Source organism: Ziziphus jujuba, chromosome 11 (genome assembly GCF_031755915.1).
Source record: "Ziziphus jujuba cultivar Dongzao chromosome 11, ASM3175591v1".
Taxonomy (NCBI): Eukaryota; Viridiplantae; Streptophyta; class Magnoliopsida; order Rosales; family Rhamnaceae; genus Ziziphus; species Ziziphus jujuba.
The window spans coordinates 2,017,248-2,089,336 of record NC_083389.1 but is presented as its reverse complement, the minus strand read 5'-3'; the positions used below and the strand labels follow the sequence as shown (position 1 = coordinate 2,089,336).

The following is a 72,089-nucleotide window of genomic DNA, read 5'->3' as shown; positions in this document are numbered from 1 at the left end:
AAATAATTTCTAGTTTGATCTTTTTTTATTGTATCGATGAATCCATTTTTTTTAGAATGATAAGTGACCTTATCTTACAACGAAAATGCTTTTTATTTATATATATTTTAAATTGAAATTGAACTTATTAGATTTAGTAGTAGGCTCATTCACATAACCTCTCAAATGAAAAAAAAAAAATAGCCTGGTATGATTAGATCACTCAAAATGGGGTTTGACATTTTGTCTTTCCATATTACATAGCCCCATCCTTGTAATTAGATCAAGAACGACCCCTTCTTTGGGGTTTAATACAACACCAATGTGTATATCACGAGCATTTGTTTTTATTTTTTCTTTGTTCTTTCATTGAATATCTTTACTTTTGTTACTTGTTACTGGACGACTGACCAATTCCTTAAAATGAAAAAAAAATTCCTACAAAAAAAAAATTTCTCCAACCAAAAAAGTATTTTTTTTAAATGGAACATTTAATTGAATCTTGAGAATATAATAATCTCCTTCATAAATTATTGGAAACCAATAAACCATCAGGTTCACATTTTACCTGATCCTCAGTTTTGAGCCTAAAGCCAATAATAGAGAAAACCCTTATATTACAAGTACTACTACGAGTACTACAGGAATTTGAGGTATTTTCTATTGAATAGTACATAATTCTACATGGACAAGCAACAAGAAAAGAGGAAAGAAATTATCTAACACTTCATTTCCATACGGATTGTGAAATTTTGTTGCTGTTTCGGAAGAAAGATAGCTATACTGATTCAATATACTCTAAAGACACCTTTGGTACAATATTGACAATCTCACAAAGAAAAGATTCAACTTTAGTTAATGGAAATTTACTGATTTCAACTTTTAGGGAATCGATCCCCCTTTGACTGTACAATAATATGAGGAGCTTAACATTTCTGAAAGCATAAGAGAATATTCTTTTGCTAATATTATTACTAGTATTTGATATTGGATCATTCATAGCATTACTATATGTTTCCTATTCATTGCAGGTTGGCTATTCGTCAACACTGGTTTAGTTTACGAGGTATTTGGAAGCCCTCATCCAAACGAGTATTTCACAAAGCGACGACAAGGAATTCCATTAATAATTGGCGTTTCGATCCTTTGGAACAACTTGATGAATTTAGTAAATCTTTTTAAGAGGCCCCAATGACTATAGTTAGAACCTATCCAATTTTACAGTGCGATGGTTAGCTATTAATGGACTAGCTATACCTACCATTCCTTTTTGAGGGTCAATATCAATAATGCATTTCATCCAATGATAAATATAATCTGAATCATAGAGCTACGAAGCAATCAAACCTGAATGAACAAAATGTTAAATTGAATCGTACTAGTCTCTATTGGGGTTATTACTCATTTTTGTACTTGCTGTTTTATTTTCCAATTATTTCTTCAATTAAAAGAAGAAAAGAGAATAGTAAAAATATAGTAGGAATTCTGTTATCTCGTCCGGAAGGATATAATGTTATAATTATCTATGGCTGTTTATGTCTCTAGCATGCCCCCTGAATGTGAAGAAAAGTAGAAAAAATGGCTGATACTACTGGAAGGATTCCTCTTTGCTTAATAGGTACTGTAACTGGTATTCTTGTGATCGGTTTAATCGGCATTTTCTTTTATGGTTCATATTTTGGATTAGGTTCATCCCTTTAGTAATCGAATGAACTGAGTTATAGACATGACATGAAAGCGTAAGAACTCAACGGTGCCCCCTCGAATCAAACAAAGAAAGAGGGGGTAGGCTCGTTGAGTTATGAATAATTATAATAGTTTATTCGTCTAAATGGTAAAAAAAAAAAATGGATCACTTTTTCTGATGTTTCAAAAAACTCCGTTTCATTTTTTTTTATGATGTTTTTGGAAAACTCACTTCATTACTTGATTGAAAACATCTGTTCACCAATAGTATCCGGTGATACTTTTAAAAGTCATAAAGGAATCACTCTATTTCCTCTTTTTGGACGACACGACCACAATTACATCTATTTTTTTTTAATAGGCTTTCTAAGTTCATTGAAGAAGTTCTATTTGCTCAATAAAGTTTCCTATATTTTTTGTTTGTCCACTATCACTACTTATGTTTCTCTCATTTTTTTTGTACTTTGCTTTCCATTCCATGCTTATTTATCTTTTAATTTTTGGTATCCAATTGAATAGAAAACTATAAATTCATTCTATGACATTGAAATCTGACAATATTGACATAATCATACTGCTTCAATTTAGATTCAAAAAACAAAGAAATAAAAAACAAAGAAATAAGGAAGAGGGGAGTAACCTTAATTAGTCTTCTTCACAGTATACATACTAGGGGTGTGGTCCAAGTAATTCAATTCCCAAACTCCAGTAGAAAAAATATAAAAAAAAGAAGGTTTTCAAAACTTTTTTGATCATATTTAATTACATAACATAATTAGCGACAAAAGATGGATTCCTTTTAGAGCTTGGTGTGGATAAATCTTCAGATCTAGAAATTCATTTCGGACAATTGAATTTTCTCAAACTGTTTTTTCTTAAGAACCAAAAATATTTGTGCCAAAATAATGTTGAAAATGTGGTAATCTTGCCAACTTGTGCAAACCCAAATCCACCAAGGTTTACACTTTCTTTCTTTCTTTAAAAAAAATATTTTATTGAATGACCTAATATAATATTTATGTCCATATTTTATGTTCCTTTTAATGTCTTTTAAATGCCTAAGTTTTAGTTTGTATCTAGCCACATAGATCCATTTTTGGGGCTAGTATTCTCTGAGCTTTTAGAATGAGGTTATGATTGTTGGATATGTTGTAATAGACATATAAATTAAAACATAGAAAAAATAATGATGTAGAAAGGCCTTCGGAAGTGATACGAACCTAGGATGACCTGCTCTTAAACATGTATTATATTAGCCCGGATCTAATTATGTTCACGTTCTAATGGTCACCTTAACCCCTAACCAACCTATGATTAGAAACCTTGGTATATAATGAAGACGCCACAATAGGTGATGGATGTCCTATTGATAAGCCAAACTAAAACACTCATTTACTAATGGTGTTTTAGGTGTTCAAAGAGAACAAAGAGAATTCACTCTCACAATTAATTTTCCGTATAAAATGCAAGTTTGATATCTCATTGAAAATAAGCCTTTAAATAGGCTAAGATTACAAAGAAAAAACCCTAAAAAATAATAATTCAAAACCGGACTCAAAGTGTGGAGAAAAGAAAAGTAGAGAAAAGGAAAGTGCCTAATTTTTCCTAGTTTCCTAAACTAATTTGGATTAATTAATTTCTTTATTTTTAATTAGGAATTAATTAATTTACAATTGAAATACTAAAATAATAACTTTCCTAAACTTATTTTTCCAACAAATAAATAAATAAAAGTCAAAATAAAAGACTAATTTGCTAAAATAAAAAGTCAAAATCAAATTAGGAAACTAAAATACTAGCCTTTTGACTAAGTTGACTTTGACCAATTTGAGCTTCAAATCAACCTCAATATGCTTTTTAGGATGCCAAATAAGCTGACCATGAAGTCCCACACGTTGCCTTTGCTTGGAAGAAAGAGAAAAAGCTAACTCAGTAAAATACAGTAAAGTCAGCACAAAATATAGTAAAAAATAGGCCAAATTTGAAGCTGTCCTTACAACCCCTTTTTGAATGTCTTTGAAGCCTCATTGACTTGATTCCATATCCTATTAGACATATGTATTGAATCCATCAATATTTGTAACCATTTCATGCTGCCCGGTGTCCATCTTTGCACTAAAACCGCTACCCGGGTCTGTATCGGCTTCCACCACTTAGATGCTTAGGATAGGTCTTGGCTCTCCGGATATGGACAATCCCTTTTGAGTATGAATTATTCCCTAGATAAAAGCAGCAATATTTTCCTTAAACTTCTTAGTTTGAGCCTTGATCGGCATGTGATATGAACCTAGTATGACCTGCTCCTAAACCCGTATTATATTAGCCCGGATCTTAATTAAGTTCAAGTTCTAATGGAATTGACCTCAACCCCTAACCAACCTGTGATTAGAAACCTTGGTATAATGTAGACGCCACAATAGGGGATGGAAAACCTATTGATAAGTCAAGCTAAAACGACCAATTCTCTAAGGGTGTTTTAGGTGTTCTAAAAAAACAAGAGATAATTAATCTCACAAGTATTTTCTTAATCAAATCAAAGTTTTTTTCTAACTGAAAATAAGCCGTTAAATAGGCTTTGAAAGAAACAAAATAAACCCTAAAAATCCTAGGAAAAATCGGCCACACACATAAGGAAACCTAGTTGGCCGCAACTATACTTCCTTTCATAATCTAAGTTTGATTAAGTAATTCCTTTATATTAAATTATGAATTAATTAATTTACAATAAAATAAAAACCTTCCTAAAGTTATTTGTCCAGAAAATAAATAAATAAAAATCCAAAAAGAAATAAAGTCAATCGTAAATTAGGTAACGAGTTGACTTTGACATCTAGGCTGAATTATGCCTTCAACCGAGCTAACTTATGACTGCCTGATGTCCGAGCTAACTTATGGCCTACCCGAGCTAACTGATGTCTGTCCGAGCTAACTTGTGTTTGGCCGAGCTAACTGATGTCTGTCCGAACTAAGTTGTGTCTGGCCGAGCTAACGGATGTCTGTCCGAGCTAAGTTATGTCTGGCCGAGCTAAGTTACATCCGATGTCCGAAGTCTGAGATCAGATGTCCGAGGTAAGACTCGCCAGAGATCAGATGTCCGAGGCAAGACTCGTTCGATATCAGATGTCCGAGACATGAGTGTCCGATATAAAATATCCGATGTATGGGTGTCCGATGTATCAGCCTCCACCACTTGAATACTTAAAACAGGTCTTTTATCTTCAAGTATGGACAAGCCCTTTTGAGAATGAAATACTTTCTGGATAAAGGCAGCAAGGTTGTCCCTAAACCTCTTAGCTTGAGCCCTAGTGATCGGTCCAGTCTTCATCTGTATCAGATCAGTACCCCAGCGAGTTGTCGGTGGTGTAAGCTCGAGCGGGTTCGCATAAGCCTGGTCTTCCTCCGTATCGGGTCAGCAACCCAGCGGTTGTCGGTTGTGCAGGTTCACGCAGAATCACATCATTCCCTTCCTCTTGAAAATGATTTGTCCTCAAAAATAGATCATCACCTGCAACAACAAGAGATAAAACGGCAACATTAAATGTGGCACTAACACTATAATCACCTAATAAATTAAGTTTGTAGGTATTCTCATTAGTCCGCTCCAAAACTTGAAAAAGTCCATCCATAGGCGGCATGAGCTTTGACTTTCTTTATTTAGGAAACCTTTCCTTTCGTAAGTGCAACCAAACCAATTCTCTTGGGTCAAACACTTTTTAAAGTTAGCAAACAATATTTCCCAAATTTTATAATTTCCACTAAGTAAAGCTCTCAACAATGCACTCCACAATGCAGAGAAAGTTCTATGCAACAAAAACATCTTTATATAAGTATCTTTAAAATTCATGACCAGCAATGATTTATTATTCATAATTACTTTATTAACATCACCAAAGCTAAGATAAAAAAATTTATTTTTCTTCTCTTTCCTTTCTTTTTCTTTCCCACTCATGGTTTGCATTTGTTTTCTCTCACACCCGGTTTTTTCTCTCACTTTCTCTTTCTCGGGTTTGTTAAAATATTTCCACTCAACCTGGGTTTTAGAGGACTTATCTTGGACAGCAAACTCATCTTTCTCCTCTTGAATGGATGGTGGAACTGTTGGTGCCATACTAGCCTTCTCCTTGAGCCTCTCGGCTTCCCTCATTTGTTGCATTTGAAGTTGATCGCTAAATACTTCCTTTGGAGTTAATGGCTCCAGCTTAAACTTTTTCCCTTCAAATTTAAATACAATGCTATTCTCTCTACCATAATGGATAGCATCTCTATCAAATTTCCATGGCCTACCCAACAAAATATGACCCACATGCATAGGAACAACATCACACAATACAACATCCACATATGTATCAATGCTGAATTTTACTTTGGCTTGTTTATTTACTTTTATCTCACCACTATCATTTAGCCATTGTAATGTATATCGTTCTGGATTTTGAATAGTTGTTAAGCCTAATTTATCAACTACCATGCTACTAATTACATTTGCACAGCTTCCACTATCTATAATCATACTACATATGTTACCTTGAATTTCGCATCGGGTTTGGAAGATATTTTCTCTTTGAATTTGTTCCTCATCTTTGTGTACGGTAAGGAACCTCCTTGCAACCAAGCTCAAGTCATCCCTTGAATGTTGGAGTGTTTCGGGTTCCTCATGCTCATCGTCTTTGACTTTTTAATCTTCAATTTCAGTTTCAGCATCACTCTCTTCAGTTTTGGATTCTAGTTCACCATTACCTTTCAACACCATAATCCTCCTATTCGTGCATTGGCTAGTGATGTGTCATTGTCGCTGGCACTTAAAACGCACAATTTCATGAGTTTTAGAAGGCTTAGGATCATATTTACCTTCACTTTTGTGTGCTTGGACAGATTCGGTTCTAGTCTCTCTCCTTGGCCGATTTGAACTTTCTTCTCCCACTTTTGGCGTTGGGTTGTTTTCAAAGGTAGGATTGTTTCTCCAGCCACTTGGAATTGATCTTCCACTATTGGAAACTCCTCCTATGATACGAACCTAGGACGACCTGCTCCTAAACCCGTATTATATTAGCCCGGATCTTTAATTAAGTTCAAGTTCTAATGGAATGGACCTCAACCCCTAACCAACCTGTGGTTAGAAACCTTGGTATAATGTAGACGCCACAATAGGGGATGGAAAACCTATTGATAAGTCAAGCTAAAACAACCAATTCTCTAATGGTGTTTTAGGTGTTCTCAAAGAACAAAGAGATAATTAATCTCACAAGTATTTTCTTAATCAAATCCAAGTTATAAAGTTGTATTATTAATGAAAAATAAGCCTTTAAATAGGCTTTGAAAGAAACAAAATAAACCCTAAAAACCCTAGGAAAAACCGGCCACACAATGAAGAAGTCTACCTTGGCCAAAACGTTCCTTTTCCTAATCTAATTTGGATTAATTAATTCCTTTATTTTGAATTAGGAATTAATTAATTTACAATGAAAATAATAAAATAATAACTTTCCTAATCTTATTTGTCCAGAAAATAAATAAATAGAAACTAAAAATAATGGTAGTTTCCTAAAACAAAAAGTAGAATAAAATTAGGAAACTAAAATACTAGCTTTTTGACTAAATTGACTTTGACCAATCTTTGACCAAAGTGAGCTCCAAATCAGCTTCAATATGCTTTTTAGGATGCCAAATAAGCTTATTGTGAAGTTCCTCACGTTGCCCTTGCTTGGAAGTATGAGAAAAGGCTAATACAGTAAAATACAGTAAAGCCAGCAAGGAATACAGCAAATCCGGCCTTTCCTTCTCCTTGTGCGCAAACCACCTTGTTGGTCGGCTTTGAAGCTGCTTTGGCTGGTTTCTATGACTCATCCTCCATATGAATTGAACCCATAAAGATGGGGTTCCAATTCATACAACCCAGCCTCCTTATTATCACCAAAAACGTCACCCGACCCTGTTTTGGCTTCTACTGCTTGTATGAGTAAAACATGCCTTTGTTCTTTAGATGTGGCTAACCCCTCTTGACTATGACTTATTCCTTGTATGAATACAGCAAGATTGTCCTTGAACTTCTTGGCTTGGGCCCTAGTGATCGGTCCCACGTTCATTTGTAATGGGTCAGCACCCCAGCGGGTTGTTGGTCGAGCAGTCTCGGGTGGATTTGCATCATTCCCCTCCTCTTGAAAAGGATTTGTCCTCAAATCGAAGTCATCACCTGCAGAAAAAGGAGACAAATCAGCAACATTTAAGGTAGTGTTGAAGTGTGGCAATTTTGCCACTTGATGGTGCATGTCACCGGCTAGCATGCACACCTTGGTATCAAATCCTTTCCTTTTATGAGTTTATATTTTTTTGTATGTTTTAATTTATGCAAGGTATATTTTGATAATGTTTTATTCCTAAGTTATGTATGCAAAAGTATAGGCAAAATGATGCACAAAAGAGTAGGAATGTTATGCTTGAAATGCCTATGGTGCTGGATTCATAATTTCCAGCAACATAGTTCTACTATTTATCTTATATCTCAGGTTGCAAATGGAGCTTTGGGCTGAAATTTTGAGGGATGTCTACAGACATATATAGAAGACTATGGTTCAAATGTCAGGTCCAAATGACATGGGAAAGTCTATTTTCGATTCCAAACAGGTTGCTGTATCTGATGGGCCCAGTATGCAGAGTATGGGTCAGTTTTGGAGCTGTTTGGCCCATGATCCGGTTCCAGAACATTCCTAGCTCTTGGAACAATATTTATTGATGACCAAGGATGTTTCAAACCAAGTTTCATAGGCAGATACAAAGGGAAACTAAGTAAGTGAAGCTAGTTTGGTTGTTTACCCAAACTAGTTAAACAATAGGAACTTAGTTCAAACCATGTGCCACTTTTTACTATATTTGGAATAGACATGTTGCAGCTGGTTTTTGACTCTTTTGTGTATAAATATTTAGGTGTTGACCATTTTACTTTTTAAATTTCAAATATTTTACTCATTTTGTAAGCTCACATGCTTGGCATGTGTGAACTAGTTGTAATTTCAAGCTTATATAGTAAAATGAATGAAATGGCTATACATCTAAGCCTTATTTTCAAAAGCCAACGTGTTCCTCTTCTCCTTATCTCTTCTTCAACACCTTAGAACACTCTAGGAACCCTAAAAACCAGAAAACACCATAACCAAAACCTAAAAACACAACTCACACACAACCATTCCCAAGAGCATCACCAAAAGCTTGCTTGTTGCTAACACTTCAAGCTAGCTTGCTCTTGGTCATAACCTTCTTACCCCAACAGGTAGCACTAACATTATACTCACCTGGTAGATCAAGTTTGTAGGCATTGTCGTTTATCCTCTCCAAAACTTGGAAAGGTCCATCACCCCTCAGCATGAGTTTTGATTTCCTTTGTTCGGGAAATCTTTCCTTTCGTAAGTGCAACCAAATCAATTCTCCTGGGTCAAACACTATTACAAAAAAATCTAGAAATACATGCTCATCTTTGCAAAAATCACATTTTTCAATGTTAGCAAACAATCTTTCCTTTCTAAGAACTTGCAAAACTTGCCTAAGTTGATCCACATGGTCATCCAAATTTCGTCTATATATTAGAATGTCATCAAAATAAACAACCACAAATTTACCAATAAATGGATGCATTACATGATTCATAAGCCTCATGAAAGTACTCGGTGCCTTGGATAATCCAAAAGGCATAACTAACCATTCATAGAGCCCATATTTAGTTTTAAATGTGGTTTTCCATTCATCACCTTCTTTCATTCTAATTTGATGATAACCACTCCTAAGATCAATTTTAGTAAACATGCAAGCACCATGCAACTCATCAAGCATATCATCTAACCTAGGAATGGGATGTTTATATTTAATGGTGATGTTATTTATAGCCCTACAATCATCCAACGAAACAGGTACAGCACATAGACCTAAACTCTCACGAATATAACCTTTGTCATGTAAATCACTTACCTGTTTTTGCACCTCCTTTATTTCTTCGGGATTGCTCCTATAAGCTGGTCTATTTGGTATGGCAGCCCCTAGAACAAAGTCAATTTGATGTTCTATCCCTCGAATAGGTGGTAGTCCACTTGGAATCTCACTTGGGAAGACATCTCCAAACTCCTTCAAAAGAGAAATCATTGAACTTGGCAATTCAAGTTCTTCAAAGTTAGTTTGATCATTAAAATAATTTTCTTTGTAAAGCATGACCAGCAAAGGTTTCTTACACTCAATAACCTTATTAATATCCCCTAAACTCAAATAAAAATTCTGGTTTTTCCTCTCTTTTCTTTCTTTTCTTTTTCTTTCCTCGGTTTGGCTCTCATTGGCGGAAATTTCCAGTTTTTGTGTGCTCTCGGGTTTGCTCTCTTTTCTCACCCCTCTCTCGGCTTTTTCTTGGTCTTTCCACTCAATATGAACCTTAGAAACCTTACCTTGGTCAGCAACCTCAATCTTACCTTCTTGGAAGGATGGTGAAGCCGTTGGTGCCATACTTGCTTTTTCCTTGAGCTTTTCGGCTTCTCTCCTTTGTTGCATTTGTAATTGGTCTTTGTAAACCTCTTTAGGAGATAATGGTTCCAGCTTGACCTTCTTCCCTTTAAACCTGAAAATAATACTATTTTCGCGACCAAAATGAGTAGCATCCTTATCAAATTGCCATGGTCTACCTAATAGTATATGTCCAGCAATCATAGGCACAATATCACATAAAACTACATCCTCATATCTACCTATATTAAATTTTACTTTGGCTTGTTTGTTTACTTTCATCTCACCACTATCATTAAGCCATTGTAATCTATAAGGTTCTGGATGTTTAATTGTTTTCAAGCCTAATTTATCAACTACAAGATTACTTATCACATTAGTACAACTCCCACTATCTATAATCATGCTACAAATTTTACCTTGTATTTCGCAGCGAGTGTGGAAGATGTTTTCTCTTTGTATCTGCTCTTCATCTTTGTAGACAGTAAGTACTCTCCTTGAAACCAAGCTCAACTCGGCATTAGATGTATCTACAGGTTCGGTTTCATCTTCATTACAATCCTCCTCTTCCTCGGTTTCAGCCCCACTTTCTTCACTTGCGGATTCCAGCTCACCATCACCCTTTAATACCATGATTCTTCTATTTGGGCATTGGCTGGATATGTGTCCTCTTCCTTGGCACCTAAAACAAATTATTTCTCTAGATTTTTGAGGTTTAGGATCAGATTTTATCTCACCTCTAAGTGCTTGGACAGATTCAGTCTTGACCTCCCTTCTTGGCCGGTTGGTAGATTCTTCTCCTAATTTCGGCCTCAACTTGTTTTCATAAGTGGAATTGTTTTTCCAGCCACATGAACTTGTCCTTCCACTGCTAGAAACTCCTCCAAACCGTGTGCTAACACCCCTTCTCTTGAATTGGTTCTCAAGCTTAATGGCTACATGCAACATCTCCTCCAATTCCAAGTATTGTTGTAATTCAAGTTGGTTGGCAATGTCACGGTTTAACCCTCCAAGAAATCTTGCCATTGTTGCCTCCCTATCCTCCCTCATGTTTAACCTCATCATTAACATCTCCATCTCTTTGTAATAATCCTCCACGGACCTACTTCCTTGAGACAAAGATTGAAGCTTTTGATGTAGCAACCTTTGGTAATGGGATGGCACAAACCGCTTCCTCATGGCTCCTTTCATTTGTCGCCATGTTGTAATTAAGTCATCACCAACCCTCCTTCGGGTGCTTTGCTCATTTATCCACCATTGGAGTGCATAATGGCCAAACTCCATTGCTGCCAACTTCACCTTCTTACCTTCCGAATAGTTGTGGCAGTCAAAAATCATCTCCATTTTCTCTTCCCACTCCAAATAAGCTTCGGGATCACTTTTACCCATAAAAGGTGGGATATTAACCTTGATATTTCCCAAATCTTCATCTATATCTTCCCTCCTATATCTCCCATGGCCAGCTCTATCTTGGACAGCAAAGGTTTAGTCCATACCTTCCTCAAAATCACCGTCGAATGGCTCCTCATCAAATTCCTCTCTCGGCCTCTCGCGACCTCCTCGTCCTCCATGGAATTCTTGCCTATTTCTTGTATTCGGCCTTCCTTGTGAGGCTTCTAGTCTTCCCACTCTTTGATTTACATGCTCAAATTGAGCACTAACCCGCTGTATTGACTCCAAAACAGCTCTCATGTCCACTTGGTCTCCACTCCCGGTAGCTCGGTCATCGCCATGAAATGCTACGGACTCTTCCTCATTGATCCTCAAGGGTGGATCCTCTCTTCTTATTCTAGAATCTGCCATGTTAGTAAAATACTGCAAAAATAAAATAAATCCTCACAATATCACTCCCTCACGTGTTTCACTCAAACAAGGTCTTGACACTCGTGTTTACACACTAGTTTCGGCTTTTACCCTCTTTTAAGCTCACACACTCTTGCCTTTTTCCACTCAATGAATTATCTCAAAGTTCTAATTAAAACCCCCACAAAACAGCAATTAGATCACTAGTATGTTTTAATTAAACTTATCAACAAAACAGTAGCAAAAAGTAGGCAATACCGAAAGAATCCAACAAATCCTAATTTTTCGGCTTTCTAGTCAAGAAAACACAAAATAATGGGAAAACGTTGGAATTTTTGAAAACTGCACCAGATGGTTGTAGATTATGAGTTCAAGAATAAAATTCCAGAAAAAGAAATTCAAATACGAACAAGAATCAAAGAGAACAAAAATATAGAAAAGTTGTTGGTTGTTGTTCTTTGTAATTCAAGTTTCTATATCAATTCCTTTAACTAATTGTAATCCAAATAATTTAGCACTCAAACTCAAATATCCAGCAGCAAAAATAACTCCCCAAAACTCCAAAGATTGAATAAATAATCAAAAAAACCAGCAGCTCCAACAAATTTCCAGCAAACAAATCAAACTCCAGCAAACCGAAATATTTTTCTTTTTTTTCTTTTTTTTTTTTTCACTCACAGAACATAAACAACTGCAGTAACAAGAATAATTACCAAAATTGCAATTCCAACTCCAAAACAAACACCAAACCCGTGACCTCCAAATAAACAAAATGCGCAGTTTTTTTTTTTTTTTTAAATGTTGCCGCAAACTTTTTTTTTTTTCCTGTTTTCTTTTTTTTTTCTGAATATATGAATGCAAATATTTAAGACTAAAACAGCAAAGAAAAATCAACAAAAACCAAATTAACAAGAACAATGATAAAAGAGAACCAACAAACTAGGAAACAAAAATACGATAAAACAAGGAAATCCTAATTCAACTAGGAATGAATTTTTATTTTTTTTTCAAAGATGTAGAACGTGTATAGGATGGATGCTACCTTAACCTAATGCTAAAATTGCAGAATGACACAAAAAAAAATTAAAGCAAATAAAGATAGATTCAAACCTGAACAAAATTTAGCTCTGATACCAAATGATACGAACCTAGGACGACCTGCTCCTAAACCCGTATTATATTAGCCCGGATCTTTAATTAAGTTCAAGTTCTAATGGAATGGACCTCAACCCCTAACCAACCTGTGGTTAGAAACCTTGGTATAATGTAGACGCCACAATAGGGGATGGAAAACCTATTGATAAGTCAAGCTAAAACAACCAATTCTCTAATGGTGTTTTAGGTGTTCTCAAAGAACAAAGAGATAATTAATCTCACAAGTATTTTCTTAATCAAATCCAAGTTATAAAGTTGTATTATTAATGAAAAATAAGCCTTTAAATAGGCTTTGAAAGAAACAAAATAAACCCTAAAAACCCTAGGAAAAACCAGCCACACAATGAAGAAGTCTACCTTGGCCGAAACTTTCCTTTTCGTAATCTAATTTGGATTAATTAATTCCTTTATTTTGAATTAGGAATTAATTAATTTACAATGAAAATAATAAAATAATAACTTTCCTAATCTTATTTGTCCAGAAAATAAATAAATAGAAACTAAAAATAATGGTAGTTTCCTAAAACAAAAAGTAGAATAAAATTAGGAAACTAAAATACTAGCTTTTTGACTAAATTGACTTTGACCAATCTTTGACCAAAGTGAGCTCCAAATCAGCTTCAATATGCTTTGTAGGATGCCAAATAAGCTTATTGTGAAGTTCCTCACGTTGCCCTTGCTTGGAAGTATGAGAAAAGGCTAATACAGTAAAATACAGTAAAGCCAGCAAGGAATACAGCAAATCCGGCCTTTCCTTCTCCTTGTGCGCAAACCACCTTGTTGGTCGGCTTTGAAGCTGCTTTGGCTGGTTTCTATGACTCATCCTCCATATGAATTGAACCCATAAAGATGGGGTTCCAATTCATACAACCCGGCCTCCTTATTATCACCAAAAACGTCACCCGACCCTGTTTTGGCTTCTATTGCTTGTATGAGTAAAACAGGCCTTTGTTCTTTAGATGTGGCCAACCCCTCTTGACTATGACTTATTCCTTGTATGAAGACAGCAAGATTGTGCTTGAACTTCTTGGCTTGGGCCCTAGTGATCGGTCCCACCTTCATTTGTAATGGGTCAGCACCCCAGCGGGTTGTTGGTCGAGCAGTCTCGGGTGGATTCGCATCATCCTAACCATGAGCCTACACCCCTCCTTTTGAACTGATGCTCCAATTTAATAGCCACATGCAACATCTTGTCCAATTCCACATATTGTTGCAATTCTAGTTGGTTGGCTATCTCACGATTCAAGCCACCAAGAAATCTTGCCATGGTTGCGTCTCTATCCTCATTCATGTTTAACCTCATCATAAGCATCTCCATCTCCTTGTAATAATCCTCCACGGACATACTCCCTTGAGATAGGGATTGAAGCCTTTGATGCAGTAACCTATGATAATGTGATGGTACAAATCGCTTCCTCATGGCTCCTTTCATTTGGTGCCATGTAGTGATCAAGTCATCAGCAACTCTCCTACGGGTATTTTGCTCATTGGTCCACCATGGGAGTGCATAATTGCCAAACTCCATTGCTGCCCATTTCACCTTCTTAGCCTCCGAATAATTATGACAATCAAAGATCATCTCCATTTTTTCTTTCCATTCCAAATATGCTTCCGGATCACTTTTATCCATGAATGGTGGGATGTTTACCTTTATGTTGCCAAGATCATCATCTTCATTCCTCGCTGGTCTCCCATGGATTAGCCTTTCTTGAAGCTCAAAATTTTCATCAAACCCCTCATCCAAGTCATCTCCATAGTTACTTCCCCTGAATTCCTCTCATGGTCGCCCTCGGCCTCCTCGACCTCAACCTCCATGAGCATCTAACCTTATATTGGGCACTCCTTGGGATGTTTCTAACCTGTCCATATTTTGATTTAAATGGTCAAATCGGGCATTCTGCTGTAATTGCTCCAACATAGCCCTCATGTCTGTTTGCTCACCACTCCTTGTAGCTCGGAAATCACTTTTAAATCCTACGGACTCCTCTTCATTAATTCTCAAAGGTGGATCTCCTCTTCTCACCCTTGAATCTACCATGTTAGTATGAATAATTCTCACCAGGTTCACTCCCTCATGTGTTTCACTCGATATAAGAACTCGACACTCGTGTTTGCACACTAATTTTGGCTTTTAACCTTCTTTTGTGCGCACACTCTCTTGCCTTTTTCCTGTCAATGAATTATCTCAAAGTTCTAATTAAAACACCCAAAAAACAGCAATTAGATTACAAGTATGTTTTAATTAAACTTATCAACAAAACAGTAGCAAAAAGTAGGCAATACCGAAGAATTCAACAAAACCTAGTTTTCGGCTTTTCTAGGTGAAATAAAGGAAATTAATGAGAAAACTTTGGAATTTTGAAGATCTGGACCAGATGATATTAGACTATGAGTTCAAGAATAAAATTCTAGAAAAATAAATTCAAATACGAACAAGAATCAAACAGAACAAAAATATAGAAAAGTGTTGGTTGTTGTTCTTCTAATTCAAGTTTTGTATCAAATCCTTTAACTAATTTTAATCCAAATAATTTAAGCACCAAAAATTCCAATGTCCTACAAAATAATTCTCCAGAAAATCAAAATATCACACATCAAATCTCCAAATCAAACAAGTTCCCAAACTCAAATTTCAACACCAAATGCAACAAACCCGAAATGTTTTTTTTTATTCGGCTTTATCTCTTCTTCTTTTTTTTTTTTTCTTTTTCACTCACAGAACATAAACAACCGAAGTAGCAAGAAAAATCACCAAAATTGCAATTCCAACTCCAAAACAAACACCAAACCCATGACCTCCCAATAAAAAATTCAAATTGTGCGATTTGTTTTTTTTTTTTTTTTTCAATGTTGCCGTGAACTCTTTTTTTTTTTTTTTTAATAGATGAATGAAAATATTCAAGACTAAAACAGCAAAGAAAAATCAACAATAACCAAATTAAAAGAACAATGATGAAAGACAGCCAACAAACTAGGAAACAAAAAATACGTTAAAACTAGGAGATCCTAATTCAACTAGGAATGAAATTTTTTTATTTTTTTTTAAAGATGCAGAACGTGTATGGGATGGATGCAACCTTAACCTAAAGCTAAAATTGCAGAATAACATAAAAATAAATAAAGCAAATAAAGATAGATCAAACCTGAACAAAATTTGGCTCTGATACCAAATGATACGAACCTAGGACGACCCGCTCCTAAACCCGTACTATATTAGTCCGGATCTAATTATGTTCACGTTCTAATGGTCACCTCAACCCCTAACCAGCCTATGATTAGAAATCTTTGTATATAATGAAGATGCCACAATAGGTCATGGATGTCCTATTTATAAGTCAAACTAAAACACTCATTCACTAATGGTGTTTAGGTGTTCAAAGAGAACAAAGAGAATTCACTCTCACAATTAATTCTCTGTATAAAATTCAAGCTTGATTTCTCTTTGAAAATAAGCCTTTAAATAGACTAAGATTACAAAGCAAAAACCCTAAAAAAATTTAATTCAAAACCAGACTCAAAGTGTGGAGAAAAGAAAAGTAGAGAAAAGGAAAGTGCCTAATTTTTCCTAGTTTCCTAAACTAGTTTGGATTAATTAATTCCTTTATTTTGAATTAGGAATTAATTCATTTATAATTGAAATACTAAAATGATAACTTTCCTAAACTTATTTTTTCAACTAATAAATAAATCAAAATCCAATTAAAAGACTAATTTCCTTAAACAAAAAGTCAAAATCAAATTAGGAAACTAAAATACTAGCTTTTTGACTAAGTTTACTTGACCATTCTTTGACCAATTTGAGCTTCAAATCAACTTCAATATGCTTTTTAGGATGCCAAGTAAGCTGACCATGAAGTCCCACACGTTGCCTATGCTTGGAAGAAACAGAAAAAGCCAACTCAGCAAAATACAATAAAGCCTGCACAAAATACAGTAAAAAACTGGCCAAATTTGAAGCTGTCCGTAGAACCCCTTTCTGAATGCCTTTGAAGCTACATTGACTTGACTCCATATCCTAAAAGACATATGTATTGAATCCATAAAGATTTGGAACCATTTCATGCTGCCCGGTGTCCATATTTGCACCAAAATCGCTACCCAGGTCCGTATTGGCTTTCACCACTTGGATGCTTAGGATAGGTCTTGGCTCTTCATATATGGACAAACCCTTTTGAGTATGAATTATTCCCTGGATAAAAGCAGCAATATTTTCCTTAAACTTCTTAGTTTGAGCTTTAGTGATCGGCCTGTTCCTAAACCCATATTATATTAGCCCGGATCTAATTATGTCCAAGTTCTAATGGTCACCTTAACCCCTAACCAACATGTGATTAGAAACGTTGGTATATAATGAAGACCCGACAATAGGTGATGGAAATTCTATTGATAAGTCAAAATCAAAACACTCATTCACAAATGGTGTTTTAGGTGTTCAAAAGAAAAAAGAGAATTCAAGCTTTTATTGAAGAATAAGCCTTTAAATAGGCTACAAAGCCATGAAATAAAACCCTAAAAACAAAGGGAAAATCGGCTATACAAAGTAGTTTCTTATGGTGGCCGAAATTCTAACTCTTTTACTAATTTAATTTGGATTAATTAATTCCTTTATTTTGAATTAGGAATTAATTAATTTACAATGAAAATAATAAAATATTAACTTTCCTAAACTTATTGTTTTGGAAAATAAATAAATAAAAACTAAAAAGTAATGGTAATTTCCTAAAACAAAATGTAGAATCAAATTAGGAAACTATAATACTAGCTTTTTGACTATGTTGACTTTGACAAAGCTTTGACAAAATTGAGCTCCAAATCAGCTTCAATATGCTTTGTAGGATGCAAAATAAGCTGAATATGAAGTCCCACACGTTGCCCATGCTTGGAAGAGGAAGAAAAAGCAATACAGTAAAGCCAGCACAAAATACAGTAAAAAACAGGCCAAATTTGAAGCTGTCCATACAATCCCTTTTTGAATGCCTTTGAAGCTGGATTGACCTGATTCCATATCCTCTTAGACATATGTATTGAATCCATAAAGAGTTGGAACCATTCCATGCTGCCCGTTGTCCATATTTGCACCAAAACTGCTACCCGGGTCCGTATCGGCTTCCACCACTTGGATGCTTAGAATAGGCTTTGTATCTTCAAGTATGGAAAAGATCCATTGAGATTGATTACCTCCTGTCTAAATGCTCCCAGGTTGTCCTTAAATCTCTTAATTTGAGCTCTTGTGATTGGCCTAGTCTTCATCTGTGTTGGGTCAACACCCCAGCGGGTTATCGGTTGAGCGGACTCAGGCAGAATCACATCATTGCCCTCCTCTTGAAAAGGATTTGTCCTCAAATCAATATCATCACCTGCAGCAAAAGGAGTGAAATCAGCAAGATGAAATGCAGCACTAACACTATACTCACCTATTAAATTAAGTTTGTAGGTATTCTCGTTAATCCGCTCCAAAACTTGAAAAAGTCCATCCATAGGCGGCATGAGCTTTGACTTTCTTTGTTTAGGAAACCTTTCCTTTCGTAAGTGCAACCAAACCAATTCTCCTGGGTCAAACACTATTATAACAAAATCTAGAAATACATGCTCATTAGGGTAAAAATTACACTTTTTAAAGTTAGCAAACAATATTTCCCAAATTTTCAAATTTCCACTAAGTAAAGCTCTCAACAATGCAGAGAAAGTTCTATGCAACAAAAACATCTTTATATAAGTATCTTTAAAATTCATGACCAGCAATGATTTATTTTTCATAATCATTTTATTAACATCACCAAAGCTAACATAAAAATTTCTATTTTTCCTCTTTTTTATTTCTTTTCCTTTCTCACTCATGGATTCATTGAATTTTGCATCGCTTTCAGCTTTTGCTCCAATTTTTTTACTCTCAGATTTGTTTAATTTTCTCAACTCCACCCGGGTTTTATAGGACTTACCTTGGACAGCAAGCTCACCTTTCTCCTTTTGAATGGATGGTGGAACCGTTGGTGCCATACTAGCCTTCTCCTTGAGCCTCTCGGCTTCCCTCATTTGTTGCATTTGAAGTTGATCGCTAAATACTTCCTTTAAAGTTAATGGCTCCAGCTTAAACTTTTTCCCTTCAAATTTAAATGCAATGCTATTCTCTCTACCATAATGGATAGCATCTCTATCAAATTTCCATAGCCTACCCAGCAAAATATGACCCACATGCATAGGAACAACATCACACAATACAACCTCCACATATGTATCAATGCTGAATTTTACTTTATCTCACCATTATCATTTAGCCATTGTAATCTATATGGTTCTGGATGTTTAATAGTTGTTAATCCTAATTTATCAACTACCATGCTACTAATTACATTTGCACAACTTCCACTATCCTTGTAAAAATGGAATCACTCATGGAGGAGTGCAAGGCAGTGAGGGCCTTGAACCCCTTGGCAACTTCAGCCTCATATGCATTTCTTTGAGCTTGGGTTGCATTAGCTCACAACTCTTCCACTACATAACCTTCTTCTATGACTTCCCATAAACCAAAGGCTTGAAAGTAGGCTTTCATGTTTATACTCCAAATGGAATAGTTTTGGCCTTCAAACTTAGGTGGTGTTGGGGTTACAAAGGATTGTGAGGCCATTTGAAAAAATGGTTTTTGAAAAGTTTTAAAAAATGGACACAAGAACAAGCTCTCGAGTGGTGGTGTTTTGGTGAGTTTCAACTAGTCTTTTTGGGAGGTTTTGGTTTTGGTTGGAAGGCTTTAGGTGGGGGATCCTCTCACAAATAAAATGGTCTAGGTTGAAAGCTCACAAGGTCCTAAGAAATTACACTATGCTCTGATACCATGATGGAATTTGGTGTAGGTTTATGTTGTTGTACCCTAGAGCACATTCATTCAAGGTGTTAGTCAAGAATGATTGTTGTTGGTTCTTGGTTCTTGATTTTATTTTTTTGGGTTTGTTAAGGTTTTTTTTCTAGTTTTAATGGAGGTTTAGGGTTCTTGAGAAGGTTGTTAGCTTTTGGGAAGAAAAAGAAAACAAAATGTAGTAGTTGAGAGAGAGAGAGCCAAAAATGTTGTTTTTCAAAATCTGTTTTTTTAATATTTTATTTCTCAACGTTTTTCATTACAATTTTCATACTTTTAAATACGTCAAAAAAACAATAAGGCATGCTGCCATGCAATAAATACAAAAGCATTAAAAGTAACCAACCAAGCCAAACTACCTCAACTAACTCTAATCAATGTGCTGGGCATGCAAGAAACCTTCTTTAATGGGCAGTTCAGCTTGTCTAAGGCATTTGAATTTTGAAAACGAGCTCCATTTGACTTGAAAATTGGAGGGAAGCCTTTTTGAATATTAAACTATGTTATAGCCAAAAACCAGATAAAACAAAGTCCATTTACCTATTCAAAAGTAATCAAACCCGAGGCAGTTTTGCCTAGTTTTCTGGCCAACAACACTGCACAAGGGTCAGATTGTTTTGGGCTTAACTCAGCCTTCCCAGCTCCAAATAGGGCCATTCTTTTTGCTGCTTCTTCCTCTACATATCCAAAATTCAGATCCAAATCCCAAACCTTCTTCAAATGGCATCCAAGGAAGTGGACTTATGTTGCTGGAAATACAATTCCAGCAACTAGACAAAAAAGGCCTTAAGCTAGATAATGAGCTTAGGGCATTACAAAAAGGATATTGTTCTTAAACATTACAAGATAAAATAAAATGCATAAACATAAATAATGTTTGGTCTTTGATGTTGCAAAATAAAGAGTGCAAGTGTAACCAAACTACCTTGCACATTGTGGCAAGATCACCACATTTCAACAATTTGCACCAAAACTGCTACCCGGGTCCGTATCGGCTTCCACCACTTGGATGCTTAGAATAGGATTTGTATCTTCAAGTATGAACAAGCTCTGTTAAGATTGATTACCCCTTGTATAAATGCTCCCAGGTTGTCCTTAAATCTCTTAATTTGAGCTTTTGTGATTGGCCTAGTCTTCATCCGTGTCGGGTCAGTACCTCAGCAGGTTATCGGTTGAGCGGGCTCAGGCGTAATCACATCATTCCCCTCCTCTTGAAAAGGATTTGTCCTCAAATCAGCACCATCACCTGCAGAGAAAGAGAACAAATTAGAAACATTAAATGCAGCACTCATGTTATACTCACCTGGTAAATCAAGCTTGTAGGCATTCTTGTTATTCCGCTCCAAAACTTGAAAAAGTCCATCTATAGGCAGCATGAGCTTTGACTTTCTTTGTTTGCGAAACCTTGCCTTTCGTAAGTGCAACCAAACCAATTCTCCTGGGTCAAACACTATTACAAAAAAATCTAGAAATACATGCTCATTATGGTGAAAATTACACTTTTTAAAGTTAGCAAACAATATTTCCCAAATTTTCAAATTTCCACTAAGTAAAGCTCTCAACAATACAGAGAAAGTTCTAAGCAACAAAAAAAACTTTATATAAGTATTTTTAAAATTCATAACCAGCAATGGTTTCTTACCCAAGATAGCTTTATTAACATCCCCAAAACTCAAATAAATTTTTTTACTTTTTCTTTCTTTTCCTTTCTCTCTCTCGGTTTTCTCATCATTTCTCTCGGGTTTGCCACTTTCATTCCCCTCTCTTTCAGTTTTTCCTTGATCTTTCCACTCAATATGAGTCTTAGAAACCTTACCTTGATCAGCAACCTCATTCTTACGCTTACGCTTGAGCTTTTCGTCTTCTCTCCTTTGTTGCATTTTTAATTGGTCGTTGTAAACCTCTTTAGGAGATAATGGTTCCAGCTTGACCTTCTTCCCATTAAACCGGAAAACAATACTATTATCTCGATCAAATTGCCATGGCCTACCTAATAGTATATGTCCAGTAATCATGGGTACAATATCACATAAAACTATATCCTCATATCTTCCTATATTAAATTTTATTTTGGCTTGTTTGTTTACTTTCATCTCACCACTATCATTAAGCCATTGTAATCTACATGGTTCAGGATGTTTTATTGTTTTTAAGCCCAATTTATCAACTACAAGGTTACTTATTACATTAGTACAACTCCCACTATCTACAATCATGCTACAAATTTGACCTTGTATTTCCCAACGAGTGTGGAAGATGGTCTCTCGTTGAATTTGTTCTTCATCCTTGTAAACAGCAAGTACCCTCCTTTAGACCAAATTTAGCTCAACATTTGATGTTTTTAATGGTTTGGCCTCATCATCAAGTCCTTCATCTGCTTGTTCGATTTCAGCCTCACTTTCGGATTTAACCTCTCCATTACACCTAATTACCATTATCCTTCTATCTGGGCATTGGCTGGCTATGTGTCCTCTTCCTTGGCACTTGAAACAAATAATTTCTCTTGACTTTTGAGGTTTAGGTTCAGATTTTACCTCACCTTTAATGGCTTGGGCAGATTCAGTTTTAAATTCTCTTCTCGGCCGGTTGGTAGCTTCTTCACCAAGCTTCGGCTTCAGCTTGCTTTCATAAGTGGAATTGTTTTTCCAGCCACATGAACTTGTCCTTCCACTGCTAGAAACTCCTCCAAACCATGTGCTAACACCCCTCCTCTTGAATTGGTTCTCAAGCTTAATTGCTACATGCAACATCTCCTCTAATTCCAAGTATTGTTGTAATTCAACCTGGTTGGCAATGTCACGATTTAACCCTTCAAGAAATCTTGCCATTGTTGCCTCCCTATCCTCATTCATATTCAGCCTCATCATGAGCATCTCCATCTCTTTGTAATAATCCTCCACGGACCTAGTTCCTTGAGATAAAGATTGAAGCCTTTGATGCAACAACCTATGGTAATGGGATGGCACAAACCGTTTCCTCATGGCTCCTTTCATTAAATCATCACCAACTCTCCTTTGAGTATTTTGCTCATTAGTCAACCATTGGAGTGTGTAGTGACCAAAATCCATTGCTGCCATCTTCACCTTCTTGGCCTTTGAATAATGATGACAATCGAAAATCATCTCCATTCTTTCTTCCCATTCCAAATATGCTTCCGGATCATTTTTACCCATGAATGGTGGGATGTTTACCTTGATGTTGCCAAGATCATCATCTTCATTCCTTGCTGGTCTCCCATGGATTAGCCTTTCTTGAGGTTCAAAAATGTCATCAAACCCTTCATCCAAGTCATTTCCATAGTTACTTCCCCCGAATTCCTCTCTTAGTCGCCCTCGGCCTCCTAGACCTTGACCTCCATGAGCATCTAACCTTATGTTGGGCACTCCTTGGGATGTTTCTAACCTGTCCATCTTTTGATTTAAATGCTCAAATTGGGCATTTATCCACTGTAATTGCTCCAATATAGCCCTCATGTCCGTTTCCTCACCACTCCCGGTAGCTCGTGGATCACCATGAAATCCTATGGACTCTTCTTCATTAATTCTCAGTGGTGTGTCTCCTCTTCTTATTCTAGAATCTGCCATGTTAGTAAAATACTGCAAAAATAAAATAAATCCACACAATATTCACTCCCTCACGTGTTTCACTCAAATAAAGTCTCAATACTCGTGTTTGCACACTAGTTTCGGCTTTTACCCTCTTTTAAGCTCACACTCTCTTGTCTTTTTCCTCTCAATGAATTATCTCAAAGTTCTAATTAAAAGACCCAAAAAACAGCAATTAGATCACAAGTATGTCTTAATTTAACTTATCAACAAAACAGTAGCAAAAAGCAGGCAATACCGAAAGAACTCAACAAAACCTAGTTTTCATCTTTTCTAGGCAAAATAAAGCAAATTAATGGGAAAATTTTGAAATTTTGAAGAACTGGACCAGATGGTAATAGATTATGAGTTCAAGAATAAAATTCTAGAAAAATAAATTCAAATACGAACAAGAATCAAATTGAATAAAAATATAGAAAAGTTGTTGGTTGTTGTTCTTTGTAATTCAAGTTTTTGTATCAAATCCTTTAACTAATTTTAATCCAAGTAATTTAGCACTCAAACTCAAATATCCAGCAGCAAAAATAACTCTCCAGAAACTCCAAATACGGAATAAATAACCAACAAAGCAGCAGTTAAAAGAAATTTCCAGCAACAAACTTCAACACCAATTTTCAACAAACCAATATATATGTATATATATTTTTTATATTCAGCCTTCTTCTTTTCTTTTTTTTTTCTTTTTTTTTTCCTTTTTTTCACTCACAGACCATAAAACAACTGCAGTAGCAAAGATCAATACCAACAATTGCAATTCCTCACAAAAAATCCACCAACCCCGTGGCCTCCAACAAAAACAAAAATGCAGTTTTTTTTTTTTTTTAAATATCTGTTCGAATTTTCTTTTCTTTTTATTTTTTTTGAATATATGAATGCATATATTGAAGACTAAAACAGCAAAGAAAAATCAGCAAAAACCAAAATTAACAAGAACAATGATGAAAAAAAAAAAAACAACCAATAAACTAGGAAACAAAAATACGATAAAACTAGGAAATCCTAATTCAACTAGGAATCAATTTTTTTTTTTTAAATGAAGAATGTATATGATGATAGAAGCAACCTTAACCTAATGCTAAAATTGCAGAATAACACAAAACAAATAAAGCAAAAAAAGATAGATCACACCTGGACAAAACTAGGCTCTGATACCAAATGATACGAACCTAGGACGACCTACTCCTAAACCCGTATTATATTAGCCCGGATCTTAGTTAAGTTCAAGTTCTAATGGAATTGACCTCCACCCCTAGCCAACCTATGGTTAGAAACCTTGGTATAATGTAGACGCCACAGTAGGGGATGGAAAACCTATTGATAAGTCAAGCTAAAACAACCAATTCTCTAATGGTGTTTTAGGTGTTCTCAAATAACAAAGAGATAATTAATCTCACAAGTATTTTCTCAATCAAATCAAAGTTGTATTCTTATTGAAAAATAAGTATTTAAATAGGCTACAAAGCCACGAAATAAATCTTACCTTGATCAGCAACCTCATTCTTACCTTCTTGGAAAAATGGTGAAGCCGTTGGTGCCATACTTGCTTTTTCCTTGAGCTTTTCGGCTTCTCTCCTTTATTGCATTTGTAATTGGTCTTTGTAAACCTCTTTAGGAGATAATGGTTCCAGCTTGACCTTCTTCCCTTTAAACCTGAAAACAATACTATTTTCTCGACCAAAATGAGTAGCATCTTTATCAAATTGCCATGGCCTATCTAATAGTATATGTCCAGCAATCATGGGTACAATATCACATAAGACGACATCCTCATATCTACCTATACTGAATTTTACTTTGACTTGTTTGTTTAATTTCATCTCACCACTATTATTAAGCCATTGTAATCTATATGGCTCAAAATGTTTTATTGTTTTCTAGCCTAATTTATCGACTATAAGGTTACTTATTACATTAGTACAACTTCTGCTATCAATAATCATACTACAAATCTTACCTTGAATTTCACATCGGGTGTGGAAGACGTTCTCTCTTTGAATTTCATTCTCATCTTTGTATGCAGCAAGTACTCTCCTAGAAAGCAAGTTTAATTCAGCATTGGATGCTTGCAAGGTTTCAGGTTCATCTTCCAAGTCCTCCTCCTTTTTCTTGGCTTCATCCTCACTTTCTTCACTTTCCGATTCTAGCTCGTCATTGCCCTTTAACACCATGATTCTTCTATTCGGGCATTGGCTAGCAATGTGTCCTCCTCCCTGGCACTTAAAACCCACAACATCATGAGTTCTAGAAGGTTTAGGATCTAATTTTACATCATTCTTTGGTGCTTGGACAGATTTGGTTCTAGTCTCCTTCCTTGGCCAGTTTGAACTTTCTTCTTTGACTTTCGGCTTTAGCTTCCTTTCATAGATGGGATTGTTCCTCCAGCCACTTGAACTCGTCCTTCCACTGCTAGAAACTCCTCCAGCCGTATGCTAACACCCCTCCTCTTGAATTGGTTCTCAAGCTTAATTGCTACATGAAGCATCTCCTCCAATTCCAAGTATTGTTGTAACTCAAGTTGGTTGGCAATGTCACGGTTTAACCCTCCAAGAAATCTTACCATTGTTGCCTCCCTATCCTCATTCATATTTAGCCTCATCATTAACATCTCCATCTCTTTGTAATAATCCTCCACGGACCTACTTCCTTGAGACAAAGATTGAAGACTTTGATGCAGCAACCTATGGTAATGGGATGGCACAAACCGCTTTCTCATGGCTCCTTTCATTTGTCGCCATGTTGTAATCAAGTCATCACCAACTCTCCTTCGGGTGCTTTGCTCATTTGTCCACCATTGGAGTGCATAATGGCCAAACTCCATTGCTACCAACTTCACATTCTTACCTTCCGAATAGTTGTGGCAGTTAAAAATCATCTCCATTTTTTCTTCCCACTCCAAATAAGCTTCGGGATCACTTTTACCCATAAAGGTGGGATGTTAAGCTTGATATTTCCCAAATCATCATCTGTATCTTCCCTCCTATATCTTCCATGGCCAGCTCTAACTTGGACAGCAAAAGTTTCATCCATACTTTCCTCAAAGACTCCACCGAATGGTTCCTCATCAAATTCCTCTCTCGGTCTCTCGTAACCTCCTCGTCCTCGGCCTCGTCCTCCATGGAATTCTTGCCTATTTCTTGTGTTCGGCATTCCTGGTGACGCTTCTAGTCTTCCCACTCTTTGATTTACATGCTCAACTTGAGCACTAACCCGCTGTATTGACTCCAAAACAGCTCTCATGTCCACTTGGTCTCCACTCCCGGTAGCTCAGGCATCGCCATGGAATGCTACGGACTCCTCCTCATTGATCCTCAAGGGTGGCTCTCCTCTCCTCATTCTTGATTCTGTCATGTTAGTGTAATAATGCAATAAAAATAAAATAGGACCTTACACTTTCACTCCCTTACGTGTTTCACTCAAATGAGGACTCGACACTCGTGTTTGCATACTTGTTTCGGTTTTTTACCTTCATTTAAGCTCACACACTCTTGCCTTTTTCCACTCAATGAATTATCTCAAAGTTCTAATTAAAACACCCACAAACAGAAATTAGATCACTAGTATGTTTTAATTAAACTTATCAACAAAACAGAAGCAAAAAGTAGGCAATACCGAAAGAATCCAACAAATCCTAATTTTTTTCGGCTTTCTAGACAAGAAAACACAAAATAATGAGAAAACGTTGGAATTTTTGAGAACTGTACCAGATGGTAGTAGATTATGAGTTTAAGAATAAAATTCCAGAAAAAGAAATTCAAATACGAACAAGAATCAAATTGAACAAAAATATAGAATAGTTGTTGGTTGCTGTCTTGTAATTCAAGTTTTGTATCAAATCCTTTAACTAATTTTAATCCAAATAATTTAAGCACCCAAAATCCAAATATCCAGCAGAAAAGTTAATTCCCCAGCAACTCAAATATTGAATAAATAATAAAAAAAAACCAGCAGCTCCAACAAATTTCCAGCAAACAAATCAAACTCCAACAAACCGAAATATTTTTTTTTTTTTTCGTCTTTACCTATTCTCTTTTTTTTTTTTTTTACTCATAGAACATAAACAACTGCAGTAGCAAGAATAATTACCAAAATTGCAATTCCAACTCCAAAACAAACACCAAACCCGTGACCTCCAAAAAAACACAGATATGCAGTTTTTTTTTTATTTTTTAAATGTTGCCGTAAACCCTTTTTTTTTTTTTAATAGATGAATGCAAATATTTAGGACTAAAGCAGCAAATAAAAATAAAAAAAAAAACCAAAATCACCAAGAACAATGGTGAAAAACAACCAACAAACTAGGAAACAAAAAAATACGGTAAAACTAGGAAATCCTAATTCAACTAGGAATGAATTTTTTTTTTTTTTAAAGATATTATGAACGTGTATGGCACAGATGCAACATTAACCTAATGCTAAAATTGTAGAATAACACAAAAATAAAAACAAATAAAGCAAATAAAGATAGATCGAACCTGAACAAAATTTTGCTCTAATACCAAATGATACGAACCTAGGACGACCTGCTCCTAAACCCGTATTATATTAGCCCGGATCTTAATTAAGTTCAAGTTCTAATGGAATGGACCTCAACCCCTAATCAACCTATGGTTAGAAACCTTGGTATAATGTAGATGCCACAATAAGGGATGGAAAACCTATTGATAAGTGATACGAACCTAGGACGACCTGCTCCTAAACCCGTATTATATTAGCCCGGATCTTTAATTAAGTTCAAGTTCTAATGGGATGGACCTTAACCCCTAACCAACCTGTGGTTAGAAACCTTGGTATAATGTAGACACCACAATAGGGGATGGAAAACCTATTGATAAGTCAAACTAAAACAACCAATTCTCTAATGGTGTTTTAGGTGTTCTCAAAGAACAAAGAGATAATTAATCTCACAAGTATTTTTTTAATCAAATCAAAGTTTTAAAGTTATCTTATTAATGAAAAATAAGCCTTTAAATAGGCTTTGAAAGAAACAAAATAAACCCTAAAAACCCTAGGAAAAACCGGCCACTCAATGGAGAATTCTACCTTGGCCAAAACTTTCCTTTTCCTAATCTAATTTGGATTAATTAATTCCTTTATTTTGAATTAGGAATTAATTAATTTACAAAGAAAATAATAAAATAATAACTTTCCTAATCTTATTTGTCCAGAAAATAAATAAATAGAAACTAAAAATAATGGTAGTTTCCTAAAACAAAAAGTAGAATAAAATTAGGAAACTAAAATACTAGCTTTTTGACTACATTGACTTTGGCCAATTCTTTGATCCAAGTGAGCTCCAAATCAGCTTCAATATGCTTTGTAGGATGCCAAATAAGCTTATTGTGAAGTTCCTCACGTTGCCCATGCTTGGAAGTAAGAGAAAAGGCTAATACAGTAAAATACAGTAAAGCCCGCGAAGAATACAGCAAATCCGGCCTTTCCTTCTCCTTGTGCGCAAACCTCCTTGTTGGTCGGTTTTGAAGCTGCTTTGGCTGGTTTCTATGACTCATCCTCCATATAAATTAAACCCATAAAGATGGGGTTCCAATTCATACAACCCGGCCTCTTTATTGTTACCAAAAACGTCACCCGACCCCGTTTTGGCTTCTATTGCTTGTATGAGTAAAACAAGCCTTTGTTCTTTAGATATGGCCAACCCTACTCTTGACTATGACTTATTCCTTGTATGACTTTTTTGTAGCGGATCACATATGGAAATGTTTCAATAAACTCAATCCACTTAGCATGCCTTCGGTTGAGCTTTCCTTGTCCCTTGATATGCTTCAAAGACTCATGATCCGTATGAATCACAAACTCCTTTGGCATAAGATAGTGCTGCCACGTCTCCAAAGCCCTCACCAAAGCATACATCTCCTTGTCATAAGCCGGGTAGTTTAGGGCAGCTCCATTCAATTTTTCACTAAAGTAGGCTATGGGCCTTCCTTCTTGCATCAAAACAGCTCCAATACCTACACCCGAAGCATCACACTCAATTTCAAAAGTCTTAGAAAAATTTGGCAAAACTAACAAAGGTGCATTACACAATTTTTCTTTCAACAAATTAAAAGATTTTTCTTGTACTTCCCCCTATTTGAAGCCAACATTCTTCTTGAGAACTTCATTCAATGGTGCTGCTATGGTACTAAAATCCTTGACAAATCTTCGGTAAAAGCTTGCCAAGCCATGAAAGCTCCTCACTTGGGTAATGGAAGTAGGAACCGGCCACTCTTGGATTGCCTTCACCTTAGCTTGATCAACTTTGATTCCTGCAGCACTTACTACAAAACCTAGAAACACAAGCTCTTCTTTGCAAAAGTCACATTTTTTAATGTTAGCAAATAATCTTTCCTTTCTAAGAACTTGCAAAACTTGCCTAAGTTGATCCACATGGTCATCTAAATTTCGGCTATATATTAAAATGTCATCAAAATAAACAACCACAAATTTACCAATAAATGGACGCATTACATGATTCATAAGCCTCATGAAAGTACTAGGTGCATTGGATAATCCAAAAGGCATAACTAACCATTCATACAGTCCATATTTAGTTTTGAATGCGGTTTTCCATTCATCACCTTCTTTCATCCTAATTTGGTGATAACCACTCCTAAGATCAATTTTTGTAAACATGCAAGCACCATGCAATTCATCAAGCATATCATCTAATCTAGGAATGGGATGTCTATATTTGATGGTAATATTATTTATAGCTCTACAATCAACACACATTCTCCAAGAACTATCCTTTTTAGGTACCAACAAAACAGGAACAGCACATGGACTTAAACTGTCACGAATATATCCTTTATCAAGCAAATCACTTACCTGTTTTTGCAGCTCCTTTGTTTCTTCGGGATTGCTCCTATAAGCTGGTCTATTTGGTATGGCAGCCCCTGGAACAAAGTCAATTTGATGTTCTATCCCTCGAATAGGTGGTAGTCCACTTGGAATCTCACTTGGAAAGACATCTCCAAACTCCTTCAAAAGAGAAATCATCGAACTTGGCAATTCAAGTTCTTCAAAGTTAGTTTGATCATTAAAATAATTTTCTTTGTAAAGCATGACCAGCAAAGGATTCTTACACTCAATAACCTTATTAATATCCCCTAAACTCAAATAAAAATTCTGGTTTTTCCTCTCTTTTCTTTCTTTTCTTTTTCTTCCCTCGGTTTGGCTCTCATTGGTGGAAATTTCCGGATTTTGTATGCCCTCGGGTTTGTTCTCTTTTCTCACCTCTCTCTCGGCTTTTTCTTGGTCTTTCCACTCAATATGAACCTTAGAAACCTTACCTTGGTCAGCAACCTCAACCTTACCTTCTTGAATGGATGGTGAAGCCGTTGGTGCCATGCTTGCTTTTTCCTTGAGCTTTTCGGCTTCTCTCCTTTGTTGCATTTGTAATTGGTCCTTGTAAACCTCTTTAGGAGATAATGGTTCTAGCTTGATCTTCTTCCCTTTAAACCTGAAAACAATACTATTTTCTCGACCAAAATGAGTAGCATCTTTATCAAATTGCCATGGTCTACCTAATAGTATATGTCCAGCAATCATAGGCACAATATCACATAAAACTACATCCTCATATCTACCTATATTAAATTTTACTTTGGCTTGTTTGTTTACTTTCATCTCACCACTATCATTAAGCCATTGTAATCTATAAGGTTCTGGATGTTTAATTGTTTTCAAGCCTAATTTATCAACTACAAGATTACTTATCACATTAGTACAACTCCCACTATCTATAATCATGCTACAAATTTTACCTTGTATTTCGCAGCGAGTGTGGAAGATGTTTTCTCTTTGTATCTGCTCTTCATCTTTGTAGACAGCAAGTACTCTCCTTGAAACCAAGCTCAACTCGGCATTAGCTGTATCTACAGGTTCGGTTTCATCTTCATTCCAACCCTCCTCTTGCTCAGTTTCAGCTCCACTTTCTTCACTTGCGGATTCCAGCTCACCATCACCCTTTAATACCATGATTCTTCTATTTGGGCATTGGTTGGATATGTGTCCTCTTCCTTGGCACTTAAAACAAATTATTTCTCTAGATTTTTGAGGTTTAGGATCAGATTTTATCTCACCTCTAAGTGCTTGGATAGATTCGATCTTGACCTCCCTTCTTGGCCGGTTGGTAGATTCTTCTCCTAATTTCGGCCTCAACTTGTTTTCATAAGTGGAATTGTTTTTCCAGCCACTTGAACTTGTCCTTCCACTGCTAGAAACTCCTCCAAACCGTGTACTGACACCCCTTCTCTTGAATTGGTTCTCAAGCTTAATGGCTACATGCAACATCTCCTCCAATTCCAAGTATTGTTGTAATTCAAGTTGGTTGGCAATGTCACGGTTTAACCCTCCAAGAAATCTTGCCATTGTTGCCTCTCTATCCTCCCTCATGTTTAACCTCATCATTAACATCTCCATCTCTTTGTAATAATCCTCCACGGACCTACTTCCTTGAGACAAAGATTGAAGGCTTTGATGCAGCAACCTTTGGTAATGGGATGGCACAAACCGCTTCCTCATGACTCCTTTCATTTGTCGCCATGTTGTAATTAAGTCTTCACCAACCCTCCTTCGGGTGCTTTGCTCATTTATCCACCATTGGAGTGCATAATGGCCAAACTCCATTGCTGCCATCTTCACCTTCTTACCTTCCGAATAGTTGTGGCAGTCAAAAATCATCTCCATTTTCTCTTCCCACTCCAAATAAGCTTCAGGATCACTTTTACCCATAAAAGGTGGGATATTAACCTTGATATTTCCCAAATCTTCATCTGTATCCTCCCTCCTATATCTCCCATGGCCAGCTCTATCTTGGACAGCAAAGGTTTCGTCCATACCTTCCTCAAAGTCACCGTCCAATGGCTCCTCATCAAATTCCTCTCTCGGCCTCTCGCGACCTCCTCGTCCTCGGCCTCGTCCTCCATGGAATTCTTGCCTATTTCTTGTATTCGGCCTTCCTTGTGAGGCTTCTAATCTTCCCACTCTTTGATTTACATGCTCAAATTGAGCACTCATCCACTGTATTGATTCCAAAATAGTTCTCAAGTCCACTTGGTCTCCACTTCCGGTAGCTCGGTCATCGCCATGGAATGCTACGGACTCTTCCTCATTGATCCTCAAGGGTGGATCCCCTCTTCTTATTCTAGAATCTGCCATGTTAGTAAAATACTGCAAAAATAAAATAAATCCTCACAATATTCACTCTCTCACGTGTTTCACTCAAACAAGGTCTCGACACTCGTGTTTGCACACTAGTTTCGGCTTTTACCCTCTTTTAAGCTCACACACTCTTGCCTTTTTCCACTTAATGAATTATCTCAAAGTTCTAATTAAAACACCCACAAAACAGCAATTAGATCACTAGTATGTTTTAATTAAACTTATCAACAAGACAGTAGCAAAAAGTAGGCAATACCGAAAGAATCCAACAAATCCTAATTTTTTGGCTTTCTAGACAAGAAAACACAAAATAATGGGAAAACGTTGGAATTTTTGAAAACTGCACCAGATGGTAATAGTTTATGAGCTCAAGAATAAAATTCCAGGAAAAGAAATTCAAATACGAACAAGAATCAAAGAGAACAAAAATATAGAAAAGTGTTGGTTGTTGTTCTTGTAATTCAAGTTTTGTATCAATTCCTTTAACTAATTTTAATCCAAAAAATTTAATCACCCAAAATCCAAATATCCAGCAGCAAGAATAATTTCCCAGCAACTCAAATATTGAATAAATAATCAAAAACCAGCAGCTCCAACAAATTTCCAGCAAACAAATCAAACTCCAACAAACTGAATTTATTTATTTTTTATTCGACTTTACCTCTTCTTTCTTTTTTTTTTTTTTTTTTTTTCACTCACAGAACACAAACAACTGCAGTAGCAAGAATAATTACCAAAACTGCAATTCCAACTCCAAAACAAACACCAAACCGTGACCTCCAAATAAACACAATGTGCAGTTTTTTTTTTTTTCTTTTTTTTTTTAAATGATGCCGCAAACTTCTTCTCTTTTTTTTTTATTTAATATATGAATGCAAATATTTAAGACTAAAACAGCAAAGAAAAATCAACAAAAACCAAATTAACAAGAACAATGATAAAAGAGAACCAACAAACTAGGAAACAAAAATACGATAAAACTAGGAAATCCTAATTCAACTAGGAATGAATATTTATTTAATTTTTTTTTTTAAGATGCTGAACGTGTATAGGATGGATGCAACCTTAACCTAATGCTAAAATTGCAGAATAAAACAAAAACAAATAAAGCAAATAAAGATAGATCAAACCTGAACAAAACTTAGCTCTGATACCAAATGATACGAACCTAGGACGACCTGCTCCTAAACCCGTATTATATTAGCCCGGATCTTTAATTAAGTTCAAGTTCTAATGGGATGGACCTCAACCCCTATCCAACCTGTGGTTAGAAACCTTGGTATAATGTAGACGCCACAATAGGGGATGGAAAACCTATTGATAAGTCAAACTAAAACAACCAATTCTCTAATGGTGTTTTAGGTGTTCTCAAAGAACAAAGAGATAATTAATCTCACAAGTATTCTTTTAATCAAATCAAAGTTTTAAAGTTATCTTATTAATGAAAAATAAGCCTTTAAAAGAAACAAAATAAACCCTAAAAACCCTAGGAAAAACCGGCCACTCAATGGAGAATTCTACCTTGGCTGAAACTTTCCTTTTCCTAATCTAATTTGGATTAATTAATTCCTTTATTTTGAATAAGGAATTAATTAATTTACAAAGAAAATAATAAAATAATAACTTTCCTAATCTTATTTGTCCAGAAAATAAATAAATAGAAACTAAAAATAATGGTAGTTTCCTAAAACAAAAAGTAGAATAAAATTAGGAAACTAAAATACTAGCTTTTTTGACTACATTGACTTTGACCAATTCTTTGATCCAAGTGAGCTCCAAATCAGCTTCAATATGCTTTGTAGGATGCCAAATAAGCTTATTGTGAAGTTCCTCACGTTGCCCTTGCTTGGAAGTAAGAGAAAAGGCTAATACAGTAAAATACAGTAAAGCCCGCGAAGAATACAGCAAATCCGGCCTTTCCTTCTCCTTGTGCGCAAACCTCCTTGTTGGTCGGCTTTGAAGCTGCTTTGGCTGGTTTCTATGACTCATCCTCCATATAAATTAAACCCATAAAGATGGGGTTCCAATTCATACAACCCGGCCTCTTTATTGTTACCAAAAACGTCACCCGACCCCGTTTTGGCTTCTATTGCTTGTATGAGTAAAACAGGCCTTTGTTCTTTAGATATGGCCAACCCCTCTTGACTATGACTTATTCCTTGTATGAAGACAGCAAGATTGTCCTTGAACTTCTTGGCTTGGGCCCTAGTGATCGGCCCCACCTTCATTTGTAATGGGTCAGCACCCCAGCGGGTTGTTGGTCGAGCTATCTCGGGTGGATTCGCATCAATAAGTCAAGCTAAAACAATTTTGGCCGAAACTATACTTCCTTTCCTAATCTAATTTTGATTAATTAATTCCTTTATATTAAATTAGGAATTAATTAATTTAAAATGGAAAGAATAAAATAAAAACCTTCCTAAAGTTATTTGTCCAGAAAACAAATAAAGAAAAGCCAAAAAATAATGATAGTTTCCTAAAACAAAAAGTAAAAACAAATTAGGAAACTAAAAATGCTAGCCTTTTGATCAAGTTGACTTTGATCAATCGTTGACCTCTTTGAGCTTCAAATCAGCTTCGAGATTCTTCTTAGGATGTGAAATAAGCTGAATATGAAGTCCCCATGCTTGGAAAAATAAGAAAAGGCTAATACAGTATATTACAGTAAAGCCAGCAAGCAATACAGCAAATTAATCCAAATTGTTGATGCTGTCCGTACAAGACCTGTTTGATTGCATTTGAGGCTGCTTTAACTTGATTCCATTACCTATTAGGCACATGTATTGAACCCATAAAGCATTGGAACCATGTCATGCTTCCCGGACTCCAAAAATGTACCAAAACCATCACCCGGGTCCGTATTGGCTTCCACCACTTGGATGCTTAGAATAGGCTTTGTATCTTCAAGTATGGACAAGCTCTGTTGAGATTGATTACCCCCTATATAAATACTCCCAGGTTGTCCTTAAATCTCTTAATTGGAGCTCTTGTGATTGGCCTAGTCTTCATCTGTGTCAAGTCAGCACCCCAGCGGGTTATCGGTGGATCGAGCTCGGGCGGAATCACATCACAATGCTTGCTAGTTCCGTCAATTGCTCTCTTGTATTGTTCGAAGCAATGAGTGGGAATAGCTTCTTAGGTCAATTTAAAATCAATAGCAAGGGTTCAGGATTCATGAGCATTATGGGACTACAGCTTAGTTAGGACATAGTATCTTACTCATGAGTAGAGATAGCCATAGCATAGACATTTGAAGGGGAAAACACGTTAAGCTTCTTTCTCTCACATTGATGAGATTGCTTCCTTGACTTCGACTGCACATTTAACTATAAGAAGAGGATTGATGTAATTGTGCTCCTTTTTCTATAGGGTCCGAGGTATGAAGTAGCTCTAAAATATAGAACCAGGGGATGGAAAAGCTGGATAAAGATAAGGGGAGGTGCTTTCACTAAGATACATGGTGAGATAAGATTCCTTCATCTCTTTTCAAGTGATTTACACCTCGAAGTGTGTAAATACTGGATGCATAAGCTGAGTCATTTTTTAAAAAACTATTTTGTTGGGTGATCAACCAGGTACTCCTACCCTAATGAATGCCAACTGGAAGAACTCACTTTCCTATCGTTCAGTAGGAGATTCCTTTTTATGGCTTGAAATTTATTACCTGTTCCTAACGGGAATAGATCTTTCATTAGAGTTTGATGCTCCTTAATGGAGATCCCTAGAAAAATAGCTTGCTTATGGAACTTGGTACTTTAATGGGGGTATTCTTTTACAGCTAGGCCCTTTCCCCAATGCACTTCCATCGAATCTACTAGTCCTCCTCAAACCCAATCGGATAAAATTCCTTGCAAATTACTATTCTATGGGCTTAGGAAACATTATTCTATAAAATAGCCCATGCTAGGGATATGATTTTTTAAGAATTTCCTATGCTAAACATATGGGCCCAGCTGTATTTGATTTGAACTAATTCGAATCTCGTGACCCATGATCCTTAGGAAGGGCTCGATCCCAAACCAGGCTTTGCTCAAGGTGATAGATGACTATCCTTATTTCTTTTCCTTATGTTAATCAATCAAAAGTAAGTGGACTTGAATTGAATCATGACTATATAAGCTATTCTGGTATTAAGATTCGATATAGATGGAATCGTGGAAGTGGACCTTTGATATCCTTGGACCACGTAAGAATTCATTGTCCAATTGAATCTTCTTGTTCCTGGATGCTCCATAGAAACCCATCGTTATTCTTTTCCTCCATCGAGAAAGGTTCATTCCGAATCACAACTCTTGTGATTCATTAAGGTAGGCATTTTGATGAAAAGGGGGCATTACACCCGATCAAGACACCAATCTACCCTCCATAGGGGGCTAGCTTGCTTCCATCGGTGGCAGCTAGGCAAAGGGTCCAAAGGACATGTATCCGGGGGCAAGTAAAAAAAAAATCCAATAGTTCCATTTTCCTTCTTGTTCACAAATCGAAAATCAAGACAAATCGGGCACTATGGTAAAGAAAAAAATCTAATTAAAAAAACTCCTGAAGGAGCAATGCCAAACTTGTTGCTAGAACAAGAAATTGATTATTGCTCCTTTATGTTCAATAACTCAGTATACACTAATACCAAAGTCTTATCCGTTTGTAGATGGAACTTTGACCGCAGCTCGATCTAGGGAGAAGTTATGAGCATTATGTTCATGCATAACTTCCGTACCTAAGTTAGCACGGTTGATAATATCAACCCAGATATTAATTACACGACCTTGACTATCAACTACAAATTGGTTGAAATTGAAACTATTTAAGTAAAAAGCTGTAGTGCTAATACCTAAAGTAATGAACCAAATACCTACTACAGGCCAAGTAGCTAGGAAGAAGTGTAAAGAGCGAGAGTTGTTGAAACTAGCATATTGGAAGATCAATCATCCAAAATAACCATGAGCAGCTTTGACATTGTAGGTTTCTTCCTTTTGACCAAATCTATATCCTTCATTAGCAGATTCATTTTCTGTGGTTTCCCTGATCAAACTAGAAGTTACCAAGGAACCATGCACAGCACTAAATAGGAAGCCGCCAAACACACTAGCTACTCTTAACATATGAAATGGGTGCATAAGGATGTTGTGCTCAGCTTGGAATACAATCATGAAGTTGAAAGTACTAGAGATTCCTAGAGGCATACCGTCAAAAAAGCTTCCTTGACCAATTGGATAGATCAAGAAAACAGCAGTAGCAGCTACAACAAGAGCTGAATATGCAATAGCAATCCAAGGGCACATACCCAGACGTAAACTAAGTTCCCACTCACGACCCATATAATAAGCTACACCAAGTAAAAAGTGTAGAACAATTAGCTCATAAGGACCACCATTGTATAACCATTCATCAACGGAAGCCGCTTCTTATATCAAGTAAAAATGCGATCCTATCACTGCAATAGTAGGAATAATGTCACCATAAATAATATTGTTTCCATAAAGTAGAGATCCAGAAACAGGTTCACAAATACCATCAATATCTACTGGAGGGGCAGCAATGAAAGCGATAATAAATACAGAAGTTATGGTTAATAAGGCAGGGATCATCAAAACACCAAACCATCCAATGTAAAAATGATTTTCAGTGCTAGTTATCCAGTTACAGAAGTGACTCCATAGGCTTTCGCTTTCGCATCTCTCTAAAATTACAGTCATGGTAAAATCTTGCTTTATTAAATTATTAATCATCATGGACTCCTAAGCACATGAATTTTCTATAAATAGATAATCGAGGGCTTGTTTTTCAACAATATAACATGACTTATATACCCATGTCAACCAATATTCAACATCCATAGATATATCGAGGTTTTTATCTATCTACATTCATCCTTTTTTTTTTTTTTGAATAAACTGAATAAATAAATTGAATAAAAATAAAATAAAAATAAATAAGGAACAAATTTTGGATTAAAATTCATATTTGATTAAAATACATATGATTTCGATAGAATAACTAGAATGGGTTGCCCAGGACTCGAACCCAGAACTAGCCGAATGGAGTAGATAATTTACTTTGTAGAATTAGAAAATAAAAAACTAGGTAAAAATCTCTCCCCAAACTGTGCTTGCATTTTTCATTGCACACATATTTCCCTATATATACATCTAAAATCTAGCTCCATCCATAGACAAGCCTCTAAGAAAGTTGAATATTCAGTTGATCAACCCTTACTCTTACTGCATAAACATTTCATAATAGATGACTAAATAAATTTTTTGTTATCTCTTCAACATTTAAGGACAATGTCATTTCCATGGTCGAACAGCCAATCATTCGTGATTGACTAGATCATTGATGCAAACAATATCCACATACAAAATGTACCCTCTATATAACCTTCAAAAAGTCGAATAAGTTCTTGGAAAAATCAAAGAAAGAACCCATTATTCCTACATAAAGAACTTTTCTAATAATTCCAAACCTAATATTTTTAAAAAAACCCATACAGTACTTTTGTGTCTACGAGCCTAAGTTTTAAGACAAGAAAGTCCAAGTATATATTTTATTCAATACAAACTCTTTTTTTTTTTTGAAGGATCCGCTGAAATAATGAGAAAGATGTCTGCATATACAGACAAATCGGTCGATAATCTCAAAATCTGATGAATCGACCTAGGTCGACTTACTATTAGGATGTCCTAATGCATTACAAAATTTTATTTTAGCAAATGATCCAATCATTGGGCTAATTGGAACTAATGTATCAACCTTCTTTATAGCATTATCCATTATAAATGAATTTTCTAGTATTTGACTCCGTACCACTGAAAGATTTAGTCGTACACTTAAAAGATAGCCTAAAAAGTCAAAAGAATGGTTGCCTAATTAGTTTATATAGATCCTTTCTGGTTGAGCCCACACATGAAAATGACATTGCCATAAAAGGACAAGAATATATTTCCATTTATTCATTAGAAGAGGCATATCTTTTGAGACTAAAATCAATTTTCCTTGATATCTAACGTAATGCATGAAAGGCTCCGTGAAGAACCATAAGACTGCTGGAAAATCATTTGAAAAGGCTTCTTGTACAGGATGTTATATTTTTCCATAGAAATAAATGCGCTCAAAAAATACCCCCGAAGATGTTAATCATAAATGAGAAGATCTGTTACGGAGAAAAGTAAGATGGATTCGCATTCATAAACATGAGAATTATATAGGAACAAGAAAAATCTTGAATTACTTTTCAAAAAAAGAAGAAATAGATCTTTTTGGAGTAATAAAACTATTCCAATTATAATTCTCGTGAAGAAAAAGCCATAATAAATGCAAAGAAGGGGCATCTTTCACCCAATAGCGAAGGGTTTGAATCAAGATTTCCAGAAGAATGAGGTAGGATATTCAGACATCTGATACATAATTTAAATGTGGGAATTTGTCCTCTAAAAATGGAAATATTGAATGAATTGATCGTAAATTAGAATATTTTATGATTTCTGACCTCGAAGATACTAATCATAGGAATCCTAAGGAAAATGGAATTTCCACAATGACAGCAAATCCCTCAAATATACAAATTCTTGTTGTACCCAAAACATTTATTTTGATCACAATCATTAGCAAAAAATACTCAAATGATTTTGGTGATACATTCAAGTATTAAACATTTTACAATTAGCAAGCTAGATTTATTGTCATAACCTACATTTTCCAGCAAACTCAATCCATTTAAACCATGATCATGAGCAAATGCATAAATATACTCCTGAAAGATAAGTGGGTATAGGAGATCGTGTTTCTGAGATCTATCTAGTTAGAAATGTCCTTGAAATTCTTCTATTTGAAATTTGATCTGAACTAGAGATAAGGGTTTTATTCGATTATCGAATGATACATAGTACAATACAATCAAAACAAGGTATCATAGTATGAAAAAAATAGATACCTCGGAAAAAGGTAAGACCATCGGCAGACTCTCTATCCTCTTTTTTTTCATCTAAGTGGTTTATGTTCAGTCTAAGATAACAAGATGGTTAGAAATCCTTTATTTTTACAGTCCAATCACTCTTTTGATTTTGAGGAAAAAAAAAAAAACTCTACATCAATATACTACCTTCTTCTACACATTTATCTCCACCTCATAATGGAAAATACCTAATAGGTAGGACTCATAAAAAATGGATAATCCCTCATGGAAAAGCCTTTCCCGCATCAAGAACTAATATATTTTTAACGTCTAATTAGTTTGGGTAATCGTTTGGATAATCATTCAAAAATGAAGACCAAAAGCTCGTTACTCTTTGTTTCCTTATAATTGGGGCCACAGTTAGGCTCTGTCCATTTATTCACTCTACCCGACTTGAAATTGATTTTCCAATTTCCTTTTTCTTGCCACACCAAGAATTCAAACAATTTAAACAAGGTTTTGGACATATCCAGAAAGAATGAAATATTCTCATAATTCTCCATTGACGACATGCTACTTGTTCCATTCATTCCTTTCAGGATCAATCGTGGTCTTACAAACTCTACCGATGGTATGGACGAATCCATTGCTTCATATAAATGTGAAAAAGATGCTAGCCACACTTAAAAGCCGAGTACTCTACCATTGAGTTAGCAACCCAAATAAAAAAATTAGAATGTGTAGGTACTATCAGAATCCCAATAAAATAAATAAAGAAGTTGAATTGCACAACGTAATCACAACATTGAAATGGCAAAACAAATTGTATCATACAAAAAAAAATATATATATTTCTTGTATTACAGAAAATCCAATAAGCCCATTCCTTGAATGAAATCAAATCTATGGCATGGAAAAAAATAGATCCATTTATCTATGACCGAATTATATTTATTTGATACGCTATTGTCAATATGAGTATTTGAGAAAAGAGTACAATAGAGAGTTAGAAAAAATTAAAATATTGTAAATTAAAAAAAAAAAAAAAAAAAAAAACAAGGACTTTTGTTGCATTGGCACTACATAGCTAATCGATATATAGACAAATAAGGGATGTAGATGTAAGAGAAAAGTAATAAAGAAAAAAAAAAACAAGAAGAAGTAGAAAAAGGCTCGAATTTAGTCAATCAATCAATATAAGCAAAAGAAAAAAGGTTAATCCCCCTTGTTATTTGTTCATAGAAATCCAACTAACCCCCATTACCATTGATGGTAATACCCAAAATCGAAAGTAAGAATAACAAATTAAAAGAGAATAGTAGAGAAAAGACTATACAAAACTCTCTACAAGTGATCTCCACCTTCTTTGTTTATATATTTCATTTTGATATATTTCATTAATTGACTGTTGCTTGGTGATTAAGGTTAAGTTCCATAAAAGCCCCCGCTTTCTTTGAAATATCATGAACAGTTCCTGTAGGCTAGGTGCCTTTTTCAAGGAAATATAGAATAGCATAAACATTAAATAGGTTTGATTCCTTATCGGGTCATAAAAACCCATTTTCTGAAGATCTTTTCCTTCTCTTCTGGATCGAACATCAATTACAATGATTCGATAAATGGCTCATTGGGATAGATGAACAATACCCCCCCCCCCCCCCCCAAAGAAATGTATAAGAAGTTTTCTCCTCGTACGGCCCAAGGAAATTGGAAATTATATATATGTATAGAATGATAAGGTCAAATATATCCATAAAATCATCAAATCAACTAGACTATGATTTAAATATTTATTCTTTCCCCCATGAAAAAAAGTTAATTATATTTACAATTTGCACCCTCATAACTCAAGTTGGATAACTCTTAAATAACTCAAGGAAACCTTTTAAGCATTTCATTTATTGAGTGGTCTCTAACCCCCCTTTTGTCTGTCTCTTTTGGAATCTTTTTGAACTCTGCACTCTAATCTAGTTGTTGAGACAATCAAAAACGGTATTTCCTTGTTCTAGAATCCTTTATCTTTGCCTTGAATCACTAGGTTTAGACATTACTTCGATGATTTTGAATTGTTTCAAAATGGCAGCAACATACCCTTTTTTTATGATTTTTTTCTATCAAAGAATCATAGCACTGAGTGATTCTTGTGTAATACACTTTTCATTTGATTGAAAAAGTTTTACCAATTCCAAAAAATTTGACTTTTGAATTTGAAACTTGCTTGAATCGGATCCTTTCGATTTATATATGGAAAATATATTTACAAATATATTTAGGAAGTTGTCCCAATTTATTGATTAATACTAACCCTAGATTCTTGCCTCTGAGAAATGAATCAATACTTTTTACTCGATGATGCGAATCCACCCGAGACTGCTCGACCAACAACCCGCTGGGGTGCTGACCCAATACAAATGAAGGTGGGACCGATCACTAGGGCCCAAGCCAAGAAGTTCAAGGACAATCTTGCTGTCTTCATACAAGGAATAAGTCATAGTCAAGAGGGGTTGGCCACATCTAAAGAACAAAGGCCTGTTTTACTCATACAAGCAATAGAAGCCAAAACAGGGTCGGGTGACGTTTTTGGTGATAATAAGGAGGCCGGGTTGTATGAATTGGAACCCCATCTTTATGGGTTCAATTCATATGGAGGATGAGTCATAGAAACCAGCCAAAGCAGCTTCAAAGCCGACCAACAAGGTGGTTTGCGCACAAGGAGAAGGAAAGGCCGGATTTGCTGTATTCCTTGCTGGCTTTACTGTATTTTACTGTATTAGCCTTTTCTCATACTTCCAAGCAAGGGCAACGTGAGGAACTTCACAATAAGCTTATTTGGAATCCTACAAAGCATATTGAAGCTGATTTGGAGCTCACTTTGGTCAAAGATTGGTCAAAGTCAATTTAGTCAAAAAGCTAGTATTAGCCTTTTATTCTACTTTTTGTTTTAGGAAACTACCATTATTTTTAGTTTCTATTTATTTATTTTCTGGACAAATAAGATTAGGAAAGTTATTATTTTATTATTTTCATTGTAAATTAATTAATTCCTAATTCAAAATAAAGGAATTAATTAATCTAAATTAGATTAGGAAAAGGAAAGTTTCGGCCAAGGTAGACTTCTTCATTGTGTGGCCGGTTTTTCCTAGGGTTTTTAGGGTTTATTTTGTTTCTTTCAAAGCCTATTTAAAGGCTTATTTTTCATTAATAATACAACTTTAAAACTTTGATTTGATTGAGAAAATACTTGTGAGATTAATTATCTCTTTGTTCTTTGAGAACACCTAAAACACCATTAGAGAATTGGTTGTTTTAGCTTGACTTATCAATAGGTTTTCCATCCCCTATTTTGGCGTCTACATTATACCAAGGTTTCTAACCACAGGTTGGTTAGGGGTTGAGGTCCATTCCATTAGAACTTGAACTTAATTAAAGATCCGGGCTAATATAATACGGGTTTAGGAGCAGGTCGTTCTAGGTTCGTATCATTTGGTATCAGAGCTAAATTTTGTTCAGGTTTGATCTATCTTTATTTACTTTACTTGTTTTTGTGTTATTCTGCAATTTTAGCATTAGGTTAAGCTTGCATCCATCCTATACACGTTCAGCATCTTAAAAAAAAACAAAAAAAAAATTCATTCCTAGTTGAATTAGGATTTCCTAGTTTTATCGTATTTTTGTTTCCTAGTTTGTTGGTTGTTTTTCATCATTTTTCTTGTTAGTTTTTGTTTTTGTTGATTTTCCTTTGCTGTTTTAGTCTTAAATATTTGCATTCATATATTGAAAAAAAAAAAAAAAAAAAAAGTTTGCGGCAACATTTAAAAAAAAAAAAAACTGCACATTTTGTTTATTTGGAGGTCACGGGTTTGGTGTTTGTTTTGGAGTTGGAATTGCAATTTTGGTAATTATTCTTGCTACTGCAGTTGTTTATGTTCTGTGAGTGAAAAACAAAAAAAAAAAAAAGAGGTAAAGCCGAATATAAAAAAAAAAGAAAAAAATATTTCGGTTTGTTGGAGTTTGATTTGTTTGCTGGAAATTTGTTGGAGCTGCTGGTTTTTTGATTATTTATTGAATATTTGAGTTGCTGGGAAATTATTTTTGCTGCTGGATGTTTGGATTTTGGGTGTTTAAATTTTTTGGATTAAAATTAGTTAAAGGAATTGATACAAAACTTGAATTACAAGAACAACAACCAACACTTTTCTATATTTTTGTTCTCTTTGATTCTTGTTCGTATTTGAATTTCTTTTTCTGGAATTTTATTCCTGAACTCATAATCTACTACCATCTGGTGCAGTTTTCAAAAATTCCAACGTTTTCCCATTATTTTGTGTTTTCTTGTCTAGAAAGCCGAAAAATTAGGATTTGTTGGATTCTTTCGGTATTGCCTACTTTTTGCTACTGTTTTGTTGATAAGTGTAATTAAAACATACTAGTGATCTAATTGCTGTTTTGTGGGTGTTTTAATTAGAACTTTAAGATAATTCATTGAGTGGAAAAAAGCAAGAGTGTGTGAGCTTAAAAGAGGGTAAAAGCCGAAACTAGTGTGCAAACACGAGTGTTGAGACCTTGTTTGAGTGAAACATGTGAGGGAGTGAATATTGTGAGGATTTATTTTATTTTTGCAGTATTTTACTAACATGGCAGATTCTAGAATAAGAAGAGGGGATCCACCCTTGAGGATCAACGAGGAAGAGTCCGTAGCATTCCATGGCGATGACCGAGCTACCGGGAGTGGAGACCAAGTGGACATGAGAGCTATTTTGGAATCAATACAGAGGGTTAGTGCTCAATTTGAGCATGTAAATCAAAGAGTGGGAAGATTAGAAGCCTCACAAGGAAGGCCGAATACAAGAAATAGGCAAGAATTCCATGGAGGACGAGGCCGAGGACGAGGAGGTCGCGAGAGGCCGAGAGAGGAATTTGATGAGGACCCATTCGACGGTGACTTTGAGGAAGGCATGGACGAAACCTTTGCTGTCCAAGATAGAGCTGGCCGTGGGAGATATAGGAGGGAAGATATAGATGAAGATTTGGGAAATATCAAGGTTAATATCCCACCTTTTATGGGAAAAAGTGATCCCGAAGCTTATTTGGAGTGGGAAGAAAAAATGGAGATGATTTTTGACTGCCACAACTATTCGGAAGGTAAGAAGGTGAAGTTGGCAGCAATGGAGTTTGGCCATTATGCACTCCAATGGTGGATAAATGAGCAAAGCACCCGAAGGAGGGTTGGTGATGACTTGATTACAACATGGCATCAAATGAAAGGAGCCATGAGAAAGCGGTTTGTGCCATCTCATTACCAAAGGTTGCTGCATCAAAGGCTTCAATCTTTGTCTCAAGGAAGTAGGTCCGTGGAGGATTATTACAAAGAGATGGAGATGTTAATGATGAGGCTAAACATGAGGGAGGATAGGGAGGCAACAATGGCAAGATTTCTTGGAGGGTTAAACCGTGACATTGCCAACCAACTTGAATTACAACAATACTTGGAATTTGAGGAGATGTTGCATGTAGCCATTAAGCTTGAGAACCAATTCAAGAGAAGGGGTGTTAGTACACGGTTTGGAGGAGTTTCTAGCAGTGGAAGGACAAGTTCAAGTGGCTGGAAAAACAATTCCACTTATGAAAACAAGTTGAGGCCGAAATTAGGAGAAGAATCTACCAACCGGCCAAGAAGGGAGGTCAAGACCGAATCTGTCCAAGCACTTAGAGGTGAGATAAAATCTGATCCTAAACCTCAAAAATCCAGAGAAATAATTTGTTTTAAGTGCCAAGGAAGAGGACACATAGCCAGCCAATGCCCAAATAGAAGAATCATGGTATTAAAGGGTGATGGTGAGCTGGAATCCGCAAGTGAAGAAAGTGGGGCTGAAACCGAGCAAGAGGAGGATTGCAATGAAGATGAAGCCGAACCTGTAGATACATCTAATGCCGAGTTGAGCTTGGTTTCAAGGAGAGTACTTGCTGTCTATAAAGATGAAGGGCCGATACAAAGAGAAAACATCTTCCATACTCGCTGTGAAATACAAGGTAAAATTTGTAGCATGATTATAGATAGTGGGAGTTGTACTAATGTGATAAGTAATCTTGTAGTTGATAAATTAGGCTTGAAAACAATTAAACATCGAGAACCTTATAGATTACAATGGCTTAATGATAGTGGTGAGATGAAAGTAAACAAACAAGCCAAAGTAAAATTTAACATAGGTAGATATGAGGATGTAGTTTTATGTGATATTGTACCTATGATTGCTGGACATATACTATTAGGTAGACCATGGCAATTTGATAAAGATGCTACTCATTTTGGTCGAGAAAATTGTATTGTTTTCAGGTTTAAAGGGAAGAAGGTCAAGCTGGAACCATTATCTCCTAAAGAGGTTTACAAAGACCAATTACAAATGCAACAAAGGAGAGAAGCCGAAAAGCTTTAAGAAAAAGCAAGTATGGCACCAACGGCTTCACCATCATTCCAAGAAGGTAAGATTGAGGTTGCTGACCAAGGTAAGGTTTCTAAGGTTCATATTGAGTGGAAAGACCAAGAAAAATCCGAGAGAGGGGTGAGAAAAGAGAGCAAACCCGAGAGCACAAAAAAACTAGAAATTTCCGCCGATGAGAGCCAAACCGAGGAAAGAAAAAGAAAAGAAAGAAAAGAGAGGAAAAACCAGAATTTTTATTTGAGTTTAGGGGATATTAATAAGGTTATTGAGTGTAAGAAACCTTTGCTGGTCATGCTTTACAAAGAAAATTATTTTAATGATCAAACTAACTTTGAAGAACTTGAATTGCCAAGTTCAATGATTTCTCTTTTGAAGGAATTTGGAGATGTCTTCCCAAGTGAGATTCCAAGTGGACTACCACCTATTCGAGGGATAGAACATCAAATTGACTTTGTTCCAGGGGCTGCCATACCAAATAGATCAGCTTATAGGAGCAATCCCGAAGAAACAATGGAGCTGCAAAAATAGGTAAGTGATTTGCTTGATAAAGGATATATTCGAGAGAGTTTAAGTCCATGTGCTGTTCCTGTTTTGTTGGTACCTAAAAAGGATGGTTCTTGGAGAATGTGTGTTGATTGTAGGGCTATAAATAATATTACCATCAAATATAGACATCCCATTCCTAGATTAGATGATATGCTTGATGAATTGCATGGTGCTTGCATGTTTACAAAAATTGATCTTAGGAGTGGTTATCACCAAATTAGGATGAAAGAAGGTGATGAATGGAAAACCGCATTCAAAACTAATTATGGATTGTATGAATGGTTAGTTATGCCTTTTGGATTATCTAATGCACCTAGTACTTTCATGAGGCTTATGAATCATGTAATGCGTCCATTTATTGGTAAATTTGTGGTTGTTTATTTTGATGACATTCTAATATATAGCCGAAATTTGGATGACCATGTGGATCAACTTAGGCAAGTTTTGCTAGTTCTTAGAAAGGAAAGATTATTTGCTAACATTAAAAAATGTGACTTTTGCAAAGAAGAGCTTGTGTTTCTAGGTTTTGTAGTAAGTGCTGCAGGAATCAAAGTTGACCAAGCTAAGGTGAAGGCAATTCAAGAGTGGCCGGTTCCTACTTCTATCACCCAAGTGAGGAGCTTTCATGGCTTGGCAAGCTTTTATCGAAGATTTGTCAAGGATTTTAGTACCATAGCAGCACCAATGAATGAAGTTGTCAAGAAGAATGTTGGTTTCAAATGGGGGGAAGTACAAGAAAAATCTTTTAATTTGTTGAAAGAAAAATTGTGTAATGCACCTTTGTTAGTTTTGCCAAATTTTTCTAAGACTTTTGAAATTGAGTGTGATGCTTCGGGTGTAGGTATTGGAGCTGTTTTAATGCAAGAAGGAAGGTCCATAGCCTACTTTAGTGAAAAATGGAATGGAGCTGCCCTAAACTACCCGACTTATGACAAGGAGATGTATGCTTTGGTGAAGGCTTTGGAGACGTGGCAGCATTATCTTATGCCAAAGGAGTTTGTGATTCATACGGATCATGAGTTTTTGAAGCATATCAAGGGACAAGGAAAGCTCAACCGAAGGCATGCTAAGTGGATTGAGTTTATTGAAACATTTCCATATGTGATCCGCTACAAAAAGGTAAGAAAAATGTGGTTGCCGATGCATTATCCCGAAGGTATGTGCTCTTTTCTACTTTAGATGCTAGATTGATTGGATTTGAACAATTGAAAGAACTTTATGAGCATGATAGTGACTTTGGAGAAATTTTTAGAACCTGTTTGAAACATGGATTTAATAAATTTTACATATTTGAGGGATATTTGTTTAAGGAAAACAAACTTTGTGTGCCTAATTGTAGTATTAGGGAATTATTGGTTCGGGAAGGACATGGGGGTGGTTTAATGGGTCATTTTGGTATTTTAAAGACTTTATCCTTGCTGCAAGAACATTTTTATTGGCCTAACATGAGGAGAGATGTTGAGAGAATTTGTGAAAGATGTTTGAAGTGCCGAAAAACAAAATCAACATTGAAACCGCATGGATTGTATAAGCCTTTGCCGATTCCTACCTATCCTTGGGTAGATTTGTCTATGGATTTTATTCTTGGGTTGCCTAGGTCAAGGACAGGTAAGGATTCAATATTTGTTGTAGTAGATAGGTTTTCTAAGATGGCACATTTTATTGCATGTAACAAAACTGATGATGCATCCAATATTGCTAACTTATTTTTCAAGGAAATTGTGAGATTGTATGGAATGCCAAGAACTATTATGTCGGATAGGGATGCTAAGTTCTTAAGTTGTTTTTGGAAAACAATGTGGGCTAAATTAGGTACTAAGCTTTTATTTTCAACTACTTGTCATCCACAAACTGATGGACAAACCGAAGTAGTAAATAGAACCTTGTCTGCATTGTTGAGAGCATTAATTAGTAGAAATTTAAGGACTTTAGAAGAATGTTTGCCATATGTTGAATTTGCATATAATAGGTCTTTACATTCAGCAACTAAATTTACTCCATTTGAAATTGTTTATGGTTTTAATCCTTTGACTCCATTAGATTTAACACCTTTGCCTTCAAGTGAACATGCTAATCTAGATGGAAAACAAAAAGTTGATTTTGTAAAGCAGATTCATGAGAAAACCCGAGCAAACATTGAGAGGAAGACCGAGCAATATGCAAGGGTGGCTAATCAAGGCCAAAAATCAATGGTGTTTGAACCTGGAGATTGGGTGTGGCTGCATTTAAGGAAAGAAAGATTCCCCGAACAAAGGAAATCAAAACTATGCCGAGGGGTGATGGACCTTTTCAAGTTTTGGAGAGGATAAACGACAATGCTTACAAGCTTGATCTACCGGGTGAGTATAATGTTAGTGCCTCCTTTAATGTTGCTGATTTATCTCATTTTGCTGCAGGTGATGATTTCGATTTGAGGACAAATCCTTTTCAAGAGGAGGGGAATTATGCGAATTCACCCGAGACTGCTCGACCAACAACCCGCTGGGGTGCTGACCCAATACAAATGAAGGTGGGACCGATCACTGGGGCCCAAGCCAAGCAGTTCAAGGACAATCTTGCTGTCTTCATACAAGGAATAAGTCATAGTCAAGAGGGGTTGGCCACAAACATGTCTTCTAAAGAACAAAGGCATGTTTTACTCATACAAGCAATAGAAGCCAAAACAGGGTCGGGTGACGTTTTTGGTGATAATAAGGAGGCTGGGTTGTATGAATTGGAACCCCATCTTTATGGGTTCAATTCATATGGAGGATGAGTCATAGAAACCAGCCAAAGCAGCTTCAAAGCCGACCAACAAAGTGGTTTGCGCACAAGGAGAAGGAAAGGCCGGATTTGCTGTATTCCTTGCTGGCTTTACTGTATTTTACTGTATTAGCCTTTTCTCATACTTCCAAGCAAGGGCAACGTGAGGAACTTCACAATAAGCTTATTTGGCATCCTACAAAGCATATTGAAGCTGATTTGGAGCTCACTTTGGTCAAAGATTGGTCAATGTCAATTTAGTCAAAAAGCTAGTATTTTAGTTTCCTAATTTTATTCTACTTTTTGTTTTAGGAAACTACCATTATTTTTAGTTTCTATTTATTTATTTTCTGGACAAATAAGATTAGGAAAGTTATTATTTTATTATTTTCATTGTAAATTAATTAATTCCTAATTCAAAATAAAGGAATTAATTAATCCAAATTAGATTAGGAAAAGGAAAGTTTTGGCCAAGGTAGACTTCTTCATTGTGTGGCCGGTTTTTCCTAGGGTTTATTTTGTTTCTTTCAAAGCCTATTTAAAGGCTTATTTTTCGTCAATAATACAACTTTAAAACTTTGATTTGATTGAGAAAATACTTGTGAGATTAATTATCTCTTTGTTCTTTGAGAACACCTAAAACACCATTAGAGAATTGGTTGTTTTAGCTTGACTTATCAATAGGTTTTCCATCCCCTATTGTGGCGTCTACATTATACCAAGGTTTCTAACCACAGGTTGGTTAGGGGTTGAGGTCCATTCCATTAGAACTTGAACTTAATTAAAGATCCGGGCTAATATAATACGGGTTTAGGAGCAGGTCGTCCTAGGTTCGTATCACTCGAGCTCCATCATGTACGATTTACATCACACCCAAAAAAAAATAATAATAATGAGAGTTCTATTGAAACAGAAGAAACAATGTCGAGTCAAGAGCACTTTCATTCCTCTATAATTCCTATATAATAAAAAATGGTGGATGTAAAAATCCACAATGGATTGTGTCCTTCAAGTCGCACGTTGGTTTCTACCACATCATTTTGAATGAAGTTTTACCATAACATTCCTTTAGCTTGGAGCCAGTATGCAATTGATTCAATTATGGAATCATTAATAGTCATTGGTTTGGTCGGTACATAGTAATCTATACTTTTTCGTTCTATATGAAATATGAATGGCTAGGTTCTAACGAAGTCTCAGAACGAATTCAATTTAATCCCCAACACCTAATACATATATTTATTTTAACATATATTTTATTTCATTATTTATTTATTTAATATAAACATGCATAAATAAAATATAAATACCATGAATAAAATAAAAAATTTCTTTTTGAATCTGCAGTTTCCAATAACATGATAGTGATAGGATAAACTGACCAATTTCACATTCCTTTGACTACTGCCAACTCATAAGAAATCATCAAAAAGATTTAAGTGATTGAAAAATTTCCTGACTCAAGATCATTATTTGAATAACATTTTAAAGTAAGGATCACATTTTAGCATCCTAAGAGAAATCCATATTTGTATTAAAACATCAATGATTAAAAAACTAGATAGCTAAAAAATCCAATTTTTTTTTTTTAGTGAACTAGTGGATAAAGATTGGTGTAAGGTAAGGTTGTTGTTTTTTCATACTGATTTCTAAAATTGGAATCAAAATAAGAATAATATGGAACCCCTATACAAATAGACTAAAAAATCTTTACTGAAAGGAATTATAGATATTTTATGTTAAATATTTAACATTTAGGGATCATAAATGGATCCAATTATATATGTTTGTTATTTGAACACGATTCAATTTGTGAAAAAGATATGATTCAAAGAAGAATTATCAAGAATACTAATAAAATTTTTCCAATCCAATATTATACTCTTAAATAGGAAGGTGATTTATCTTAAAAGGCAAGCTTTTTTATGATATATAGCATTATATATATTATAATGCTATAATGGGTTGGGCATGCTCTGGGACAGAAGGATTCGAACCTCCGAATAGTGGGACCGCCTTACCACTTGGACATGCCCCATTTCCATTCGATCCCAATAAACACTAATATTGGTATTGGTTATTCATCAACTTCAGTATAAATATCTATAAAATATATAGATTGTTGCTAGAATTTTAATATGTGTCGATATAGAATTAAATTGAATTTATTGATCAATACATAGAATTCAATTAAGATATTGTAAGAAAGTATGATTTATTCTGTTCTCTTTTGCTTTGAGAATTGAAGGATTTTTTATTGGGGGACTTCAAATCAAAGAAGGTTTTTGGGGTCTATCTTATTTAGTTTTATTCATTTTCCCTTCTACCAATAACTCAACTTATTAATAACTCAATCAAGATAATACAATTACCTTCAATAACAAATTACCAAAGGCCTACGCTTTTTTGAATCCAATTGTAGATGTTATGCCAGTAATACCTATGCTATTTTTTCTCTTAACTTTTGCTTGGTAGGCTGCTATAAGTTTTCGATGAGATCTTTAATAACGTCCTAGCCAAATTCATGATTGATTTGCCAAAAAAAAAAATAATTCTAACATAACGCTTGATAAGATTAGATAGGTTTTAAAGTATGAACTCTCGATTCCAATATTGAAATTTTTGTACAGCCGCGATAAATTTTGGATCAACCCATTTCCTTATTATGACCTTTTTTCCATTGCAAGGCCTTATTGGAGTACTCACAATGTCAAATTGTGGGTATGAAAGAAAATTTTTGGTAATGAAAAACTCAACTTATCCACTTATACCATAAATATTACAAATGCATTTTTCGAAAATTTCATTTTCTATTTCTCAAAAAACTTTATTTCTTGGTGTCAAAATACAAAATAAAAAGAGTAGGGTATACGGTCTAAAATAAAATAGTGAATCTATTCTCTTTTGTTTCCTAAAAAAGAATTTTGGAGATTATGTAATGCTTACTCTCAAATTATTTGTTTACATGGTAGTAATATTCTTTGTTCTCTTTTTATCTTCGGATTCCTGTCTAACGACCCAGGGTGTAATCCTGGACATGAAGAATAAAAAAAGAAAAAGAATAAGGTTTTTCTTCCTTTATTTTAAAATGTTCTTAGCTTAGTAGGATTTTGTCCATGATGGAATTTGGTGTAGGTTTATGTTGTTGTACCCTAGAGCACAATCATTCAAGGTGTTAGTCAAGAATGATTGTTGTTGGTTCTTGGTTCTTGACTTTGTTTTTTTTGGGTTTGTTAAGGTTTTGTTTTTGGTTTTAATGGAGGTTTAGATTTCTTGAGAAGGCTTTTAGCTTTTGGGAAGAAGAAGAAACCAAAATGTAGTAGTTGAGAGAGAGAGAGCCAAAAATGTTGTTTTTCAAAATCTGTTTTTGAATATTTTCTTTCTCAACGTTTTTCATTACAATTTTCATACTTTTAAATACATCAAAAAGACAATAAGGCATGCTTCCATATTGAGCAATAAATACAAAAGTATTAAAAGTAACCAACCAAGCCAAACTACCTCAACTAACTCTAATCAATGTGCTGGGCATGCAAGAAACCTTCTTTAATGGGTAGTTCAGCTTGTCTGAGGCATTTGAATTTGAAACCCAGCTCCATTTGACTGGAAAATTGGAGGGAAGCCTTTTTGAATATTAAAATACGTTCTAGCCAAAAATCAGATAAAAAAAAGTCCATTTACCCATTCAAAAGTAATCAAACCCGAGGCAGTTTTGCCTAGTTTTTTGGGCAACAAAACTGCACAAGGGTCAGATTGTTTTGGGCTTAACTCATCCTTCCCAGCTCCAAATTGGGACATTCTTTTTTCTGCTGCTTCCTCTGCCTATCTAGTTTATGATACCCAAAATTCAGATCCAAATCCCAAACCTACTTCAAACGGCATCCAAGGAAGTGGACTTATGTTGCTGGAAATGCAATTCCAGCAACTAGACAAAAAGGCCCTAAGCTAGATAATGAGCTTAGGGCATTACAAAAAGGATATTGTTCTTAAACATTACAAGATAAAATAAAATGCATAAACATAAATAATGTTTGGTTTTTGATGTTGCAAAACAAAGAGTGCAAGTGTAACCGAACTACCTTGCACATTGTGGCGAGATCACCACATTTCAACAGTCCATTGCATACTAAACTTGCAAGAAAAGAACAAGATATCGCTGAAAATGGAAAGAGAGGGATTCAAACCCTCGGTACAAAATACTCATACAATGGATTAGCAATCCGGCGCTTTCGTCCACTCAGCCATCTCTACCCCAGTTGAAAGGAGGTAATTACTATATTACGTCATAAAAATAAGGCTAGAAAAAAGCCTTTCTCTTTTTTTTTTTTTTCTTTTTTTAGTGTTTTTTATATTTTTTATTATTTTATTATATATAATATATATATACAATGGTTTATATAATAGATATGGAATGATAATGATATAGAATCAAATTGCATTTAGACCATTTAGATAAAATAAAAGCGTCTATATTATACAATTAGATTATATAAAATGTATATAAAATGTATACATATATGTTATATATAATTCTATAATCATATAACATATATGTATAAAGAAAAAACTTGGAAGAGATATCAATAATCCAATAAACTTGGAAGAGATATCAATAATCCAATTTATACAATCTACAAAAGTCCAATATATAAATCCAATACAAATCAAATCTAAAAATGGAATCTATATTTGTTAATATGTTTAACATAGATTTTTTTAGATTTTTGAATAGATTTATACAATTAATATATGTTTAATAGATATATTCTGTATTTCATATAGTATATAAATAGAAAAAATAAATGGAAGGAAGAAAAAAAAAAAAGAAATAAGGAGAAAAAAATAATATTTATTACTAATAATAAACAAAAAAAACCTCTTTGAGTTCGTCCGAAATGGTCCTTTATTTCCACAGCTTAGCTTGGTCAATACTTAGCCGGACTGTCAGGACCCGTCCAGAATTCCTTCCCCGGAACCCTAGACAAGCCCTGATCCCAGGGAAATCCTACCGGACCCTCCAACGGAAAATCCGGCAGAGCCTCCCCTAAGGGATGGACTTACCACAAATTACCTGCACTGAAAACACACTTCAAAAGTTCATCCCCTTATTCCTCCCGCAAACTACAAATTGTTCCACAAATTTCAGCACTTCTCAAAAACAACAACAGTCCAGTGCATAAATAAACATAAATATCCCAATAGTATACAGAGCTTTAAGAAGTGCTAAACAACAGAAATACAATAAGGATGAAAGAAATAATACATTGAAATGAAAGAGTACAGAAGTACTTCTCGAAACACAACAGCAGTGGAAAACTTGGTTCGCTCCGGAAGAACGGCAACCACCACTTGCACCTAAGGGAACGGAATTTAAGAGTGTGAGATGCTAATCATCTCAGTGAGTGACCCAATCTACTGTACACCTTTAATACTAATAATATAAAAATAAAGGAATTTAATTAACCAGTACCGAACAATTAAATAAATAAATAAACAATTGAAGTAATATTTTCTCTCAAAACCCTTACTATTCACTCCGTTTGAAATGTTCCCTTTTTTAAACCTTTTCGCAAAACCCAGTGTACATACCTCCCGAAAACCAAGGGACCAAATAATTTAATAAACCACAAATAAATAAATAAATAAACAAATACCCCAAATATAAATAAACTGCAATAAATTATAATAAATAATTTTAGAACACCTTTGGGGTTTAAAACATTATTTGCAATTTACACCGATGCACCACACCATATACTGGTGATGCCCTCCGATACCCAGCGTCCAGAGCACCGACTGGCGGGGGGATTAAAGAGAGAAACCTGCAACCGGCACTTCGGCATCCTGACAGTACCGCTGCTAAAACCATCAACCCGGCCAAGGAGGGGGGCGGCTGTGCACAACAAACTTGCCTGCCCACGGTCCAATGGCAACTCACGGGTGAAGTAATAACCGCGCGCTAAACCACATAATAACCACGCGCTACCACGTGTCCATACACCATACACCAGAACACCAATACTGTATGAGTGCGTCTAAAAATAAACATTAACAACCAACCGTACCGTTTTACAAAATTACCGTGGGAAATACATTAAATTATCACACTTACCATCCAACATATTTTTATTTAACCAAACCGGTACGAAACATTGATAACCAACAAACCACAATTTTCTCGAAGTACGAGATGCAACCATAAAAATACCGCGGGCATAATTTATAAAATTTAAACAAATATTTTCATAAAATATTTAACCCAATTATGCCCAAAAAATTAATACTGAAAACCACGTACAAATACTACCGAAATACACTTTGCTCATGCATAACAATTAAATTAAACCAAAATAAAACCATAAATAATCCACACCACATGAGCATAATTTAAATATCAATTTAAATACCAAATAAACATAATTAATTGCCCAAAATAATTTTTGAAGGTGGGTCACTCACCTAGAGCACGCAAATCAACTAAGATCCTCCTCGGGATCAACTCCACTACTCGCGCGTGCACCTAAACAACCACAGTGCACCAACCAAAAATATTAATATTTTATTCGGATAATTCCCAAATGGGTACCCGAGGAGCGAACACCAAACGATATCTAAGGGTTACGAGTTATATACCGAATCGAAGCTCGCGTGATGAGGATCACGAATTCGGTCTTACTTTCCGGTGATCAGACCCGACGGGGTCGGAATCTCGCCGGAAAGCTTTTCGAGTTTCGGCTCCGTAATTCTCCCAACCCATCGCGGATTGGTGGAAACGGATGTCGGATTCGGGTTCAGGAGGTCGAACACAGTGGACTGGAGCCGACCGGAAAACTGGGTACTCGCCGGAACAGTACTTTCCAGCAAGCCGCATCGGTCACCGGCAACCGTCACCGGCGGCGGCGCGTGCGGTGGCCGTTGGCCGTGATTTTTTGCAGACTTGTAGATCGTGAGGAGAGCAATCCAACGGGACCAGCGGTGAGAAAAACGGAGGCCGGACGGCAGAGAAATCACTGTTTGAAGATTTCCGACCCCTCACCGGAAAAAGCTCTGATCTCGGCGCGTCGGTGGTCCGATGGCCGTGAAACTTGGTGGTTCGGCCGGACTTGAGGAGAGGATCAAGGGTGACTGGCGCATGTGGCCGGAAAATGACCGGAAATGGGCCAATCGACGGTGGCCGGCGGTGGAGGGAAAAACTCGCCGCCGATCTTCGGACGTCCGATCCGGGCACGTCCGGCGGCCGATCGCCGTGAAACTTGGAGGTTTTGCCGGAAATGGGGAGGGGAAACTTTCTGGCCAGCGCATGTACTGTAGATTGGCAGAAAAAGTTGAAAAATTTCGGCAGCTGGCGGACTCTCTCTCTCTCTTTCTCTCTCCTCTCTCTCTTTCTCTCTCTTCCCCGAGATTTTTATCAAATAAAAACCCCTGTGTGACACTGTTCATGCCACGTGGACCAATCAGAAGCTGACACGTGGCATTTCACTCTTCACCGACTCAAAAACATTAAAATATTACGGTATCCGGTAAACTTCAAACGTCCATAATTTTTAACCGGATGTCCGTTTTGAGCGTGCCGCTAGTCTGTGAACTCGTATCAACGAGCACTTCACAACCATGCACGAGTCAAAGCTCATTTCCCCATAAATAAAAAGTCAACTCCGGCACCCCTTGGACAATTTGGGCCTCAACTTGTTTTGCCCATAACTTTCAAACCGTAGCTCCGTTTTCAACGTGCTACCAATCTACGAACTCGGGGCATCATGCACTTTGCCACGGTACCCTGGTCAACTCAAAATTCCAACTGGAGCAAAAAGTCAACTTTTGACCCGCTCGGTCAACGGTCAACGTGCACGGATTCCGGTGCGATTTGGGACGGGGTGTTACACGGACCGGGCATCTTTTGTTTTATTCCATCGTAATAAGATAAAATGATTTATTTAATTTGAAAACAATTAATTTGAAACCAAAATAAAAAGGCTTGTTATTGAAACAACAAAAGTCATAAAAAGACCTATTTTGATATAGAATCAAATGATATATAATCAAAGTGAGATTTCTTATCTTCTTTATTTTTCCCTTTGTTTTTTTTTTAATTTTTTTTACTGATTTGTGCACAATGCATTTTTTTTCTGATCTTATCTTTTGATTATGCCTGAGTTTCTTGTTCGAAAAAAAGTCCATTTATATACAATAATTGGATTGGAGTGGGTATAGTTTAGTGGTAAAAGTCCGATTCGTTCTACTAACCCCCGAATAGTTAAGGGGTCTCTTGGTTTGATTAATATTCCATTCTGAGCAAAAACTTTATTTCTTAAAAGGAAAGGATTAAATCCTTTACCTTTCAATGAAACATTCGAGGAAGACTATACATTCTCGAGATTTGTATCCAAGAGTCAATTAGAAATTGAAAATTTGGATTATGAAATTACGAAACATAATTTTATTTTTTTAATTGGATCAATCAATATTTCCAATTGAATGAGTATGAGTAAAGGATCCATGGATAAAGATGGAAAGTGTATTTCTAATCATAACTGCATCTTCAATTTTTATTTTTTTGTATAGGGAAAATTGAAACAAAATAGCTAATTAAACAATGACTTTGGTTTACTAGAGACATCAAAAAATTGTTTTAGCTCAGTGGAAACGAAATCCTTTCCCTAAGGGTTCTTTCAAATAGAAGTAGAGAATGAAGCAACTAGAAAGATTGTTATAATCCCCTCTTTTCTAGAAGGATCATCTAGAAAACGGGCCATTTTGAATGCATTCAGACCAAAAAGCTGACAGAGATGTTATGGGTCGAATTTTTTTTTAATTCCATTCATATCTGGAAATTTATTTATCTTCCATAAAGGAGTTAATGAAACGAAAGTTTCACATTCGGTTTTGAATTAGAGACGTTAACAATGATGAATCAACGTCGACTATAACCCCTAGCCTTCCAAGCTAACGATGCATGTTCGATTCCCTCTACCCGCTTGTGCTTACTTTCTCTTATCTCTATTCAATATTTTTCAATATTCTTTTTTATAGTCAAAACCTATAAATCTATATATCTAATAGATATTTATATCTAATATATATTTATATATTTTGATATTTATTAAGGTATCAAAATTGTAATAAATATGTTTTATAGAAATATAAACAAATTGAATATAATTAATGTAATGCATAGTTGAATACGCAATTCCTATAATTCTTTCACACATTCATTTCGTCGGAATAAATGTGAAAAGAAAATAATATAAAAAATTGGCCTCTTGCCAATTGATTCTGAGTAGCTTTACCAAGATCAGAAGCGAATTGTGCCAATTCCCATTTTGTTTTGCCAGCTACTTGTTTCATGGCTTTAATTTGAACTGCAGACTGTACTCTGGGTACATAAATACCCACATTAATAGCAGGTCTGATTCCGACATTGAATAGATCGGCAGATGAGAATATTTGTCCATCTGTAATGGAAATGACATTAGTAGGAATATAGGCCAAAACATCTCCCGGTTGAGTCTCAACTATCGGTAAAGCAGTCATACTTCCTTCACCTAAACGAGAGATTGATCTAGCAGCTTTTTCCAAAAGGCATGAATGCAAATAAAAAACATCTCCCGGATAAGCTTCTCAGCCCGGTGATCTACATAATACAAGAGACATTTGGCGATAAGCCTGTGCTTGTTTTGAGACATTGTCATAAATAATTAAAGTATGTTGTTCGCAGTACGTAAAATATTCAGCCATAGCAGCTCCTGTATAAGGAGCGAGGTATTGTAATGTAGCCAGAGAATCGGCCATTTCAACTACCATAATAGTGTAATGCATTGCTCCCCTTTCCTATAAAGTAGCCAGCACCTGAGCCACACAAGATGCTTTTTGACCAATAGCTACATAAACGAATATTACATTTTGCCCTTGTTGGTTGAGAATCGTATCTGTGGATACTGCTATTTTATCGGTTTATCTGTCCCCAATAATTAATTCTTGCTGACATTATTTCACCTCAAATTTCACCTCAAGCATCAATAGGTTTAGCCAGAGCATTTATAACACGGCCCAAAGAAGCCTCACTTAACAGGATCTAAGCAATTTTTCCTATTGCTTTTACAGAACTTCACTCTATATCATCAAATCGTCACCCATTAATACAACACTGACATTATTTGATTCCAAATTTAGAGCAATGCCTATCATACCTTCTTCAAATTCTAATAATTCCCCCATTATTACTTCATCAAGACCATAAATACGAGCAATGCCATCGCCTACTTAGAGTACATTACCGGTATTAAAAATCTTTACTTATCTATTATATTGCTTAATACATTCATGAATAATGTTACTAATTGCATCTGCTCGAATAGTTATCATCAGTATTTCTTAATTCTTTATTTTTATTTTTTAAAGAAAAATAATACCTACAGTAGAAAGACTAACCCTTTATTCTTTTCATCGTTCCAAACATGCCAATATTAGAATTGATGGTACGAAAATGTAACTCGGTGTTCAAACAAATATTAAGAGTTCCTAGAGCTTCGTGTAAGGCTTGTTGGAAAACCCGTTGTCAAACTTGATTAATAGCTTTTTGTTGTTAAAAATGAATTGTTTCATTTTTGTAATTTTCTAACTGTTCCAAGATTTTATAAGTTGAATTAATCAAATTCAATTATTCTCGTTCTATTTCAGATAATCCATTTGCTCGAAATTGATCCGCTTCCATTTCTACTTTCCGCAAGTAGGACTGGGTTTTTTCCAGCCATTCCACGACCCCCCCCCCCCCCCCCCCCCCCGAGTAGTTCTTTTGAATTTTGAATAGTCTTCAAGATCCGCTGTTTTCGATTATCTAATAAATCACTTAATGAAAGTACATTATCTTTCCATTCATTTCAAAGCTTCCAGATCCCTTGTCGAACCAAACATGAATCTTTCAATTCATTTGGCTCTCATGCCCAATTACTTATGTATGGGGGAAGCACCTTAGTTTTTTTTCATGTAATGAGCCTATCCTTTTTTCTCCATTCATGTTTGTGAAAGTATAGAAACTGATCACTAATCCAAGAACATAATATTCAGAGGACTCTTCTAACCAAACATATAATTGTCAGCAAAGTTGGTTTTTTTCTTCTTTTTTTTTCCAAATTAAAATAATTCTTTTTACTTTATACACAAGTCATCGATTCAGCATTGTATATAAAGATTAAAAAAAAAAAAGGGGTGAAATATCCATTTTTCTAATTTTTTAAAATCAAATACAAATAACGGGTTCAAATCATTTTTTTATCGACATGAATGTTTTATATCGGAAAAGAAATTCCAACACTTTGAAACCATTTATGGATTAACATATTCTATATTAACATAGCAGTAGAAAGAGTACCACGCTGCATTTGGACTTCAAATTATTTAGCTTTAACCCTGTTAACAATCCCACATTATTGGTTGATGGAGAATTAAAGCAGATTTACCAATGAATCACGAAATGCTATGGTTCTTAAATATGATTTCTTAATTTATTCATAAGTAATTTGTGGAATAGTGCATCTTTTTGAGTTATAATGAAAAAAATTGTAGTTGGTTGGATCCAGCCTATTCTTGAAACAAACAACTCACACACACTCCCTTTCTAAAAAAAATCAATACACCAAAGATTACACTTAGATTTATTGGATTTGTAGCTAAAATATCAGTATTAAACCCAAAACTCTCAGCGGATGGCCAATAACCCATGGAAGGAAAGAATTGGTTACATTTTTCAAATGATCTCCTCATTCTTATTCTTATATATAGACTAATTATCTATATTTTTTTATTCTATTATTTTTCTAAATTAAATAGGAATAGGGTATGATACGAACCTAGGACGACCTGCTCCTTAACCTGTATTATATTAGTCCGGATCTCAATTAAGTTCAAGTTCTAATGGAATGGACCTCAACCCCTAACCAACCTGTAGTTAGAAACCTTGGTATAATGTAGACGCCACAATAGGGGATGGAAAACCTATCGTTAAGTCAAGCTAAAACAACCAATCCTCTAATGGTGTTTTAGGTGTTCTCAAAGAACAAAAAGATAATTAATCTCATAAGTATTTTCTTAATCAAATCAAAGTTGTATTCTTATTGAAAAATAAGCCTTTAAATAGGCTTTGAAAGAAACAAAATAAACCCTTAAAACCCTAGGAAAAACCGGCCACACACATAAAGAAACCTAGTTGGCCGCAACTATACTTCCTTTCCTAATCTAAGTTTGATTAATTAATTCCTTTATATTAAATTAGGAATTAATTAATTTACAATAAAATAAAAACCTTCCTAAAGTTATATGTCCATAAAATAAATAAATAAAAACCCAAAAAGAAATAAAGTCAATCGCAAATTAGGTAACAAGTTGACTTTGACATCTAGGCTGAATTATGTCTTCAACCGAGCTAACTTATGTCTACCTGATGTCCAAGCTAACTTATGGCCTATCCGAGCTAACTGCCGTCTGTCCAAGCTAACTTGTGTCTGGCCGAGCTAACTGATGTCTGTTCGAGCTAAGTTATGTCTGGCCGAGCTAATTGATGTCTGTCCGAGCTAAGTTGCATCTGATGTCCGAAGTCCGAGATCAGATGTCCGAGGCAAGGCTTCGATGTCCGAGGCAAGGGTGTCCGATATAAAATGTTCAATGTATGGGTATCCGATGTATTAGCCTCCACCACTTGGATACTTAAAACAGGTCTTTTATCCTCAGGTATGGACAAGCCCTTTTGAGAATGAATTACTTTCTGGATAAAGGCAGCAAGGTTGTCCTTAAACCACTTAGCTTGAACCCTAGTGGTCGGTCCAGTCTTCATCTGTATCGGATCAGTACCCCAGCGAGTTGTCGGTGGTGTAAGCTCGGGCGGGTTCGCATCAACGACCTGCTCCTAAACCCGTATTATATTAGCCCGGATCTTAATTAAGTTCAAGTTCTAATGGAATTGACCTCAACCCCTAACCAACCTGTGGTTAGAAACCTTGGTATAATGTAGACACCACAATAGGGGATGGAAAACCTATTGACAAGTCAAGCTAAAACAACCCATTCTCTAATGGTGTTTTAGGTGTTCTCAAAGAACAAAGAGATAATTAATCTCACCAGTATTTTCTCAATCAAATCAAAGTTGTTTTCTTATTGAAAAATAAACCTTTAAATAGGCTTTGAAAGAAACAAAATAAACCCTTAAAACCCTAGGAAAAACCGGCCACACACATAAAGAAACCTAGTTGGCCGCAACTATTTTTCCTTTCCTAATCTAAGTTTGATTAATTAATTCCTTTATATTAAATTAGGAATTAATTAATTTACAATAAAATAAAAACCTTCCTAAAGTTATATGTCCAGAAAATAAATAAATAAATACCCAAAAAGAAATAAAGTCAATCGCAAATTAGATAACGAGTTGACTTTGACATCTAGGCAAAATTATGTCTTCAGCCGAGCTAACTTATGTCTGCCCGATGTCCGAGCTAACTTATGGCCTATCCGAGCTAACTGATGTCTGTCCAAGCTAACTTGTGTCTGGCCGAGCTAACTAATGACTATCCGAGCTAAGTTATGTCTGGCTGAGCTAATTGATGTCTGTCCGAGCTAAATTACTTCCGATGTCCAAAGTTGGAGATCAGATGTCCTAGGCAAGGCTCTGATGTCCGAGGCAAGGGTGCCCAATATAAAACGTCGGGTGTATAAGTATCCAATGTATCAGCCTCCACCACCTGGATACTTAAAATAGGTCTTTTATCTTCAAGTATGGACAAGCCCTTTTAAGAATGAATTACTTTCTAGATAAAGGCAGCAAGGTTGTCCTTAAACCTCTTAGCTTGAGCCCTAGTGATCGGTCCAGACTTCATCCGTATCGGATCAGTACCTCAGCGAGTTGTCAGTGGTGTGAGCTCGGGCGGGTTCGCATCATTCCCCTCCTCTTGAAAAGGATTTGTCCTTAAATCGAAGTCATCACCTGCAGCAAAAGGAGATAAATCAGCAACATTAAAGGTGGCACTAACACTAGACTCACCGGGTAAATCAAGTTTGTAGGCATTGTCATTTATCCTCTCTAAAACTTGAAAAGGTCCATCGCCCCTCGGGATGAGTTTGGATTTCCTTTGTTCAGGAAACCTTTCTTTCCTTAAATGCATCCACACCCAATCTCCAAGTTCAAACACGATTGATTTTCGGCCTTGATTAGCCACCTTTGCATATTGCTCGGTCCTCTTCTCAATATTTGCTCGTGTCTTCTCATGAATCTGCTTTACAAATTCAGCTTTTTGTTTTCCATCTAGATTAGCATGCTCACTTAAAGGTAAAGGTGTTAAATCTAATGGAGTCAGAGGATTAAAACCATAAATAATTTCAAATGGAGTAAATTTAGTTGCTGAATGTAAAGACCTATTATATGCAAATTCAACATGAGGCAAACATTCTTCCCATGTTCTTAAATTTCTACTAATTAATGCTCTTAACAATGCAGACAAGGTTCTATTTACTACTTCGGTTTGTCCATCAGTTTGTGGATGACAAGTAGTTGAAAATAAAAGCTTAGTACCTAATTTAGCCCACAACGTTTTCCAAAAATAACTTAAGAACTTAGCATCCCTATCCGAAAAAATAGTTTTTGGCATTCCATGCAATCTCACAATTTCCTTGAAAAATAAATTAGCAATATTGGATGCATCATCAGTTTTGTTACATGCAATAAAATGAGCCATAAATGCTGAACTGAGGCTCATCCACCTTGGCTTCAGGAAAAAAAAAACCATCACGGGTGACATGCATTGCTTTGCCCAACATTGTGCCATGGTATCACCTAACAAAGCCCAAGGTGGTGCCACCATGCCCCATGCCATGCCCATCGATGCTTTGTAAGCAAGGGAGGTGCCACCACCCTTGCCCAAGGTGATGTGATTCCGCCCGAGCCCACTCCATCGATAACCCGCTGGGATGCTGACTCGACACGGATGAAGACTAGGCCAATCACAAGAGCTCAAATTAAGAGATTTAAGGGAAACCTGGGAGTATTTATACAGAGGGTAATCAATCTCAACAGAGCTTGTCCATACTTGAAGATACAAAGCCTATTCAAAGCATCCAAGTGGTGGAAGCCGATACGGACCCGGGTAACGATTTTAGTACATTTTTGGAGTCCGAGAAGCATGAAATGGTTCCAATGCTTTATGGGTTCAATAAATATGCCTAAGAGGTCATGGAATCAAGTTAAATCAGCCTCAAATGCAATAAAAAAAAAGCTTGTACAGACAGCATCAACAATTTGGCCGAATTTGCTGTATTGCTTGCTGGCTTTACTGTATTTTACTGTATTAGCCTTTTCTTATTTTTCCAAGCATGGGCAACGTGTGGGACTTCATATTCAGCTTATTTGGCATCCTAAAAAGCATCTAGAAGGTGATTTGAAGCTCAAAGAGGTCAAAGATTGATCAAAGTCAACTTGATCTCAAGGTAAGATTTGTAGTATGATTATTGATAGTGAAAGTTGTACAAATGTAATTAGTAACATTGAAGTTGATAAATTAGGCTTAATAACTATTAAACATCTAGAACCATATAGATTACAATGGATTAATGATAGTGGTGAGATGAAAGTAAACAAACAAGCCAAAGTAAATTTTAGTATAGGTAGATATGAGGATGTAGTCTTATGTGATATTGTACCCATGATTGCTGGACATATACTATTAGGTAGGCCATGGCAATTCGATAAAGATGCTACTCATTTTAGTCGAGAAAATAGTATTGTTTTTAGGTTTAAAGGGAAGAAGATCAAGCTAGAACCATTATCTCCTAAAGAGGTTTACAAAGACCAATTACAAATGCAACAAAGGAGAGAAGCCGAAAAGCTCAAGGAAAAAGCAAGTATGGCACCAACGGCTTCACCATATTTTCAAGAAGGTAAGAATGAGGTTACTGATCAAGGTAAGCTTTCTAAAACCCAAATTAAGTCGAAGAACCAAGAAAAATCTGAGAGAGGGGTGAGAAAAGAGAGCAAACCCGAGAGCACAAAAAATCTAGAAATTTCCGCCAATGAGAGCCAAACCAAGGAAAGAAAAAGAAAAGAAAGAAAAGAGAGGAAAAACCAAAATTTTTATTTGAGTTTTAGGAATATTAATAAGGCTATTGAATGTACAAAACCCTTGTTGGTCATGATTTATAAAGAAAATTATTTTAATGATCAAACTAACTTTGAAGAACTTGAATTGCCAAGTTCAATAATTTCTCTTTTGAAGGAATTTGGATATGTTTTCCCAAATGAAAGTCCAAGTGGACTACCATCCAGTCAAGAGGGAAAAGGTGAGCTTACTGTCCAAGGTAAGTCTTCTAATACTTAGGTTGTGTGGAAAAATTTTAATAAAACCAAGAGTGAAAAATTTGGTGCAAAAGCCGAGAGTGAGGAAGGTTAGATGGCCGTGAGTGAGAAAGGAAAAGGAAGACAAGAAAGGAAAAATATAAATTTTTATCTTAGCTTTGGTGATGATAATAAAGTAATTATGAATAAGAAATCATTGCTGACCATGAATTTTAAGGATACTTATTTAAAGATGTCTTTATTGAATAGAACTTTATCTGCATTGTTCAGAGCTTTACTTAGTGACAATTTGAAAATTTGGGAAATATTGTTTGCTAACTTTAAAAAGTGTAATTTTTACCATAATGAGCATGTATTTCTAGATTTTACTGTAATAGTGTTTGACCCAGGAGAACTGGTTTTGTTGCACTTATGAAAGGAAAGGTTTCCTAATCAAAGAAAGTCAAAGCTCATGCCGGCTATGGATGGATTTACCGGGTGAGTATAACATGAGTGCTGCATTTAATGTTGCTGATTTAACTCCTTTTGCTGCAGGTGATGATCTAGATTTGAGGACAAATCCTTTTCAAGAGGAGGGGAATGATGTGATTCCGCCTGAGCCCACTCCACCGATAACCCGTTGGGGTGCTGACTCGACACGGATGAAGACTAGGCCAATCACAAGAGCTCAAATTAAGAGATTTAAGGGAAAACTGGGAGTATTTATACAGAGGGTAATCAATCTCAATAGAGCTTGTCCATACTTGAAGATACAAAGCCTCTTCGAAGCATCCAAGTGGTGGAAGCCGATACGGACCCGGGTGACGGTTTTGGTACATTTTTGGAGTCCCGAAAGCATGAAATGGTTCCAATGCTTTATGGGTTCAATACATATGCCTAAGAGGTCATGGAATCAAGTTAAAGCAGCCTCAAATGCAATCAAAAAGGGCTTGTACGGACAGCATCAACAATTTGGCCAAATTTGCTGTATTGCTTGCTGGCTTTACTCTATTTTACTGTATTAGCCTTTTCTTATTTTTCCAAGCATGGGCAACGTGTGGGACTTCATATTCAGCTTATTTGGCATCCTAAAAAGCATCTAGAAGCTGATTTGAAGCTCAAAGAGGTCAAAGATTTATCAAAGTCAACTTGATCAAAAGGCTAACATTTTTAGTTTCCTAAGTTGTTTTTACTTTTTGTTTTAGGAAACTGCCATTACTTTTTGGCTTTTATTTATTTATTTTCTGGACAAATAACTTTAGGAAGGTTTTTATTTTATTCTTTCCATTGTAAATTAATTAATTCCTAATTTAATATAAAGGAATTAATTAATCAAACTTAGATTAGGAAAGGAAGTATAGTTTCGGCCAACTAGGTTTCTTTATGTGTGGTGGCCGATTTTATTTTTGTTCTAGGGTTTTATTTCATGGCTTTGTAGCCTATTTAAAGGCTTAGTTTTCAATAAGAATAAAACTTTGATTTAATTAAGCAAATACTTGTGAGATTAATTATCTCTTTGTTCTTTGAGAACACCTAAAACACCATTAGAGAATTGGTTGTTTTAGCTTGACTTATCAATAGGTTTTCCATCCCCTATTGTGGCGTCTATATTATACCAAGGTTTCTAACCATAGGTTGGTTAGGGGTTGAGGTCTATTCCATTAGAACTTGAACTTAATTAAGATCCGGGCTAGTATAATACGGGTTTAGGAGTAGGTCGTCCTAGGTTCGTATCAGAAGGAGTGCCAAGCAGTGCCACCACTGCTAAACCGAGGCCCATCCACCTGCCTTACTTCTGGGAGAACACCATGATAAACTAAGGTGGTGCCACCCCTTTACCTAGGGAGGGCTACCGCCCTTGCCTAGCGTGTGCCAAGCAACGCCACCCATAGCGCCTTTGGCCCCCATACGGGCCAGGCTGCAACAAGGATGGCAATGAGGGTAGTCTCAATCCATTTACTTGCCCTAGGTTGACCCAAGGTGTGCCACCTTATATTACCCATCATTGGGGCATCCGTGTGCCATGTTGTGCCCAATGCGTGCCTTGTTGTACCCATCGCGTGCCTCGCTGCCAGCACAGGTATGCATTTCATAGCAAATCTGCATGTTTTATGTGCAACATAACATTTCTAAGAATCACTTTGGTCATTTAAAAGCATTCCCAACTAAAAGAACGAACCTCCATCGCATTCCCTATTTTTTTTTTCTTATTTTCTCACTAAAAAAATAATTAAAAACTTTCCGTTGCTGAAAAAATTATAAATCCAATTCCATGATGTGGTATCAATTTTTCTAAGCATCATTGTAAAAAATCTCATCAAAATTCAATGTCTACAGCAAGAAAGGGGCCATTATGACTCCTCACTGAAATTGATATCTGATCCTGCTAGAAAAAAAAAATGGCTAAATAAGCTCTTTAGAGGGGTGGTACTTGCCTACTTCACTAGCGAGCCCCCCCCCCCGACCTGCCAGTACTACCCACATCCTCCAGCAGGGGTGTGGGCACAATGGCAGGTCTCGTCGACAGGTGGGGGCCTCCATGCACCGGTAACGGTAAGGGGTGGGTCCCACCATCGGCGACCCAGTAGGGCGGTGGGGGGCTTATTGGTATGGGAAACTCGAAATGTGTGGGATTGTACGGCGCGATCCATTGCTTTGCATGGCTACTACCATGGTGTTACATGGTGCAACATTTGTGAGTGATGCTTCTTCATGGATGTTTGTTCGATGATTTCCGGGGGCACTCCTTGAAATGGGGGAGGAAGGACACCTGCACTCGTGCGGGAGTCTCCACTAACCTTGCTTGGGGGGCAATCTCGACGGGATCCGAATGGGTGTCTATGTAGGGTATGCTTCTTCATGGATGCTTGTTTGGTAATTTCCGAGGGCGCTTGATGTAGGACAGATAGCGAAAGAAAGAAAATAGAAAATAATAAATAGGAAGGATTCTAGTATCACACTATAATGATTTTAGGAATCACTCCAAAAACCTTAGGCATCACACCTAAGTTTGTTTTGCATCACACAAAACCAGAGAAAATAATCTCAAAAAATGCTTGTAATATTGATTAACTCCTCCAAGAATTACAAACAACCCTATTTATATTAAAATCATCTAATAACATTAGGAAACTAAAATAATAGGAAATCTCGTTAAATAAGGAAACTAATAACATTAAGAAACTGAAAATAATAGGAAACCTAATTAAATAAAGGTCTTGATTGAGTTTTTAAAATTCTTGGTCAGTGATCCATGTGCAATCTGAAAGTGGTCGGTTCTTCCACTTGACAAGATACCGTTGATATCCTCCACCTCTAGTTGATACTATTTAATGATCAACAACATCTTCAATTTCCTCTTTTAATCGAAATGTAGATGGTAGACTTGCTGCCTTGCTTCCACTTACTGTATCATTTTCATGTCCCTCATAAGAACTTAGATCCTCAATATTGAAGACATTACTTATACCCATATTCTTTGGTAGATCAAGGACATAGGCATCTGAGCTGATTTTCTTTAAAATCTTATATGGACCAACATTCCTTGGATGTAGCTTCTTATAAGTGCCCTTAGGAAAATGTTCAGGCCTTATCCGAACAATTACCATATCCCCTTCATTAAATTCAACAAATTTTCTCTTCAAATCAGCATGTGCCTTGTAGCTTTCATTACTTAGAGCAATTTTTCTGCGAATGTCATCATGAATTTCTTGAATGTGTCTTCCAAAAGTTTCAGCTTCAGCACTTGGCCTTGCTGTCAAAGGCAAAGGAACCAAGTCAATAGGCTTCCTAGGGAGCATCCCAGTTACAATTTCAAATGGGCTGCGACCTATGCTCCTATTTATGGAGCTATTATATGCAAATTCTGCAGTAGGAAGTATTTGATCCCAACTACTTATGTGATCTCCAACTAGACAGCGAAGTAAATCTCCCAAGCTTCGATTTACAATTTTTGTTTGACCATCTGATTGTTGATGAAAAGTAGAAGAGAACTTCAATTTGGTATTCATTGTCTTCCATAAGGTTCTCCAAAAATAACTCATAAACTTTACATCCCGATCTAAAACTATTGTCATAGGTAGTCCATGAAGACGAACTATTTCTTTGAAAAATAATTTAGCTACGTGAATGGCATCCATGGTCTTTGAATAGGCAATAAAGTGTGCCATTTTTGAAAATCTATCAACCACAACCATTATGCAATCATGCCCCCTTATTGTTTTAGGTAATCCTAAAACAAAATCCATGAAAGCTTCATACCTCTTGCAATGAACTAGGAATTGGCCACTCTAAGATAGCTTTAGTCTTAAAAGGATCCATTTCCAGTCCTCTTGACGAAACAACATAACCCAAGAATACTACTGATGACGTCATAAAACAACATTTCTTTAAATTTATGTAGAGCTTCTCTTGTCGAAGAACTCTCATAACTTGCTGCAAATGTGAAAGATGGTCTTCCCTGCTCTTGCTATATGTCAATATATCATCAAAATATACTACCAAAAATTTAACAAAGAATGGCTGTAGAATTTGATTCATAAACCTCATAAATGTACTTGGAGCATTTGAAAGACCAAATGGCATTATCAGCCATTCATAAAGACCATCCTTTATTTTGAAAGCTGTTTTCCACTTATCTCTGGGCCTTAGACGAATTTGGTGATATCCACTTTTTAGATCCAATTTTGAAAATATACACAAACCAGCCATCATGTCCAACATGTCATCAAATCGAGGGATAGGGAAGCGATATTGGATTGTAATCTTGTTAATCACATGACTATCAGCACACATTCGCCAACTCCCATCTTTCTTGGGTGTAAACAAAGCAAGAACAGCACAAGGACTTAAACTCTCATGGATGAATCCCTTGGACAGCAACTCCTCCACTTGCCTCTTAAGCTCTGCATGCTCGCTAGGATTCATACAATATCCTGGAAGATTAGGTAATTGAGCTCATGGTACAAGGTCTATGGCATGCTAAATGTTACGTAAACGAGGTAATTCACTTGGAAACTCTTCCGGAACCAAATCTTAAAAATCAGACAGCAACTTTTGAATCTCTACTGGAAACGTTTGCTTGTTGGTTGTTGTTTCCTTCTTTGTTTCCTTTGCTAGAATAGCATATATAACTCCATTTTTCTTACTTTCTCACTCAAAATTCTTGTTAGTAAGAATATGTAGAGACGTTTATGGATTGTTAGAAACCTTACTTGGTTTTTCCACCTTATATTTATCCATCTCAGCTACCGTCATAGGCTTCAACACAACCTTCCTATCTTTGAACATGAAAGAGTAGGTATTTTCTCTCCCACAGTGAAACACGTCTCTATCATAAAGCCAAGGACGACCAAGAAGAATATGTGTTACTTTCATCAGAATCACATCACACCAAATTGAGTCATTGTAAACCCCACATGAAAAAGAAACTAGATAGCGTTGGGTT

The 72,089-nt window shown here is 35.9% G+C and overlaps 2 pseudogenes; both read right to left on the bottom strand.

The window, feature by feature from the left end:
* Positions 1 to 37,346: 37,346 nt before the first annotated feature.
* LOC125419354 (photosystem II protein D1-like) lies at positions 37,347 to 38,408 on the bottom strand (annotated as a pseudogene).
* A 21,127-nt stretch (positions 38,409 to 59,535) lies between these two features.
* LOC132799900 (ATP synthase subunit alpha, chloroplastic-like) lies at positions 59,536 to 60,696 on the bottom strand (annotated as a pseudogene).
* Between the last annotated feature and the right edge of the window lie 11,393 nt (positions 60,697 to 72,089).